The sequence below is a fragment of the Dryas octopetala genome, chromosome 7, assembly GCF_963921425.1.
Source record: "Dryas octopetala chromosome 7, drDryOcto1.1, whole genome shotgun sequence".
NCBI classification, from domain to species: Eukaryota; Viridiplantae; Streptophyta; class Magnoliopsida; order Rosales; family Rosaceae; genus Dryas; species Dryas octopetala.
The window spans coordinates 20,149,322-20,219,725 of NC_141372.1; the positions used below are offsets into that span (position 1 = coordinate 20,149,322).

At 37.4% G+C, this 70,404-nt stretch overlaps 7 protein-coding genes and 2 pseudogenes across 14 annotated transcripts in view; 5 read left to right on the plus strand and 4 right to left on the minus strand.

Moving 5' to 3' along the window:
- Nucleotides 1-2,934: 2,934 nt before the first annotated feature.
- On the plus strand, nt 2,935-5,509 carry LOC147280390 (sucrose-phosphatase-like protein). Of its 2 annotated transcripts, none has more exons than XM_086252273.1 (6): nt 2,935-3,010; nt 3,109-3,145; nt 3,528-3,747; nt 3,924-4,002; nt 4,406-4,661; nt 5,061-5,509. In XM_086252273.1, the coding sequence occupies exons 1-6, from the start codon at nt 2,971-2,973 to the stop codon at nt 5,320-5,322; spliced, it is 894 nt and encodes a 297-aa protein (XP_086108399.1). In that variant the 5' UTR covers nt 2,935-2,970; the 3' UTR covers nt 5,323-5,509. The 2 variants fall into 2 exon arrangements, with proteins under 2 accessions (XP_086108399.1, XP_086108400.1); XM_086252274.1 differs by having other exon boundaries at nt 3,528-3,699.
- Nucleotides 5,510-5,942: 433 nt separating this feature from the next.
- LOC147280391 (pollen-specific LRR extensin-like protein) lies at nt 5,943-8,859 on the minus strand. 2 transcript variants are annotated; one of them, XM_086251476.1, is made up of 3 exons: nt 8,565-8,859; nt 8,099-8,196; nt 5,943-6,930 (listed from the first exon to the last, which is right to left on the minus strand). In XM_086251476.1, exons 1-3 carry the CDS (start codon nt 8,721-8,723, stop codon nt 6,366-6,368), a joined length of 822 nt encoding a protein of 273 aa, XP_086107602.1. In that variant the 5' UTR covers nt 8,724-8,859; the 3' UTR covers nt 5,943-6,365. The 2 variants fall into 2 exon arrangements, with proteins under 2 accessions (XP_086107602.1, XP_086107603.1); XM_086251477.1 differs by lacking the exon at nt 8,565-8,859 and adding an exon at nt 8,510-8,541.
- An 8,332-nt stretch (nt 8,860-17,191) lies between these two features.
- On the plus strand, nt 17,192-23,530 carry LOC147280392 (uncharacterized). Of its 3 annotated transcripts, XM_086249885.1 has the most exons (24): nt 17,201-17,389; nt 17,469-17,691; nt 17,802-17,881; nt 18,003-18,089; nt 18,192-18,242; nt 18,336-18,453; nt 18,548-18,604; nt 18,797-18,861; nt 19,023-19,106; nt 19,328-19,378; nt 19,485-19,547; nt 19,654-19,700; nt 20,030-20,099; nt 20,195-20,257; nt 20,625-20,714; nt 20,805-20,843; nt 21,090-21,239; nt 21,321-21,398; nt 21,495-21,580; nt 21,673-21,721; nt 21,818-21,898; nt 22,133-22,226; nt 22,514-22,622; nt 23,138-23,530. In XM_086249885.1, exons 2-23 carry the CDS (start codon nt 17,574-17,576, stop codon nt 22,576-22,578), a joined length of 1,686 nt encoding a protein of 561 aa, XP_086106011.1. In that variant the 5' UTR covers nt 17,201-17,389; nt 17,469-17,573; the 3' UTR covers nt 22,579-22,622; nt 23,138-23,530. The 3 variants fall into 3 exon arrangements, 2 of the variants coding, with proteins under 2 accessions (XP_086106011.1, XP_086106010.1); XM_086249884.1 differs by having other exon boundaries at nt 17,201-17,691; XR_015123255.1 differs by lacking the exons at nt 21,673-21,721; nt 22,514-22,622; nt 23,138-23,530 and having other exon boundaries at nt 17,192-17,691; nt 22,133-22,189.
- A 351-nt stretch (nt 23,531-23,881) lies between these two features.
- Nucleotides 23,882-24,604, minus strand: LOC147280393 (cotton fiber protein). The gene has a single exon (XM_086249886.1). It carries the CDS (start codon nt 24,540-24,542, stop codon nt 23,979-23,981), a length of 564 nt encoding a protein of 187 aa, XP_086106012.1. The 5' UTR covers nt 24,543-24,604; the 3' UTR covers nt 23,882-23,978.
- A 7,443-nt stretch (nt 24,605-32,047) lies between these two features.
- Nucleotides 32,048-32,608, plus strand: LOC147280394 (uncharacterized). Its single transcript, XM_086252199.1, has one exon. The coding sequence runs from the start codon at nt 32,048-32,050 to the stop codon at nt 32,606-32,608; it is 561 nt and encodes a 186-aa protein (XP_086108325.1).
- A 2,902-nt stretch (nt 32,609-35,510) lies between these two features.
- Nucleotides 35,511-40,321, minus strand: LOC147280395 (uncharacterized). 3 transcript variants are annotated; one of them, XM_086250110.1, is made up of 13 exons: nt 40,034-40,321; nt 39,636-39,773; nt 39,303-39,384; nt 38,964-39,040; nt 38,699-38,805; nt 38,383-38,503; nt 38,010-38,126; nt 37,802-37,893; nt 37,562-37,628; nt 37,346-37,412; nt 37,160-37,251; nt 36,043-36,186; nt 35,511-35,855 (listed from the first exon to the last, which is right to left on the minus strand). In XM_086250110.1, exons 1-13 carry the CDS (start codon nt 40,214-40,216, stop codon nt 35,715-35,717), a joined length of 1,428 nt encoding a protein of 475 aa, XP_086106236.1. In that variant the 5' UTR covers nt 40,217-40,321; the 3' UTR covers nt 35,511-35,714. The 3 variants fall into 3 exon arrangements, with proteins under 3 accessions (XP_086106236.1, XP_086106235.1, XP_086106237.1); XM_086250109.1 differs by having other exon boundaries at nt 37,346-37,424; XM_086250111.1 differs by having other exon boundaries at nt 37,346-37,424; nt 40,030-40,168.
- A 2,970-nt stretch (nt 40,322-43,291) lies between these two features.
- Nucleotides 43,292-44,184, plus strand: LOC147280396 (uncharacterized). The gene is made up of 2 exons (XM_086252201.1): nt 43,292-43,442; nt 43,775-44,184. The coding sequence occupies exons 1-2, from the start codon at nt 43,292-43,294 to the stop codon at nt 44,182-44,184; spliced, it is 561 nt and encodes a 186-aa protein (XP_086108327.1).
- A 10,176-nt stretch (nt 44,185-54,360) lies between these two features.
- Nucleotides 54,361-70,404, plus strand: part of LOC147280397 (mitochondrial import inner membrane translocase subunit TIM44-2-like) — a 45,221-nt pseudogene continuing 29,177 nt past the window's right edge. The window contains exons 1-2 of the transcript XR_015123249.1: nt 54,361-54,438; nt 54,551-54,653. The product of XR_015123249.1 is annotated as a mitochondrial import inner membrane translocase subunit TIM44-2-like (transcript). The remainder of the gene's footprint in view (nt 54,439-54,550; nt 54,654-70,404) is intronic.
- On the minus strand, nt 59,424-62,691 carry LOC147280398 (uncharacterized; annotated as a pseudogene).

Here is a 70,404-nt window from a genome sequence, read left to right on the forward strand (position 1 = left end):
CTATATGTGAGAATTTTCCTTTGGTTTATATGATTGTTATGCTTGATATTCTAAGTAGTATGAGGCCCGTCTGCTCTATATATATTATGTAACAATGCAGTCTCAGGTGGAACAAAAATAAAGCATGCATGTGCATGCGTAGGTGTGTAAACATAAATCAGAAGAATCCAAATTAATGCACTCGCAATTGGAATAAATTATAATTTGTCTTAGATTTCTTAATCTAACCTGCTAACTTTTGTATACTTGCGTAGAAATTTGAAAATTATGTTATTATTATGTATCCCAATAGAAGAAAGAATATGGTCATCCCCTTGATGAGATGAAATTTTTTTAATATACTCATGGACGCCGACACGAAGATGGTCGCCCGTATATTGATATTGTCTCTGAGCAATTGCATGTAAGTTTGACTAATATTTAATAAGTTTTAAACCATTTGTAACAGTTTATGATTAATGACCATTATATTAATAAACTTAAATTTCTATTTTTATAGGAGAAGATGAACCAATAATTGAAACAATTGGCCGGTGATGAAGAGCCGACACTAGAGTTGTGGCAAAGGGCCTATGCTAAGGTAAGGGGTCTTGAGCAGCGAGATAGTGTTCGTGGTTATTCCCTTAGGGTGACTCCTAATATGGTGTCGTGGGTAGAAACTCGGGAGGCATCATCATCTCAACGACCAAGAAAAAGAGATCGTGAGTATTATGAGATGAAGTCACAATGTGATGAGGTAAATGCAAATTATGAAGAGATGAAGGAAAAATATGAAGACTTGAATAAGAAATTCGAACAATCAGCAAGAGAGATGGCTCAGATGAGGGAGTTACTACATGAATCATTGGCCCATTTGTATGGGACTTCACAGGAGTCGCAATAGCTGAGTTCTCAGCAGCAACCGCCCCATTATTACTTTGGGCCACCACCAACCTACCACCATTCACAATCTTATGTGCAGCTATCTTTTATGCATGCGAGTTCTCAGTAGCAACCACCCTAGTTTTACTATGGGTCACCCAACCAACATGAATCATACTCACCGCGAGGTTTTACTGGAATGCTTAGTGATAGTGCATCAGCTGGCTCGGCATCGCGTGACTTTACTCGAATGAATTGTGAGATTTCAGCTGGCTTGCAACATGTGGGTTTCTTGGGATTCTTGGTGAGGCTACATCTACCTCTACACCACAAGGCTTTAGGGGGATGCTTGGTGAGACTCCGAATGGACCAACAGATTTAGTAGATCAATTTCTATAGGCTGATCGGGTTGAGAGAACTAGACAATAGACATATGTGAGTGTTTTCATTTTTTGTTATTTGATTTTGTAGTAGTGGCGGAATTATGTGTGACGCTACTACTTTTTTATGTTCTTTATAATTTTTTCATGGCATTCTATATTGATAGCGATGAAGTTGTATGTGACGCTCAGATTTCTTAACAATTAGGCTTAGGTCCTTTAGAAAAATAGTTTTTAGATGGAGATCAGGGATGTTTTAAAATTTATAAAAAAATCATTTTAATTCATAATAAAGTCGTTTAATTTATAAGAATTTTTTTTTAATTCATAATAAAGTCCTTTTAATTTATAAAAAAATCATTTTAATTCATAATAAAGTCATCTCTCGATTTGAAGGATATTTCCCCTCTTAAGGTGTAGAGTGGGCTTTGTGTCCAAAATTCCGGAGTTAAAACCTAACATAAAGTCGTCAAAGAAGAAAAATAAAAGGACTTGATTAAAAACCCTAAATCACTACCGGTCTTAGTCTAAGAAAGACTCATAAAATGGATTGGACTCTAAGTTTCCATTTTGGGATTGATTTATTAATAATATTTTATATTTTTAATTTAATATTAATATCAAATTAATATCATATGCAACAAAACAAAACAAAACAAAAAAGCAGGTTATGTAGGTGTGGATTTTTCAATAGTATACAAAAATATATATAATTTTCAGATTAATTTTAATTTAATTTATAATAATAATAGAGACAAATGTTAAGTGCCTCTAAAATAATCCAAACTTAATCACAAAATTAATATGAGGCGGATACTAAAGTGGCCCTAATAATTTTCGGATTATTTAAATTTAATTTATAATAATAATATAGACGAATCCTAAGTGCCTCTAAAATAATCCAAACTTAATCAAGGAATTACTATGAGGCGGATATTAAAGTGCCCCTATAATTTTTTGAATTAATTTGGGGTGGTTGTTATCCGCCCCTAATTAATTTTCAAATAAAGTAGGGACAGTTATTATTCGGCCCCGAGTATTAAATTAATCCGGTTATAATTAAAGGTAATGTCGTATAAATATATGCTCCTATTACTCATTGGGGTGGATAGATAGTGACATCTGCCCCTAATATTAATTAGCGACAGTTACAATAGAGTCGTTTATTATTTCTGTCTCTCTCACTGCCCCTATACCATTTAGGGGCGCCCCTACTATTTTTTGTAAAGACGAATCTTTTCTGCCCTGCAACCCATTTTTCTTGTTGTGTATATTGCATTGGATTTTATCGGACCTTCCCATGAAAATTTGTCACCTGTCATCCAATCCAATCATGTTAGTTTTTCAATTTTCAAATCCAATAAAATCCGTCAGTCATCTAACCAATTAAATTACATTGAATTAGATTGAATCCATCTATTTGAGTGGATTGGATTGAATTTTGAACACCCCTAAAAAAGAACAATATTGTGTGGCCTTTTTGGCAGGCATGGGGCTTCTACTGACCTGGGCATCAAATGACTTAGCCCATTATCAACAGGAAAGTTGGGCCCCTTGTATAACAAGTCTGTAATATTTCTTCTTTTCATTCTGGTGAGGTGGAAGCCGAAGCCCAAATAACCCAAAAAAACCACCTTGGCTTAAAAACGTCGTCGTACTGGCAGTGTAACCTCTTAAGTCGCTCGCTGATTAGCGCGGGCTCGGGTTTCCACTGTGCTGGTGATGCTCAATGTTGAACCCTAATAGGGTCCGAGCCACAGCCTTGATTGGTGAGTGAGAACCTTCTCTCTACCCATTTACCCTTTTTTCCGTTGTTTGGCTTCAAAACTCAAAACATTCTGAGCATTACTCTTTTCATTCCTTCCAGGTGAGCATGGCTTCATTTCGTTTGCAGCAAAGCTCAGGTATGTAGAACCACTTTGTGGGATTGAGATAAAAGAGAAAACAGACAACCGACTTTGTATGCATTATTGATGTATAGTGGATATGGTTTCCAATTTCTTATTAGGCTGTTTTTTTCATCTTTGTTTGAATTGTCCAATGCAAAGGGACTTGGGTTTGTGGCTTTGTGCCAAAGTCTTCACTTTAGTTGAATTCCCCAGTTTAGTTATTTACAAACATTTGAATAAATTACTTCTCAAGATTCTTTCAAGTTTCTGCAGTCTCTGTCAACAATGAAGCTAGTGTTGACATTTGCTGAATTCAAATTCGTAATCTTTTTGTACTTACCATGGCAATTTCTGTTTGGAGCTTTAGAAGAATATCAACTTACTATTTTGGTGGCAGATGCAATGCCAGGATAGATAATTCTATCAACCTAATATGTGCGAGAGCTTTGTCTTGCGTAAGACTTTTGCCCATTTCCCAATCAGAAGAAATCAAGACCCTACCCCGGTCCTTTCATTCATCTTCTGAAGATGATGACTACTCAGAATTGGGCTCCCCAGTGCCTAAAGCTGTAAGTAATCCTCCAAAATTGATGACAGAGAAGCCTGAGCCTTATAGGGTATGCTGACAATGTCCTGACTGGATGTTGAGTGTGTGTGTGTGTGTGTCTTTTAGTTCTTTTAATTTATACTTGTACAATGTAATGTAGTTACTCCCTTTGCTTGAATTTTCATTATTATTACTGAATTGAAAATCTCATGTGTTCTTACAAATCTCAATTTCAATTTCAAGCAGAAAACTAATCGTACTGGAAAATCATCTGGAATGCCTTCAAAAAGCAGCACCAGCTTGAAATGTGATTCCTCAAAACCAGGTAACTCTTCTCCAACTATTCATTCTAAGCTTGAGAACTGAAACAAACAATGCTTATAGATCTATTGTTAACCATAATGATGCTTCCGACTTTTCAAAGTCCAGCTCAATTACTATTGAGAACATACCTTCTGTGGTCAATGTTCCCCTCCCTTTCAGCGTTAATGAACATTTCACATGCTTCAATGAGGGTGTGTTTCATGTAATGTTGATACTTAAGTAGAGTTTGAGGGTGTGTTTCATGTAATGTTGATACTTCAGCGTTAATGAACATTTCACATGCTTCAATGAGGGTGTGTTTCATGTAATGTTGATACTTCAGTATACTCTTCAATCCCACTCCTCAAATCCTCCTTTCCATGGCTGTCTAATAAGTATTTAATGCGCATGTTTTGAGAGTGCAGAATCAAGCAGGAGAGCGAATTTGGCTGGTGAGGTTGTTGTTGGAAAGATCTTTGATCTTCCAGTTCTTCCACTGGATAAACAAGAGGCAGTTACCATTAGAATTACCAGCATTAACTCAGAGACCACTGATTCTGAAATACACACAATGTGCACGTGCTTTGGTAATTTAGAGGGGCTTGTGAGGACTAAAGAAGATGCAGTGGATGCCTTGTTTAGAGTTAAAGACAACTCAGAAGCACAAAGCATAATTAGAAAGTAAGAAGATACTTATATTTCTTTATTCTTGGTTGCATTTGCATTGTTATATTCCACTTCTTTCTCCCTGATTTTCTAAATATATATTTAGATAAAGTGCATTACAGCATTTGTTTAAGTACTACTTTTGGCTGACATGCTGGACTGGATATCATTTGTTTTTAAGTTCTGCCTTGAGAAGTATGACCTTTACCTTATAAATTGTTTTAGATAATCTTTGATCAAACACCGAATCAGGTCTTAGTAAAGTAAAGAAAAATGTAGTTGCTTCAAGATGGTGGTGGATTTGGTGTCAATCATATGCCCCTAGTTTATATTCTTTTTTGTTTTATATGATATATGTGAATGAATAATTTTACATGGTTTGTTCTCATTTCTTTATATGTGTATGGTTGTCAGATTGAATAATACAATCTTGAAGGATCACACGTGGTCAGCTAATTTACATCCGAAAGATTCTGCGCATGCAGTGATGAGCGAGCAAACTGATGCTGACCGTGAATTGGGACCGTATTTAAGCCGTCGTTTGGCTGACGTTAGAAAGCAAATCATTGTGAAGGCACTGTGTGCAGAAGACTTAGAGCATCTGCATAATGCCTTGTTCCACCTTGTGGCTCATCCTGACACCAGCAGTAGTATTTCCAAAGTCAACGATGACTGAGCTGGGGAAACTTTGCCATTGCTAATGCATTACATAGTGATTAGTGGATATTAGGAGAATTTTGAATAGTTGAATGCTGATTTTGGATGTCATTCTTTGGTTTCTGATTTTGATTATCGGAAAGAAATGCTTATGGCACTTCTCGATTATTATTTTATAGAGACAGACTTAAAAGGTTGATGCCTAATTGAGTTTATTATTAGAAAATTTTCTTTATTCTTTTAAAACCAACCTGAGACAGAAAGTTGACCGATAGACAATTGTTTTTTCTTTTTTGCTGGGAACGATAGACAAATTTGATAGCAACAACAGTGACTGGTTTTGGATACCATTAAAATATTAAAAAGTTGTTTAATCTTTATAGGTAACAAAGAAAAAAAATACATCAACAATTTTTGTAGCATTGAAAGTGGTAGATATTTTTGTGCACTAAAGATTATTTTTTCGATTTAAGTCAAAGCTAGAAAATTACTTCACAGCATTGATGCAAAATTTTTGCAGCCGCCTCAAGGAACAAAATCTTGCAGTTTTAGAATACCTGGTTTATTATCTTGACGAATTATGTTAATGAACAAATATCAATCAGGAACACAATCGCCAATTAATCAATCATTGCCCACTTCTGTTTTGCTAAGAAAATGGAAGGAAAGAGGGACACCCGTCTCCAGCTCCACGCGTAATTAGGAGTTCAGATCATTCAAATATTAAGTTATTAACAGAGTCCCGAGTGGGCATGAAATCATTTCTTTGGAAATGGAAGCTCTCTGCTCACAAATGTCAGAATGATTTTACATGACAAATTTCCAATAATCTCATAATAGCGTTAGATAAGCTGTCCCTACTCCCTAGCGTAAAGGAGACGATGCACCTCCTCCCAAATTAACGGTAGAAAAAAGTACCTTCCAGTTTCCACCCCCCAACAGTTAGCAGCAAGAACTGTGATTCATAGCCTTCTTTTCATATGCAAAAAAGAGAGAACCCAAAAGCTCATTTTGCACTCCAGTTCCGCAAATAATCATGCAAAATACATCTCGCTGAAGCATTTAATCTGCAGAATGATTCCCTTTCACATCCATATTCAACATCCTGCATGATTTTTCTTGTTTAAAATCAGGCTCTGAGATGACCATAGAACACTCTGCAATCGGATATTCCCTTTCATCAACTAAAGACTTCATATAGGAGCATGACCCCTCTTCAGCTTCAATATTTGATACAGGCTCTTGTCCTGAACCAAATGGTAGCTCATAAGATGGTGGGCCAACAGGCTGTGTTCTCATCTGCACAGACCGCAAGAGTGCAGCCCTCCTCAAGTCAGCAGAGTGGCAAATGTCACTAGGTGATGACGGGAATCGCCCCTCCGAATCAGAGCCTCGTTGACGAGGCTGCGAGCAATTGAAATTAGTGACAGTGCATCCATGTGAAGGATGTGAACTAGTCGAACCATTGGAAGGAAACCCTGTAAGTGGCCTTTGGTACCTATATGGAGAGACTGGACTAGAGGGGACGCTGTCAGGTTGAGAGGAGCAACTGTTTACAGGGTTCTCACAAAATCGTGAGTCATCTGAGTCCTCTGACATTGGTGAATATTGCAAGGACATCTCATCCCTGTAAACATAAAGTTTGAAAATATAAACAATTGAGCATAATAAAGGAAATACAGTTTTTTCCCTTTACTAGGATGGATCAAAATGGAGAATGCAATGCTATTATTATTAAGAGATAACTCATATTTAAGGTGGAAAACAAGGACTTAAGGGAAATTAAATAAGATTCGGTGAAGAGATGCTGAGGATAATTGATGCTAATGTCTTATATCTGGCTATCATTCAAGCTGCCTACTTCCATAAAATTAAAAATAGAAAATCCCTACTATGCAAATCTGCATTTAGACTTTCTGAAGCAATCTGCACCTGTTTCTCGTAAAAAGAACAAGAGCCAAACTAAACCAAAAATGGGTGATCCTTTTTTGTCATTGTGCATTCAAGGATTTGGACGTATATCCATATATTATTGCCAAAACACCACCATATTTCCTGGAAAAAGGTGGTGATATACTGAATTGCATGTCAAACAGTGCTTCAATTTCTATAATTGTCAGTTCATTGTGATTTAATGCCATGTATATGAACCTTAAGGCTACCCTGAAGACAATGCTTCCAGTCCGAAACATGGAAGCTCCAAAAGTATGTAAGAACATATGACCCCATATTGCTTGGGGCATGCAACTATAAGATGTCGAGCAAATCTCATACTGTGAACTAATACACAGGAACCTTTAATCTGGCACAAGATTGAAATCTGGGCCCATTATGTAGCTCCAGTGAGTGTCACAACAAAGAAACCATGATCTGTAATCCTATGAAACACTCACTAAGAGACCATGACCTGTAATCCTAAGAAATTTATTAATAGTGCTGTGCCATATGACTTATGAGGTATAATGTTGGCTTGAAAATTTTGGCACAAGCCCCGTACATGAAAAAACACAGAGTAAAAGCCCTCAGTAGTGCTAGGACTGCTTCATAGAGAACTTGTATTAAATAAATGTAATAACACCTAGAATTTCAATTTTAAGGCATGTGAAATTATTAAAACAAAGTCTACAATATGAAGCAGAAAGTTATCATAAAAGTTGCACAGTTAATTAACCAAGATAGACATAGTTATGTGAGGAGGAAAAGCCGAACAGTTGAGAAAGTTTTCATTTCAAAACCAAATAATAATTTAAGTAATTTATAAGTAAGCTTGACTTAAGAGTGATATAAGAATTTACCTTGGAGAAAACATGGTTTCGGACCTTGCTGGAGATTCCATGAGATTCTCAGGGAGTGGGTCTCCAACTGTGAGTCCATTCAAACTAGATGCCATTATCTGCAAAAGAAACAAGTTGTGAGGGAATGAAGGACTTAGAAGGTGTATTGATTGAACTCTCTGCTACATTACATAGAGCTAAATGTTCTTCAATGGGATAAGCCATATGGCCCATATTATTAAAAAAATAAATAAAGAAATTCTAGAGAAAAATCATTGAAAACCCAATAACCACAAGTGAACAAAGAGGCAGCAAATTTCATTCTTGAAAGGGGTTCAAACGAAAACAGAAAATTTTCAAGCATGATTCCATCAACCAAACAAAAACAAAATAAAAAAGATGACGTAGAGAGAGAGAGAGAGTAAAGTATACATTTTTAGAAGAAAACAATAAAATTGAAAAAATGATATGCATAAGAAAAAGAAACCTCGCTGAGATAACGCTTGTGAGAGTGGAAATTGTCGAGGTAAACCTCATCTTCAGGATCTCTGTTTCGCTTTCCACATGGAGACGATGTTGATGTTGACGTTGGCGATGGTGATGAAGAAGATTCTGCTGCTCCAGCAGAGTTCGACTCTGGACGCATTGCTAATATTACTTATTTATTTCATCCTCATTTTACGAATATGAATTTCCTTGGGAAGCGACAGTCACAGTTTGAGTATTGTCTCTTTATGTAATAACTGGTTATAGAAGAAAATGAAGATCATGCTTCATGAGCATGACCTCTCTCTATTACACAAATGATCAGAAAGGTGGGCACGCACGAAACGACGCCACTTCCACTCCTCCACAAAACCACAATTATAAATAAAGGGTTAATTACACTTTGCACCCCTCAAGTATGGGTAATTTTTCACTTTGATACTCAATGTTCAAAATATTATAATATGGAACCTAAATTTTTATAAAAATTGCAATGTACTCATTCTGCTAACTTTTCTGTTCGTTTTGACTATGTGGCACATGTGGAACTCATTTATCCTAACATGCACCATAAAATATAGAACAAACAAAATAAAATAAAAAAGAAATTAAAAAAAGACAGCTAAACTATTATATGTTAAAAATAAAATAAAAGATAACATTAAAACTAAATATAAAATATTATCTCACTCATCCTTATCTCTCCCTCCTCCCTTATCTCTTCTGTTCCAGTTCCTTCATCTTTTCCCATGGTAGATTTGTTCAGTTCTCATTCCTCTCTCGTCACCCAACTCACTTTTCTCCCTCATCTCCTCCGACATCTGATTTCTAATTTCTAACATTGTAACCTTGTAATTTCTAACATGCTAATCATCATTATTAGGCTTTAAGTTGAGATTCATTCTTGCATTATTATGGTGAATTCTAGAAATGAAGAATGATTGTCGCCATACAGCTGTGTTTACTGTTGTGGTGGAAATTTTTTCAATTGTGCTAGTTGTCTCCTTGCTCAAAGAAGATACAAAGATTGTCTCTAACGCATTTGGGATTGGTTCTTGGTAAGTTGGGTTTGGGGTTCGGATCGAGTAGTAGACAAATTTGCCTGAGGGGTTGAGGAAAATGATGAGAGAGAAAGGGAGGAAGGAGGGAGGTAGGAGAGGTAGGGACAATGAAGAGTTTTTTGTTTTCCAATTTTTTAATTGATTTTTATTTTCTTGACATACAAATTTAGCTGGTTTGTTTAATTTGTTTTTTCCAACAGGGCATAAATTTCATGTCCACATCAACGTAAGTGAATCTCACACATGCTATTATTACTATATGTAGTCAAAATTAGTAACAAAGCTAACAGAAGGGGCACATTGCATTTTTCATAAATTTTAGGTTTTACATTAACACATTTTGAATATCGGGTACCAAAGTAAAAAATGATCTATACTTGAGAGATGTAAAGTGTAATTGACCCATAAATAAATTAGGGAGACTTAGACTTTAGTTTATTTTATGAGTCTTTCTTAGACTAAGACCAGTAATGATTTAGGGTTTTTAATTAAGTCCTTTAATTTTTATTCTTTTACGGTTTTATGTTAGGTTTTAACTCCAAGATTTTGGGCTTCGCCCAAAATTTCGGAGTTAAAACCTAACATGCAGCCTCTACAAAGCCCACTCTACACCCTAAGAGGGGAAATACCCTTCAAATAGAGGAAAATATCCTTCAAATTGGGGAAGGACTTTATTATGGATTAAAATGATTTTCTTATAAATTAAAAGGAGTTTATTATGAATTAAAAGAATTTTCTTATAAATGATTATGAATTAAAAGAATTTTCTTATAAATTTTAAAACACCCCCGGTCTCCATCTAAAAACTATTTTTCTAAATGACCTAAGTCTAATTATCTCAATAAATTATAATGATTCTTGTTACTAGTTGTCAGGTTCCTAGCGGGATACATAATAAGACCTAATTGAAAATGAACTAGTGATCCACTAGGCTACATAACAAGACCCAATTAGATCAAGTGGGCTATGTTACCAAAACAAAACATTGGGGTATGTTGAGGAGGAGCAAAGCTTTCATGTAAGTTTGTGTGTCTATCTTTAACATAGAATGAGAAAATAAATACAAAGGTGTATACACCATTTACATAAAAATTTTTGCTCAAAATAAGATTTTGTGTGTGTTAATGCTTAAATGTCATTTTACGGTCTAAAACATTATTTTTGGTGCTCATTTTGTGTTTACATCATCTAAACACGTTGAGTTGTGATTTGAAAACATCATGACCAAACAGATCCTAAGACCCCCTATTTTAAGTACATGACTGAAATTTCCAAATTAAATGAACAAGACCAAAGTGGAAATTTCATGAAAGTACAAACACCAAAAGTGTCATTTGACCTTCTAATTTCTAACCGTGTAACCATGTAATTTCTAACATGCTAATCATCACTATTAGGCTGTAAGTTGAGATTCATTCTTGCATTCTTATGGTGGATTATGGAAAGGAAGAACGATTGTCGTTGTACAGCTATGTTTGCCGTTGTTGGGGAAATTTTTGCCACTGTGCTAGTTGTCCCCTTGCTCAAAGATGATGCAAAGATTGTCTCCGACGTATTTGAGATTGGTTCTTGGTAAGCTAGGTTTGGAGTCGGGATCAAGTGGTAGGCAAATCTTCCTAGGGGGATGAGGAAAGGGATGAGAGAGAAAGGGAGGAATGAGGGAGGTGGGAGAGGTAGGGACAATGAAGAGTTTTTTTGTTTTTTTTAATTTTTTAATTGTTTTTATTGTTTTTATTTTTTTAACATATACTAATTTAGTTGGCTTTTTTAATTTTTTTTTTTCACATGGCATAAATTTCCTGTCCACAACAATGTAAGAGCAACTCCAATAAGCTTACCTATATTCTAGCTAAATTTGTGCAAAAAGACTTAAAAACCTATTTTAGCTAACTAATTTTAAAATCTTACTCCAACAATGTTCTTTATTTTAGCTAACATTAAATGTTTGACTATTTCTTTAAATGTGAAAATGTGACAATAATTTGCTTCAATAGCAAACCAGATTGATTTTATCGTTGTTCACATTAATGTTTGACTATTTTTCGAACGCCATATCCTCACTTCCCCGGCCAACAGTAAACCAGATTTCTCTCTCTCTCTCTCTCTCTCTCTCTCTTTCTCATATTTCAACTTCCTTTCTTTGCAAACTCTTTTTTTTTAGTACCATCTATGGCACATCGTTCATCTGCAAGTCATTATTTATGTGATATGTATATGAACAACGATAATGAAGATGCTGATGATGAATATGAAGAATCTTTGCTTATGTGTATAGAAGAAGAGAGAGGAAAATCACGATGTCGTGGTTCTATTAAAGGCCATGTGTATAAGTCTACTTTTCCAAAATTATACAATATGTCAACAAAATGAATCAAGATATTCCATAAAAAATAACAGTCTTGTTTTTAAAAAAACACTCCTTCCTCCTGCAGCGATATGACTCCCTAGCTTGATCCTTGTGTCATGTCAGCATCTTTGTGTCCACCATTGTTTGCTTGGCTCACCTGCATGGTTGATAACAGTGAATCAGTTCCAGTGCATCGTGTCATAAAAAGAGTTCATGTATGCTACTTAAGTGTTATCTGTAACAATAAACACTCCATGTGGTTTAATTACACAATTGAGAAAAAAAAAATTATTTCTGTTAGCATATTTAGCTTATTCAAGCAAATTGATCGTCATAAAATGTCCAAGAGATAACCTTGCAAACACTTATATAGCAAAAAGAAAATATGAGTGTATTTGTAACTCTTACTTTGGTTTTCCTTTTCCCCATATCTTTTGTCCTTAACTTTGCAAGTACAGTGAAGGCCTGGGTTGCGTGTATGACAACACACTATCAGTAATATATTGTATATTATTCACACTAAGTAGTCCAAATTCATTTCACTATGATATGCAAACCTGTGTGTTTCCTTGTGATATACCAGGTGCTTGGGATGGTTGTGGTGTTGATCCACTTGCTTCTTCTTCCTCATGGCCTTGCTGAGCTTCTGGTGCCTTTCTTTTTGGCCTACCCATTCTGCCAGGTAGCTTTGGTGGGAGATACCTATGGCAAGTCCTAGTATTATGACCTTCTGTATTACATTGTCCACATCTCATCACCACACCTTTTTTCCCAAGTCTTGTCTTGCTTTGTGTCTCATTGGGATCCTTCTTCCTCACCTTCCTTGGTCTTCCAGGCTGCCTTGTATACGATGGTGGCATCAAAGGTGTGTGTTCAGTTCTCAACCACATTGATTGCCCATTCATGGGCAGTATCAAATTGTCATATGACTTCATATAAGTATCTTTCAAACAACATTTATCCACATATTCCTCCACTGGCTTTCCTCCTTTATAGAAAATAGCAGCAATGACATGTTTGCATGGGAACCCAGACAACTGCCACTTTCTACATTCACATATGTGCAAGTCCAAATCCACTACAACCTGCTCTCCTGCCCCACCATTGATTTGAAACTTAGGGCCACCAGACCACATGGTTGTATAGGTGGCAGCTTATACTTTTCTATCTTGCAGCTTGTTCCAAATCTTAGGGCATACTTTATGAGGCCATTTCTTCATCTTCTCTCTCCTCATTTGGATCCTCCTCATTAGCAAACATCTTATCATTTCTAGCATTGTGATAATAGGCTTGTCTCTGGCTTGTAGTATGTTTTGGTTGAAGGCCTTCACACATATTATTCATAATCATGTCACACTTCACAAATGTACTGAAGTGGGACTTTGACCATGGGCTTGGTGGTTTGGCAACAAGCCATCTCCATGCCCCATCATCCAACAACCTTAATTCCTCTATTGCTTTCCCAAAATGTTGAACACAAGTGGCCTTGGCAGCCTTCCACAATGCATCAGAAAGTACTTTACCTTTGTGTGCTTTCCTAAAATTGGTAAACAAATGTCTAGCACAAAACCTGTGCTCAATTGGGGACCACATCATTAAAAGCTCCTGGCAACCCTTTTTGCTTGTCAGAAATAAATGTCCAGCCATGTTGGTTTTCCATTTCTACATCATTCACCAACAGACCCAAAAACCATGTCCAAGAGTGTCTATTTTCCATTTGCACCACAGTGTATGCAATAACCCATGTCTCATTATTTGCATCTATTTCCACTGCACTGAGCAACTGACCTCTATACACCCCCTTTAGATGACACCCATCCAGACCAATTATTGGTCTAAAACCATCATTGAACCCCTTCTTGCAAGCTCCCATACACATATACAGTCTTTGAAACCTAGATCCATCACACTTAATCTTGCAAGTTGTGCCTGGATTGGTCATTCTGAGTTCATCACAGTAGTCCTACAGCAGACTATATTGTTGTCTCTAGGTACCTTGAATCAGTTCTAGTGCCTTCTTCTTCGCTCTGTAAGCTTTCATCATTGAACACACCAACTTTATATTCAGATGCTGCAGCATTTACCAGAGACTTTACTGGAATATTGGGGTCAGATTGAATCCTATCAATAAAAATCTTTACCATTCAGTTTACTGTAGCATTCTTGTTCTTGTGAATTCTTGTGCACATGTGTTCTTGTATAAACACCTTGATCTGCAAAGTGCTAGTATTGACATTCATCCTTGATACATACATCTCTCATGGACACAAACCTTGGCTTGCTTCATCCCCATTACATACGCACCCCAACCTATACTTCTCATTCTTCCAAAAGGTGATGTTCTTTCCATTAATTATTGCATATTGTTTGACTGCATCCCTTAGCACCTTACAATCACTAAACAACATACCCAATTTGAACTATGGATCCTTGTCAGTGGCAGGATTAAACTCTGGATAGTGGACTTGTTGCCCATCATCTTCCTCATCAGAATCTTGCACACTAAGCAGTTCCCCATCAGAACACATGTCAGGTTCATCATCTTCAAATTCAATTACTGGTATTTCTTCCATCACATTATTCTCACTCTCTCCATTCCTAGACTGTGAAAATGATCCAACCCACTCCTATGCAAGGTCTACATTAGCCATAAAGTCATCATCATCCTCATCCATGCTGTAGTCACTATCTACAAACTCATAGTTAGGGTTAAGCTCACTATCACTTGAGTCATCATACTCTGATTGCTCTTCATCATTGCCTCTGGATACACATGCTGCTTGTTTGGATATTCTTTTAGATCTTTTAGTAGCATACCTTATAGTGACTCTGGGTACATCTTTTGCTCCTTGGTTTTGTTGGTCTCCAATCAACAACGTGTTCTTGGTCTCTTCCAAATTGATCAATAATGACTGGTGCCTTCCTTAAGCGTTTTGTCCTTCTACCACCATATTTTCTCACCCTTGACGGCCCGGCTATATTAGCACATTTTGCTACATTAGCACCTTTCTCAACACGTAAAGCTTCTGACAAGTTAGTTCCCTCCTCAATTAGAAAATCCCTTGCAGCATGAATTCCATCCTCAAACAATGGAGGTACATCTCCTGTAGCATTTAATCCATCAATGTTTGGGTCACATTCATCTGCCACATCTTCAGCCTCTTCCATGATTTCATCCTCAAATCCCTGGTCTTCAGGGTTATCATTTTCTAGTTCTTCAATGTGTGCACTAACTTTCTTGTTTTCTACCACAACATCAAGATTATGCTCTAAGTATATCTCTATCTCCCTCACATTCTCATCAACAAGAGCACACATATCAAGAACATCCCTATTTGTCTTAAGCAGAGTTAATGCACCATCTAGACCCTACCTGGCAACTTATAATGATAATTAATTATTTGGTTTTCATACCCTAAGTGAGCTACCATACTATGAAGCTTTGTTAGGGACATTTTGTCATTTTCACAAAAGTCAAAGTAGTCCACCACTCCATCTGGATCCACTGAAAATGAACAAAAAAATATGAGTAAACCCAAGATTTGGGACCCTTTAAGTTTGGGACCACTATTACTAAATGTCTACAACCAAAGAGACATAAATAGACAACACACTGTTTTCAACCAAACTTTTTACACAAAGAATAGTATTAAACTGAAGTAGTGTGCATTATTTAATATGAAGGCACCAACAACTGCATTCTCTTTCCCACCAAACAAATAAAACATATTTACTTTAGTCCAAACCCACTATCGTACAAACATAGACCCAAACAAGACAACTTTTTTAAAGTCTGGATTCGAAACTTACCGTACACAGGCATTCTACCCGAACGACCGCGAAGAATCCACGCTATGTGGTCAGAAATCGAATATATTCCCTAAAAAGGAATTGATTTTCGCAAATTTTAGATTTCCTTAGATTAGATGGGGAAGATGGAAGTGAAACGTCTAGCCTTTTGCCCCAACTGCAGCTTTTGATATTTTTAAAGTTTCAAAATTGTTTTAGGGATAAGAAATCGTGGTATGAGTTTTTCAGGTGTGTAGGGTTCCATGTGTCAAGTTTTGGGCGGGAAAAATCTGCCACATCATCTAAAAAACACATCATCTTGTCCACGTTGGCACTTAACAGCACGCATAACAGAACCCTTAACAGAATACATTTTTTCATGATTTTTGTTAATTGGTGGACGCGTTTGAAATATTTTGTTGTTTGTGGACCCGTTTAAAATAAATCCCATAGTTCGTGGTAGTTTTTTGTAATTAAGCCAATATAGGCTCAATTACAAAAAACTAACACGAATTATGGGAGGGAGAGATAGCTAACATGTTGGAGTTGCTCTAAGTGAATCCCACACAGGTTATATAACCTATACTTGAGGGATTATAATGACCCATAAATAAATGGGTGCTTTAATTAGAAATTTAAAATGAGAAAGAAATTTAACTCAAACCCTAGTAGGCCAAAAAATTAAGTTGCAGCCTAAGCTATCCACTGAGTACTTAGTAGTGTATTTTTCTAGCCTCCGTGCGCGTACGTGTACAAATTGGGCTGAAACTTAATTTTTTATTTGGTTGAATTTTCAGTTAAAAATATTTTAAAACTTGAATTTATAAGTAATTTATTATAAATAATATTTCAAAAATTGAGTTTATGAGTAATTTATTATAAATAAATTACAATGATTCTTGTTACTTGTTGTCAGGTGCCTAGCAGGCTACATAATAAGACCTAATTGAAAATGGACTAGTGATCCACTAGGCTACATAACAAAACCCAATTGGATCAAGTGGGCTAAACATTGGGGTATCACTGTATCAGGGTATGTCGAGGAGAAGCAAAACTTTCATATAAACATATAATGAGAACATAAATACAATGATGTATACACTCTTTATATAAAAAGTTTTGCTCGAAATAAGATTTTTTTGTGTTAATTTTTTGTTTATATCTTAATTTCATTTTATGGTCTAAAACATTATTTTTGGTGCTCATTTTGTGTTTACATCATCTTTATGATTTGAAAACATCATGATCAAACAGATCCTAAGACCCCCCTATCCTTGATTTCTAGAGATTTTCTAATGCGTGATATTATGTTTATAAAATAAATAGAAAGACTATAAAAGGCATATACCTTTTTTCTCCCAAACCTGTGGAAATTGGAAAGGAAGATCCTAGCAAGAAAAAGAAATGCCCTTACAGTCTTTAAATGGGATTAGCTTTATTATTTTCAGATTCGTCATACATTTGGGTGCTGGAAATTGGGATTATTCCTCAGTCACCAGCATTACAATAAGCTTTAAAACATCAAGAAACTTGAGGTTAATAGGCAAAGGGAATCAATCAACAGGCAATAGCACTCTAAAATATCTATTAATAATATTATTAATTAGTAGAAGCCTATAATCTTTATTGGTAATTTCATTTCATCCAATCTGTTAAATTTAAGCTTACTAATTGTGGTTGGACTTTGATAATGTGAGTCCCGTTCTAGGTCTTCTTCAACGTTTCCCGCTCAGACATAAACACAAACACTTCACCTACAGAAAGGTTACTCAAATACAAATACAGAGTGCGAGCGGAAGGAGAGTAATATAGAATGAAGTATGTGTTGGTAACAGGTGGTGTGGTGAGTGGGTTGGGCAAAGGCGTCACAGCCAGCAGTATAGGCGTCGTCCTCAAAGCGTGTGGCCTTCGTGTCACCTCCATCAAAATTGGTGTTCTTCTTTTTCTTACTATCTCTAATATAAATGTCTGTTTTCCCATTCGTTTCTTTAATTACCCAGGCTTTCAGTTTATTACTTATTTATTTGGCAACAATTTGCAGATCCATACTTGAACACAGATGCTGGTACCATGTCTCCATTTGAACATGGGGAGGTTTTTGTTCTTGATGATGGTGGCGAGGTATTGCTCTTTACTCTTTTCCTAATACACCTTATTTGTTCAGACGGTACTAATTGGCCTTGATTCTGAGATACGTATCAATGTGGGTACTAATGCTGAGTTTAAACTTCAATCGTAACAGGTTGATTTAGACTTGGGTAACTATGAACGATTCCTAGATGTGACTCTTACTAGGGACAACAACATTACGACTGGGAAGATATATCAGGTGCTTATATTTATAAAGAAGATGGGTTTCTATCCACTTTATAGGCATTATTAAATTTCTTTAAGAAGTAAGATTTGATCTTTTCATTTTTTTTTTTATCAGTCTGTCCTTGAGAAGGAACGGAGAGGTGATTATCTTGGAAAGACTGTTCAGGTGATGATACAAATGCAATAGAATCGCACTTTTATTTTTTGACTTGCATGGAGTACTGATGACTGCCTTCTTGTCATGTTTGAGTCAATTTAGGTGGTTCCACACATCACCGATGCAATTAAGAATTGGATTGAATCAGTTTCTGTTATCCCTGTGGATGGAAAAGAGGGCCCTGCAGATGTTTGTGTAATAGAGTTAGGAGGGACTGTGGGTAAGCAATAGTTTAATTATAGATGCATCTGATGGTTCATTGTTCTCTTTCTGTGTTTATCTGCAAGAGATAAAGTCTTTTTCTTTCTTCTTAGGTGACATTGAATCAATGCCATTCATTGAGGCTCTGCGCCAATTGTCTTTTTCAGTTGGTAAGGTTGTCGTATATGCTGTTCTTTTACATTTTCTGCGGTGCTTTTTCTGGTCTATGGATGTAATGGAATGATAGATAACCAGGATTAAAAGGAACTAAATTTTTCATATGGAGTTGATATGAACTTGGATTTTTAACTTTGATTGTGTTAAATGATAAATTTCTTATGTTGATTTAATCCTTTTCCAAGGGCAAGAAAACTTCTGTCTTATTCATGTGAGCCTGATACCGGTACTGGGTGTTGTTGGAGAGCAAGTAAGATTTCATCACTTAATTATTGAATTTTATGCTTCTTCATTGGTTCCCCATACTAGTTTATAAGGTTCGAGATCAAAGCTGACATTTATTTTAGAATAATTTGCTTCAACTTGTTTCAGGGTGAATAGGACTCTTACTATGTATGTGTGTTTGTGCAGAAAACAAAGCCTACCCAACATAGTGTGCGGGAACTAAGAGCATTAGGCTTGACTGCTCATCTATTAGCATGTCGCTCCGCGCAGGTACCCCTTTTCACCTTTCTTGTTCCTACATTCACACAAGTGAAATGAGCAGACCAATTTAGCCTTAGAAGCTTTTTGTTTAGTCCCATATAAGGGTTTCTAGGACAACTTATGGTGGTGCAGTATCATCACTTGACTCCCTTTTGTATTTTATTCTACCATTATTTCTTCACCATTAAATTTTTTGGAGATAAATCTTTTTTTTGGTGACTGTATTACAGCCTTTATTGGAGAACACTAAGCAGAAACTTTCACAATTTTGTCATGTTGCAGTAAGTTGTTGCTGAAGTTATTTTATTTGTGATTTTTATTTTAATTTTTTAAACTGAACTTTTTTCTTGCTTACAGATTTTATGTTTTCCTTTTGATCTCTTACAGGCTGGTAATATTCTTAATATCCATGATGTTCCAAACATCTGGCACGTTCCTCTCTTACTTAGGGTGGGTTCAATAACAATTATTTGTCTCCTTGTAGGCTTAAATACTTATTTTATATTTTTTATCTAAAATTATTGTTCTAAATATTCTTTAACAAAATGCTGTTCAGAACCAAAATGCTCATCATTCGATTCTTCAACAATTAAATTTACTAAGGTAAATTTTCATTAATGACTTCATTCACATTTAAGTCTTATTTTGATGCTGGAGGGCTAATCAGCATCAGTCTGTTGAGAATTCTTTTAGTGTAATGAGACCAAGGAAGTCTGTATATAGAATTCTGCCTCACTTGGATTCTTTTGGTTGATATATGCCCTCTCTCTCTCTCTCTCTCTCTCTCTCTCTCTCTCAAGATTTCTATTGCATTATGATGCATAGATTACATTTGTAATTAATTATGATGTTGGGAATGCTACCTTCATAGTAAGACAGACCATGGGAGGGTTGATTACGTTAACTTACTGGTGTTTAATGTTCTGTTTCAGTATTGCTACTTCTCCCGATTTAAGAGATTGGACCAAGATGGCAGAGACTTATGATAATCTCACCAATTCTGTTAGTATTATTAGATTTGTGCAGTGCTCGATGTTGGAACACTGTATCTCTTTTATATTTTCATTCATGAGATGAGAATCTTCTGATGTTTGCAGGTTAGGATCGCCATGGTGGGGAAGTATGTTGGCCTTACCGATTCATATCTATCCGTAGTGAAGGTGTGATGCTAGCTTCTATTCTTTGTTTAGGTTGGGTGGGAGGATGGTGTACCATCTGTAGTTTAAAACCTGGAATTTAATAATGATTATTTTATATTTGTTGTTTGAATTAGTGCTATTATGACTCCCTCTTGTGCTGTTCTATACATGCTTGTTAGATTATATTGTTGTTAATGAATCATCATCTGCACATCAGTTGCATTATGATGGCTAACCGATTCAGTGATTAGATGTAATTTTCTAAATGAATTGTAGCTGCCTGTCCATTTCAGAGTTTATTTAAAAAAATTGCTTGCTAATTTGAAATCATTAAGAATGTGACAGCCTGGTTCTTAAGATACAATTACTATGCTAAATTTTGTCACAGGCCCTTCTGCATGCTTGTGTTGCATGTTCGTTAAAACCATCAATTGATTGGATTGCGGCTTCTGACCTTGAAGATGATAGTGCCAAAGTGGTACGATCCCCAGCACTCAGCATTTATGCAGAATTTGGTTTAATCTTGTTGAACATTTGTCTTTTCTTAAGATTTGTCTTTCTCATACAGACACCAGAAGCACATGCTGCTGCATGGGAGACTCTAAGGGTATGCTTTAAGCTAAATTATCATCCCCTAGCTTGTGTAGTTGAGGGTATGGGTTATTATGTTTTGAAAGATAAGGTTGACCATTAAAGTAGCCTTACAGTTGATGATATTTCTCCCTTTCTCCTGCTTAGATGTACATGCACTTGTTACTGATGCTGGGCTGGGAGACTGCTAATTTTCTGTTTGGTGTTGGTTTAGCATTGAAATCTATGGTCAGAAGTGCTTTTTATAATTTTTCATTTGCAGAATGCAGCATGTGTCTTGGTTCCTGGTGGATTTGGAGATCGTGGTGTGCGAGGTATGATACTGGCTGCAAAGTATGCCAGAGAGAACAGTGTTCCTTATCTTGGGATTTGTTTGGGCATGCAGATTTCTGTGATTGAGTTCGCTAGATCCGTAAGCAACATTTCTTTAACTAACATGTTCTCTTATAATTTTTAGATTATTTATCAGCCCTACTTTAATTACTTGTTTTAGGTTTTGGGTTTAGAAAGGGCAGACAGCACAGAGTTTGATGCACAGACACCCAATCCTATTGTAATTTTCATGCCTGAGGTACAAATTTATGGTGATGTTTTTCTGTTCAGTTATGAAATACATATGGATGCTACATTCAATCCATGATGGTTATTCTTTTATATATGCTTGCAGGGTTCAAGAACACATATGGGAAGCACAATGAGACTAGGATCGAGAAGAACACTTTTCCAGACTCCTGATTGCATTACTTCAAAGCTGTAATGTGCATTATCTATCACTCTTCAACTTTGAAATACATAAAGTAACCAGCCTGTCTCTGCAAATTCAAATTATTGCCATCAATTGCTAGGTACCATAACTCAGAGTATGTGGATGAACGGCATCGGCATAGATACGAAGTTAGTTGTAAATTTAGTTCAAGCAGAAACTAGATGCTTTTTAAGCATATTTTTATGTAGTGTACTTGGTCTTGATGTTTTAGCCATCGTATGCAGGTAAACCCAGATGTTATTGGAGTTCTTGAAGAAGCTGGCCTAAAATTTGTAGGGAAGGATGACAGTGGAAGACGAATGGAGGTAGGTTTTCTAGTGGTCTGATGCTTGCCCGGGCTGCTCACTTGAACTTGAGCATTTGTCAGATTTGACTTGGTTATAGACTTAAAATTGCACGAAATTCTTTCTTATCATTTACTGAAACAGATTGATTTTGAAGATTTTCTTTTTACATGGTTCGGTGTTTGTACACTGGTAAGTTTAATGCTTTCAAATAGTTTTTGAATATTGAAGTTCTTTTATTTTTTTCTTGTGCAGATTTTAGAGCTTCCAAGTCACCCATTCTATGTAGGAGTGCAATTTCATCCAGAATTTAAATCACGGCCTGGGAGGCCCTCAGCTCTATTTTTAGGTACTTGTACAAACAAGTGAACCTTAGATGTCATACACTCACAATCTTTCAATGACCATTAGTATTGAGAAACATGTATATGCTGTGACATGCATCTTGGAATTACTGTACCTCAGCTGTATCCTTAGTGTTCAACTTATAATCAAATTGCAGAGAATTTGGGCCGTGTTTGTTGGAAAATGCATGAAGGCTTATATCTCTTTGCAATTCCATGTAAATTTACCGAATTTCTGTCACGTCATTAGATCTCTGCACCTCAGTTGACATCTATGATATTGCAATTGTAGGTCTTATCTTGGCAGCTACAGGGCAGTTGGAAACATATCTTAACAGGGATCAAAATAGAAGTTGATAGATTGACTCACTGCCTGAATATTCCCAGATCATTCTTTGAAGGTATGGCTCTGAGAAGCCCCATAGAAGATGAATATGCAATTGGCCTTCCGATTTAGCTGTTTCTGCATTGTGCCCGACACCTCTTTTTGAATAGGTTGGGAGTTGGGGTGGGGATTGGTTAGATCATCTCCCTGACTCATGTTATCTGAACTATTGACATACACATAATTTGCATAATTGTGCGCCTTAAAAGTTAACTGATTGTTCTGAATGGTCTGTCCCATGGGATAGGGGTGGAATATATTATCACCAAGGAGGGATGGTTTTCTATTGCATATTTTTACAGATGTTTCTCTTGATCACTCCAAAAGGGTACATAGTAATTTTCTTAGCTTGGGTTTGAGGATTATGTCAGGCTTCGGGTTTGAGGCTTTCGTGTCCCCTCAGTGGCTATGAGATTGGGTGTGGATGTGGTGGCACTGCCTTTTGAGGGTGCCTACAGTAGTAAACCAGTACATTGTCCATTTTTGTTACCTTAATTCCTGAACTTACACACTACTCTCGAACTTGAACAGGGTACATTTGCACAATGGCAGATAAATTAAAGAAGTCTATGAAAGTGGATTGTGGAGTTAGTATCTTATCTTGCAGCAACTGGACAACTTATCGTGTTCCTCAGTTCAAAGCTGATTCAAATTCTATTTTTCTAGAGGATTTGATTGTGCTTATTAGATTGTCCATGGTCCCAACTTTTGTTTTTTTGTTTTTTTTTAAACAGTCTCATGGTCCCAACTTATGGGAATATAAACCATATCCAGATTTGGTTTGAGAAGCTTCTTGTCGTACTTTGGCAATGTTAGTGACTCGACGTTTGTGAGTAGTGCCATTTCCTGAGTACTTAATCTGTAGCTTTTAGAATCTTCTTTTATCATTTATTTGCACTTAAAATATGCGGGTATTTGTTTAAAATTGTAAGTACATCTCATATGTTCATCACAGTTGATTCATGATTCAGGTAGTATTTGAGTAAAAAAGTCTTATTTAAATATGAGACCAAATGATTTGACAGTGCAGTTAATGCTTTCACACTAAGGCCCTTTTTTGTGATACCGACCGAATTGATTGGATATTCTTGCAGCACACTGATTTTGACAACTTAGAATGTATTCGTATTAAGCATTATTAACAATTACGAGCTGTCAAATATTGAGGCTGCTTTCTCTTTCTTTTATTTCCTTTTTTTTTTTTTTTTTTTTTTCTTGTGAAATCTGGAGTCCTTTAATTAATTTCTTTCATCTGGGATCTTACTCAACCGATCATTGCTCAACAAATTAAGAAAAAAGGAGAAGAAACTACGTACAACTACTTCATGAACAAAATACAATCAAAGTAAATGGAGCATGCAAAAGTCGTAGCTTAGCTTGTGCCTCTATTTAACATGTCGTGGTACTGTAAATATGAAATTTGTCTTTGGAGCTTGATTTGCTCATAGAACTTGGCTATGAACTCATCTGCCTTTATATCAACAGCTTCGTCCCCATAAGGAGAAAGAGGAGGACTACTAACCACGTCCTTTAAATCTTCATGGCAGTCATATTCTTGAGCTGATATTATTCCCTCATCATCATCATCATCACTGAGAAAGCTCTGATTACTAAGATTGTCATGATAATAGTTTTCATGGAAATCCATGGAGACTGGAGGTGGGTTTAGGCAAGGGATGTTGAAGCACATGGACGATGGACGGCGCATTTTGACATTGAAAATTGGTGTCTTGTCGAAGGAGAGTTGGCGCTCAAAGTAATGAATATGGTGGCCATTGTTGGAGGAGGTAGTAGCAGAAGCAGCAAGACTCTTTAGGAACTTTGGGACGACCCGCAGTTTGAAGACACCTCCTTTTCTTGCCCATAGCAATGCCATACGCAGCAGATTCCACGCTTTGTGACCAACATTGTCACAATTCTTCTTCTTCATCATCATCGATTCGATTGATCGATCGGTATATTAATTTCTTCTTCTTTTTTCAGGTGGTTGATGGTCGATGGTCGATGCTCGTTGTGTTTGTGTTTTTTTTATGCATAAAGATTATGTATTTATATGATGTGCGTGGAGACCTTGAACGCGGTGTTGGTTTAAATTTTAATCAATTAATTAAGACTTAAGAAATGTACAATTTTATATGTAATGTTATGACGTTATGTTATTGTAATTGTTTGGTGGGTTATGTGATTGATGGTGTGGATGGAGTTAGAGTAATGTGAACGGTGGGAATTGAAGTTACTCACTCCATCAGATCACTCACTCGTTCGAGACACGACACGTACGGCCGTAGTACGCGTCAGGAATCAAGCTGGACATTCCATGGAACTTGAGTACGTTGTTTCCAAATTTCAATTTCCAAATATACCCCTTCTTCCCTTTGCCCTTGTTTAATTTAATTTGTTTCTTACTTGTTTTCTTTGACTTCCAATCATTCATTCATAATTATATATATTATTAAGTAATTGTAAGGGTAATTAAGTACCAATTATATAGCTAGCTGATTATAGTTAGCTTGCAGCCTTGCACAAATTAAGGGAAACTTCTAACAAAGTAAGCACCACCTTCAATTAATTTAACTTAATTCTTGTTATTATACATATCTCCTTATATCAAAGGTAAAAGAGAGAATTTTCTATAAAGCATGTTTTATAGAGCATTCTTTTACAATAAAATATAACACATCATATATGTTGTTCAGCTCATTATAAGAGAATGCTTTATAGGACATACTCAATTAAAGACCAAATCAATGTAAAATTACAAGTCAACAAAATTAATTTATTATTTAATAAGGACATACCAATATGGACTATGGAGAAGCAAAGAACACAGTTGTCGTTGAGATATCAAAATCTGTAGGCAGCTGGGTTGAGCTAGCTAGCTAGCTAGCTACAAGCCCACCATTAACGTAATATTTAAGTTTGATATATAATTATAATTAAGTAAGTTATATATAAAAACTAATATATTAGAATATATTTTAATTTGAATATATTTGATGAAATATAAAGTGATTAATGATGAAAAATAAAAAAGGGAAAAATGAACGGCCTTGCTACATGATACATCGACAGGGCTAGCGGTTTGAAAATCTCAATGTCACCACCACCTGTTACACCAACATATATAAAATAGAATATTATTAAAATAAAAATACCAAGGGTGCACTTTTAGTAGTTTAGTTCGAATCAATTAAAGTAGGGAAGGTTCCTGAATCTGAGCGCCGTTTCCTTTTTTGTTTGATGCGTATATATACACACAAAATTAAATCCCAATTAATTGTTTCCTGGAAAAGCCTCAAGACTTTAAGACCACTTTGCACATGTAGTAAAGTAAAGCCCTCTACTTTCTGTTTATATATATATATATAATTTTTTGTTTTTTTTTTGGGCAAGTCATTTTATTCTATATTATATATATATATATACTGTTTCTCAATTTTTAGTTGTAGAAAATCAATTAATTATTTTTATTATATAAAAACAAACACATAAGACCAGTTACGAACATAACTAATAAGTAATTAAGGCCAGTGGTGCATTGACCAATGGCTTGGCATATATGCATCAATGCATGGAAACCACTCATAATTAATTAGGCATTCATAGATATACTATTTATTTAGCAGATTGAGCTATACCTAGCGAGCATTGGTTGGTCACTTGCCCGGCATATATATCATGCATATTGCGTTGATTGAGATAATTAAATTTGGGATCATATGATTGGAATTTACTCATCAGTCATCACCATCCATATATAAAAGCCAGCAAATATTAAAATTTATTACATTACATATCTGGTGGCTGTGTGCGCACTATTATAAAATTTTAATCTGGTCCATAAAATGAAGTCTTCCTAGGCAAACAACATAAGTCTTTTAGGTTTTAGACTCAAATGTATGTATAAATTATATATTGATGAAGGCCACTGCAAGTGACTGAAATTTACCCGGAAAATACTGCTACAATTAAATTAGTAATATTAAATTAATATGTAGACTTGACATCCACAGTGGTGAGAGTGAGAGTGAGAGTAAAACATGGCCTGAAAAGTGATTTTTTTGTCCTGAGAGTGAGAGTGATATATGCTGAAGCTGCAGTGGTGCTGAGAGTGAGAGCTGAGAGTAATGCAGTTGTACCTAATTAAATTAAGCCTAAATTAGATTAAGTTATAGTTAAGTTATAATTTATAACTTAAATATTTATAAAAATTATACTATTGATTTTCTTTTGAAGAGATCTTTAATATAAGGTCAATATTGACTATATTTGGATTTATAATTTTATTACCTAAATTAAATATTTTTAAATTTACAATTGGTTTTTGTGAATTTTTAAATATGTTTTCTAAATTTTTATGTATTTTTTAATATATTTATAGCGGTCAATTAATAACATATATATGAAACGGAAAGCCCAGATGCAGCCACGTGTCACTGCCCGAAAATATATATATAAATTTGTAACGGTCAATTAATATTGACCGTTAAGATGAAAGCTAAAAACAATCCTGGACGTCTGTGACTCACAAGCGCGAGTGAAGGTGAGTAGCCGACAAGCCTGGCGTGCAACAGTGGCTGGTCTGCCACTTTTCCTCTCACACGGATTTGTACAATTATGCCCTCATCTTTTCTCACAATTCCTCCATGCCAGCACGTGAATTCAGTTTTGAATAAAGGACTGCTGTGTCTTTTCTAAGCTTCATGTTTTTGGTTTCTGATTTCCTCCCACGTGGTAGGGCCCACGCAATTGAAGCTCTCAGCAATTGAAGCTCTCAACTTTTCTTCATCTCACCCTCAACTCTAACTCTCACTCACTCTCAATCTCATCCCTCCGGCCCACTGTAGATCATTTTAGAGCTTCCCTTAACTCTCATACACTCTCACTCTCAAACTCACCCTCACTGCTGTGGAAGGCCTGAGGACAGCTTGAGGAAACTTATATTTTCTTTGTTTATTCCATATATATTATGTAACGACCCGACTCCAAGTCTTTTTTTTTTTTAATAAAAATTTAATTTTATTGGGCGGACTTTATTAAAATTTTGGAAGGGAATTCTAGTGCTTAGAGGGGCATTTTAAAAATTCAAATTGGTAGCCTTTAAGCTCGATACGGCTAATTAGAACTCGAGTTTCCAAACGTGTAGGCGAAAACGGTATTCTAATTGAAAATTCTGGTTGGAAGAATGGAGAGTTTTCTAGAAAGGGCAATTGGATAATTTCAAGACCCAAACACCACAATTAAATCAGCCCTCTCTCTCTCTCTCTCTCTCTCTCTCTCTCTCCCTCTCTCCCCGCACTCCCTTTCTTTCTGTGTCTTCTCTCCCCCGCAACCCACACCTGCACACCTGGCCAGCACCACCCAGCTCGCCGTCAACCACCACTCGCTGACCCGGCCTCACCGACGTGACCCCCACATGCCGACCACCACTCCCCGCCACTCACTTCATCAGCCAACACTCACTCGAATAGGGAACAAGCTAGAAAACCCTCAGTCACCGCCCCTCTCTTCGCCCAGTCATTTCCAGCCACCTGAGATCATCGGCGTGCCTCTTCGACGCCGGCCAGCTCGTCGGCTCTTCCTCCAGCCAACCAGCCCCCCTATACGCCAGTTCTGTTCAGAAAAGCCACACAGACCCGCCGGCCTTCCTCTCCATTTTTTACTCGGATTTTCACCTCAATCTTCAAGATTTTAGGTGGGTTTCCTTCCTCTTCTTTTAGGCTTTCATTTCCTTTAGTTTTATAGCTTAAAAATCATGATTTTTGAAACTTAAAATTTTGGGTTTTAGGCCATTTTCGGGTTCACTATGAAACTCTGAGTTTGAGACTTGTTGATGCTAAAAAATGGTAGAGCAGTCAACGTCGAGTCAAACCACGTGGACCCGTTGACCTCCCACTGAGAGGATGCCACGTTGAAGTGAAATAGGAACGGGTAGCTGGGTCCGACTAATGAATAGTGATGAAAACGTAATATCCGAAGCACCCTGTGCAAACACACAAAAGTTAGCGGGAAGGGCACCGGTGTGGTACCGGCCGAACCTCCTCTGACGCTCAAGTTAGTGTCAAGAGAATCTTTTAGCAGAGTGAGTGAATAGTATAATATTGATTGAATCTCCTAAAAAATTCTCTTGACACTAACTTGAGCGTCAGAGGAGGTTCGGCCGGTACCACACCGGTGCCATTCCCACTCACTTTTGTGTGTTTGCGCAGGATGCTTCGTATATTACGTTTTCACTACTATTCATTAGTCAGACCCAGCTACCTGTTCCTATTCCACTTCGACGTGGCATCCTCTCAATGGGAAGTCAACGGGTCCACGTGACATCCTTTAAAATTCGAAATTACTCCAAATATCCAAACATAAGCAATTAGGTCCAAATGTTGTGCACAAATGGTCATGTTCTTAGCAAGTGACATTATTTAACATGAGTGCACAATTTTTAAAGCATTTAAATAAATATAAATCCATAAACTTGTCTATGTGGAATTAATCCACATTTATGTTCAAAAGAAGTAACAATTATTTATAACTAATTTCAATTAGCCTAATAACACCCTTAACTCAAAATCAATAAAATTTGGGGTGTTACATTAGACTTGCTAAGTAACAAGATTAAAAGAGTTTAATTAACAAGAGAATAATCTAACAAAATTTCAACAGAACTTCAACAGGGATCAAAAAATTATCTATGAAGATTGAAAATGACTTTCTTAAAATTTCACCGAAACCTAACCTTCAAACTACTAGAATCGAAGAGCTTGTCGGCACGAGTGCGTAGGCAAAAACAGATCGTCCATTGAAACTCTAGAACTCAAGATAAATTGAAAACAAGATTTGAAGAAAAGAGAGAAATGAGGAGAGAGAAAGAAAAACGAAGAGAGAGGAGAAATAAGCTCTCTCTTGATTTCCGTGCACTAAAATGGTGTGAAGAACTAGCAAGGGACCGGTGGGTATTTATAGGGGAGAGGGAGTGGATTGACTCAGGTTGACTCAAGTCAACCTTCGCAAGGTGTCACGCAAGGGTGCGGCCACGTGTCATGGGCCATGCAATCTGGTTGCACATGCAGCCATCAGATCAATCTAGCCATGCAGCCTTCAATGGCACAAATCGTGCCACGTGGCGAGATCTGGTGTATTCCCCATTTAATTTTATAACTTCCTATTTTTTCCAACTTAAAAAATTAATTAAAAATATCTTGGGACTCGGAAAAATACCTCAAAAAATACTACGGACTCGTATTGACTAGTACTATTTAAATATGGGATCAAATTACCAATTTTCTATTGGAAAAATTCCAAAAAATTAAAACTCCATAAAATAACTTAAGGTAAAAAGGAAACTTGAGAAATTCATAAAATAATTTCTTAGACTCGGAATAATACGAGACTTGCATCATTGGGTTCGTGGGTAAAAGTACTATATTTCCAAGGTCTAACTTGGGTCAAAACTCTAGTCAAAGTTAGTACACAAATTAAAATTCATGGTGGAAAACTACGATTTTCTGCCAGATAATTTAGAAAAATCCCAAAATAAATTTGAAAAATTTTCGGGTCTCACAAGGGGGTTCTCGACCGGTGGTTGAAACGGGGAGGGAAGTCAGTGGAGGGTGTTGGGATATTTTTTTTCTTCTCTTGTTTTAATTAATTATATTTTTTATATTTTATATAATTTTTTAAATGTTTTATTAGTTTTTTAATATGAAATAACCAAATTATCCCTCGTTTGGACCGAAAATATAACGGAGTTGACGGATTGTTCCACAATAACACAAATCCTAAATATGTGTCTTACATTAACACAAACCCAAACGCATGTCTTAAACTAAGATTGACCCCCAAGTTTGTGACGTCATTTCTGAAAATTTTTCCCTTTTTATATTAGGGGGATATAGACATTTTAACTCAATAGGGATGGAAAAGTAAAGATTTTACAATTAGGGTTAAACAAGTATGAGCCACATCAAAAGGGGTTATTTAGTGTAATTTTTCTTTGGGAAAATATTGGTTGGAAATAGAGGTGTACAATTGGCTGGGCCGGGCCGAATCTAGCACGGGCACGACTCATTTAAAGTCGGCCCGGCCCGACCTGTTTAAAGTTAGCCCGTCCCGACCTTTTTAAAGTCAGCTCGGCCCGACTCGTTATTAACTGGGCCATGCTAAGCTTGATTCATACTTATGAGTCGGGCTGGGCCAAGGTTTTCTATCCCGTTGGGCCGGCCCGTTTACATTAAATTTTTGCAATTTTTTTCAAATTTTAAAAATTAAAATTTGTCACCATAAATAAAAGGGCTTAATACCATTTTGCTCCCCAGACTATTACACTTGTATCAGTTTGCTCCCTAGACTTCTAATTTGAAAAATTAAGGACTCTGACTTTTTCAATTTTGCCAATTGAGGTTCTTCTGTCAATTTACATATTTTTTATCCAAATCTTTGAGGGCAAAATGGTCCTTTCCATTTAGATCTTATCATTTTTTCCTCATGCATCCTTTTTCCTCTTTTATTTCTCGCTAAATTCTGGTTGATTATCTCGATATTTTAGATGAAAAATGTATAAATTGATAGAATAACCTTAATTGGCAAAATTGAAAAAGTCAGGGTCCTTAATTTTCCAAATTAGAAGTCTGGAAAGCAAACTGATACATGTGTAATAGTCTGGGGAGCAAAATGACATTAATTGCTTATTTACATTATTCATTGTTCCAAATCCACAAACTGACATAGCAAATTAATAGTTAAGAAAACTCTACTGTACTGACGCGTAAATTAATTAATTGGCATTGTATATATAGCTAATTAGGGTATACGGTATATATACCATATATACCAATTAATAGTCCAAAGAAAAGTTCCATCCAATATATAGGACCATATATATTTATGCAGTTGCAGCACCATTAGATCAATTAGAAATATATTCAATTAAATCTCTATCATGATCGAATAATTGATAATTGATGAATGACAATATATACTAAATGTGAATTAGGGCAGCAGTGTGCTTTTTATGGTCAATTGGGCAGGAGTGTGAACTCGATCGATCATAAGTACGTAAATGCAAGTAAATTCGATCGTTATTTTGGCAAACTGTAATGTATGCATAATTAGTAATAATTACAACCAATTCATTAACATACGCGCGTCCATGAAATCAGTTAATGAGTGACATTAATTCCATTGATTATTAATTGTATGGAAGCAGAGAGGCCAGATAAGCGCGGAGGATGATACAAGAGATTAATGGGGTCGATCTATATATATAAGAATTGTTGGAAACAAGGGAGGCCACCCATAATCATCTCTTAAATCTGTATATATATAGTGGTTGCCTCCAGCTTCTCTGGACCTAAGTCTTCTCCCTCGATCATCTCACCCTGCACACCGCAGGGAGAGAGGGGATCACCGCAGGGAGAAGATTAAATTAATTAATCGAATTAATTAATGGAACACCGCGGGCGCAGGTCACAGAGCTGCACCAACGTGTTGATCGACGTGGAAGAAGCAGGCACTGATCTTCATAATGCAGCAGCAGGCAGAAAGAAGCGTGGTGGAGGTATGCAATTCTTCCAGCTGGCCAGGTTCATGCTCCGACGTCGTTCCGGGAAATCCAAATCCACCGTCGAAGCAGTCACCGACTCCAAGGGCACGTGGAAGCGGCTGGTTGGGTCCATGCGACCTTTGCACCTGCAGAGCAGCAACCACTCATCTCCGCGGCCCAGCATTGAGGGTTCACCCTTGAAAGAACGATTCGAGGACGTGCTCCCCCCGCCCATGTCTCCCGCGCCCTCCTCCTCCTCCTCCTCCGAAGGTGGCATGAGCCGATACGCTTCCGCCGTCAACCTCCAGGAGCTGGACAGGACCAACGATGACAATGACAACCACAACGACAACAACAATGGCGACAACCAGATTGACGCAAAGGCTGAGGAGTTTATAGCTCAATTCTATCAACAAATGAAGCTTCAGCGCATGGATTCCATGATTCGCAGGTCAATTGGTTAGGTTCAACGTACCAGCTATATGTACCAATGTCACCACCCATAATTAATTAATTAGTTAATTAATGTTTCTAATTAGGTCATGGCCTGCTCTCATCCTCATCGGCTCATCATGGCTGTTACAACATGCATGCATGCATGCACCTAGCTACCTACCTTCATTTCCAATTTAATTTCATGCCTGCATGTATGTACGTTGGGTGGTTCAATTCATCATAATATACAAATTTATGTGGAGAGTTGGGTTAAATGTTTCAACCATCAATCTATCTATATATCTATTTATCTATTATTTTAAGAAATCTTTTCAACTTACTTATAGGCACAGCGTTAATTCTTCATTGAAATAGAATCAATGAGTCGATGAATTAATGCTTACCGTTCTTCTCTTTTTTTTATTCATTCCCGGGTTAACAGGGTTAGTATTTGTTTTCATGTCCTTTGTGTAGGGAATCTTTCAATTATTTATATTCTTATATACTGAATTGTTGTATTTTTTGCTTATCTTGTTTTTGCTTGCTTGTTTTAATCATACTTTATGTACCTACGTACAAGTGTTACCTTTCCCCACATATTGCGTGTCGAAAGTTCTACAATTAAACTAATTTGAAATCCAAGTCCCAAAAGTGTCGATGGCCCAGGGGATCCATCCCATAAATATATAAGATATAAGCTAATGAATATTTAATCAGTCTTTCTATTATGGGAGGAAAATTTTGAATTCAAATTAATCTTCATTGAAAACTGTCCAAATGGATCCTTTTTGTTTTTTTTTTTTTTTTATTTCCTTATTATTAAGGAAAAAGAGTTTTCATTACTACACCAATAACTAATTAGTGCATTTTGTCTCTCTTAACCAAAACCATTTTTGAACTGTCCAAATGATATTAATAGTATGCATCTGATATGAGGTCATTCCGTTATTTGGGTACGAAAAAGGAAAAAGGAATTAACAAAAATAGGGCTCAAGACCGAGAGATTTATAAATAATAATAATAATAATAATAGATGGAAGAGGAGAAAATGAAATAAAATTGGTCTATTCCTTATTTGTTGTAACAACTAAAAAATGAAGAATTTCCATTTCGCTTGTTAGCTAGGTCTGCATTAGTTTTCTGACTCTTGCTAGAAACAGCAAGTGAAGACGTACCGATCGAAACGTGAGGGGTGAGATTAGCATCCACGGACGATCTGGGAGCACTTGTTCTTGATCCAACGGAGGCCCTTCCTCACAGAGGTCTTAACTTTACCTTCAACACTATACACCTTGTATTTGGCGATCCTCTTCTTCCTCTTCGCTTCGGGGTCATTGAAGCTCCATGGTTTTGACGACTGGCTATGACTCGCCCTCGACACGTGTGCTGGATTCATTGGAGGCGGATTGGGCGACTCAAGCCGAGGCGCGAACTTGCCACTCACAATCTCCACCCTCCGGTCTCCCCCTCCGTACAGATGACCCGACCCCGACCCGGACCCGGACCCCTCCATTCGAATTTCGAAGGAGAGAAATGGTGGAAGAAATTGCACTTTTCACTTTTCAGTAGTGAAACTGAAGGGTAATATTGGCATGTGTCATGTGTGAACTGATGGGTTTGTGGTGCATGGGGTAGTGTGGTTGTGGACATATGGTCTGGTCTTGTGCAGTTGCGAACAACCTTGGTTTTGGCGATCCTTGTTGGACTCAACTTTCTGTCTCCCTCTGTTCATCGGGGTTGATTCTTTGATTCAAATTAGCAGGGCAGGGCAGGCAGATGCATATTATTATTATTTTTGAGCATACTCACGTGGTCTCACCACTAATTACATCAATATATATAGCTCCATTAATTACATCATAAATAATATTACTAATGTGAAATCCCACCTGATAATTCATTAATTAATTCCTAATATTAATTAACAATTAGTCGTGGTTTCTAGCGAAGGAAACCTTACTTAGCCTACTGGGTAGTAGTGTAGTACTTGTGACATCATTGGTTGTGTTGCGGCGGAGGCTGCTGCTGCGGCTGCTTGAACAATAAATAGCTCTGAATGCAAGTGCTTTCGCGAAGCTCAAGGCATTTGCTGAACAATCTTGCTTCCTGTTGGATGCATACAAGGACTTTTCATCATCTCTCATCGTTTGTGACTGTGCCTCATCTGAAACCTCACCACTTGCCTTCAATATTTCACCACCAGCCATGCATATATATATATATATATATATCTTCCGAGTCCGGCCAGGAGATATATACATATATATAAATATATATATTAATTGGGTCATTGATTATTAACCTTTTCTGAGTTTAGCTTACCTCAAGAAATAGAATAGATGGAATCTAGATTTGGGACAAGAAAATTAAAGAGAAGATTGATTTGAGGTAAAGTTGTACCATATAGATTATCCATTCCTGTTATAAACTCTCTCACCAACTAGAAGTTACACATATCTTTGACTAGAAGAAACCAATTATGCCAAAGCAAAGCAGCAACACTCCTTTATTAATGTAGGTGCCTACGCTTTTGCCAAGACACAGATAATGTACCCCTTTCATTTTATATTTCTTTACAAATAGGACTAAATGTGATACCTTTATATGGGCACTGGGTCACGGGTATCAAGGACAGTGAAGCTATTCATATCACTTTAATTTCCACCACCCATCTGCTTTCTCTTTATCAGATACTGTCTGGCATGTAGCTACGTCTAATATTTGTGGAGATTAAACTGTTGAGTCAAAAGGAAGCCGTATATATCCTTTTTCTGCAGTTTTTTCTTTTTCTTATCTTGTCGAAAGGGAATGTTGTAACAACGATTAGTCTTGCTTATCAGACACAAAATCAATTGTCGGATGGGAAGGCTTAATCTACAAACAATACTGTTAAATAGGGGATATTCAATTTAGAATTTGAGAGAGTTCAGCTAGACTTCTAAATTAAGGTGTATTCAACATATATATAGAGGTTTTAAAGAGTTTATAATACAACAATTACACGCCCTAGCCCCTAGCGAAATTGGGTATATATACAAGGGCACACAAACACAAGTCCTAGTCATATAAAAGCTGCTCATACAGTACTTGGAAATTTACAAGGATGCACTACAGGGACATGGTTTTAGTATCTCCTTATAGTCTTATATACACGCCTTTCATGTGAAGAAACCCAGAAACAAGACCCCAAAATAAAATTTCAACTATTACAAACGCTAGGGTACCCAAATTCTTTGAGTGGAGCATGGTATGAAATAATGCTTCTGCGCCATCAACCTGCATGTCAAGTTTCAGTCCAAAGTATTTAGATGCAATTAGCCATTGTGACAAATCATCCAACAAATCTATATGTGTAGAACTCCATAAATCTAGTATGCAAAATATTAAAAGATTACACAAAAGGAAAACTTTGAGGTTTCTATCTCTTCTTCTTTTTTCCAGCAGAGAAGAAAGATTAAATTACCAAGTTGTTTTCAGGTGACCGCCAATAGAAACCTTGCAAACCTGCTGAGAAAAGGTCACAAGCAGCCAAAGCATATATAAGGACTGCATTCATCCCCATCCATTGTAGCAATACTGTGGGCTTTCTGAAATGCTTGACATCAACCTGCATTTAGATAAGGTTTAATAAAGCATATGAATCTTATGCATAGCTTTGTCTCTTCTTCCTCCAAAAGCAGCCATCATTATGCATAGCTTTGTATCCTAAGAGTATTTATGCAAAAGCAGTCATCATTATTTTAGAGTAGTGTTATTCCCACCTCCCTTTCCTATTTCCCCACCCACCAATTAATAAAATTTTAAATAATAAATTTATTCTTTGTAAAATTACCTAAAAGGACAATGATTTGCAGGAAAAAAAATAAAAATTGCCTTGATGCGGTTCCAACCATGGTGGGTGCCATGGCAATCTTCAAGCATGGTGATTATCATTTTCCATGGCAACTGCCATGGTATTTGCCTTTGATAAAAAAATTAAAAATGAAAAGAAAGAAAGACACAATACCCACATGTAATCAACATAATTCGATGGTATAATTAATCTGTGAGTGAAGGTTGTGGACTGTGGTATTCTTTGGTCGTACAAGATGTTTTGTTGTTGAAGAGACATGAAGATGGTGATGGTTCATTGAATGTTTAGGATGACAAATAGCAACCTAGGGGTTGTAGAGATATGCAACTACCGAAATGGTGGTTGTAGTTCAAACAAAAATATCATGGACTTTAGGGATTAAGGGTTATTAGGTACATTGAGTTTATGAGATGGGTGGGAAGAGTAGAAGTGATATTTCTTTAAGATTTAGCGGGGGTGAAAAAATAAGGTGGGTGGGAAAATAAAGATGAGGGGTGGGAATAGTAGTACTCTTATTTTATTATTGTATCTTTTCCATATCTGTATCCATGCAACATTGAAAGAAAGGCATGGAATAAATCAAGCCCATCTGAAAGGAATGCCTCCTACCAAACAGATGAACTTACTACGGAAGATTTGATGGGAATGCCTCTTATCCTGTTAAATCAATTTGACAGCGGAGATATTGAAAATTATTCAGGAGTTGTACATAGAAATACAAACTTACTATGTAGAAGATAATGCTCAAGGTCAAGCCGGAAGCTCCTGCCGTAATGCATGTATAGCTCATTGTGTACAGAGGTTTACAGAAAGGAATACCTGATACACCTTGCCATTACTCAGAGGAAACAAAATGAAATTCCTTAGGGAAAAAACAAAAGAATGACAAAGATGATTATAATAGAGAATATACCAAGCATCTCTAAAACATATCCAAAGATTAGAAGAGCAAATGAAGACATGGACCATAACAGTACCCTCTGTTTTTGGTCCTACAGCAAAAGAAAGGATACATGTCACGGAAATAATCCATCAAAAGGCCATATCAAGACAGCTAAGTACATAATTTCACAACTTGAGGCAATTAGATTGCAAACGCTTAGTGTTATACAGAAACAAGAACCATCACCCTAAATTGCAATAGTATGTGCCCAAAATGCAATCCCACAAAACACGTAACAGCAGCCATCAGCGAACTGGAAATTCAAAAAAAGAAAAAAAAAAGAAAAGGAAAATCAAAGACCAATTGTAATAATCAATCAATAAGAATGAAATACAATGACCCTTTAACATCTATAGAGTGAGAGAGAGATGGGCAGTGAAGAACAGCAGAAAAAGCCAAGATATAGAAAGTGCTGCAGAAATTAACCTTAAGATTCCCTCTGGGTCAAATGGTGCAAGGCACCACCCAGGAGAATTAGGTGGCAGAGGTCCATAGTCCGGAGAATTAACACTGCATTCCTGAGACACACAGGGTTAACATCTTTCAATTATCAAAGATAAAGTGCACTAAAACAGGGCTCAAGCCCTGATTCATTCAAGGAATGCAGTTACCAGACAAGGCCCAGGAGAATGACCTTTGTTCTCCTGTAAACAGGATGTTGATAAAGATGATGTTCACCCAGAATAACTCGATCAATAAAACCAACAGCATTGCAAGGAGGCTCAAGACTGCCCCTCACTTCACAACGAACCTAGTAAGTAAATATGGTGTTTCAATTTAGTTCCAGACAACTAAATAGGGAAATACTCGTAGAGAAGTGTGTAGATAATCTGAAAAAATGTACACATAAAACAATATACTGATAAGTAATCAACATCATATTTGTGGCAAAGTATTGAAATCTTATAAAGACCACCCAAATTTAGTAGTGCACCAAAATCTAATAACCTCAGCACTGTCCATCAGCAACTAGGAATGCAAAAATTTAGATAAATAATCTAACTCACAATTTGAGTACCAGAAGCAAAACCAGATAATTTCAAGCTCGGAGCTTCATATTCCCAACTTGGAACTAAAAGGCCATAGAGCAAGCACATGTAAAGTGAGCACAATCCAATAGCAAACAACCTGCATTACACACCAAAGTTACAACTGGAGAATATAGAAAAACAGAAAGAGAAACGTATGTATGGTCCATTTAAAACTTATTATCAAAACCTCGTGATGCTTTTGGTCTCACATAGGCAGATTAAATTGCATAAAGTCCTATAGGCTGATTACATTGCAAATATGATTATTAATAAAACATCTACCAGAACTAACCACTGAGTGTAGTATTTCCTAGCAAAATCCACCGGTGATTCAACCATGATGTTGTTAACAAGCCAGATCTCCGACATTGAAGCTAACAAATATCCAATCGATATCCTCTGAAATTACATGTTCACATTTTCAACATGCATGGCGACAGTAGGGCATGTCATTTTAAATATCATAATCACTCATGATTAAAACCAGAGAGGAAATGATACAAACTTTTAGATTTATCAACCATAACAGAACAAAATTGGCAACTAAATGATGCTACCTGAAGTACACCTAGCCAGCGTATCTTGCCCACATCAACTCCATATGTTAAATGGCCGCGCCCGTGGAAATACCCACCTAAGAATACATTCCAAAAGAGAAATAGACAACCAACCTTCATTGACCACAGCATGTATAAATGAAAGTAATTATGTCAAGTACCTCGGAACTAGTGCATGAATATTAAACAACATAAGCATGAAATATAAAACAAATAATTTAATATCCAATTCAAAGAACTTACAACTGTTCTACTGAGATAGCTAAAAGAAAATCAAGGAATCTTGAGTGCAAAAGAAGTTTAAGCTTCTTATAAGGTACTGGAAAAATGGAAGAATACCTTGCAGTAACAACCCCAAGAGGAAGAGATTTATTGCTCTAAGCACAACTTTCTTTGTGGCAATTGTCTTGTTAGTTATTTTCTGCATGGTAACAGAAAGCACAAGGGCATGCAGATAATATGAGTGTATTATTTCTTGATTACATTCTATAAGTATGCACATAGGAATCCATTATAACAAAGTGCTTTATTATTAAAAGATAAGCTTCCCTCTGTACAAAATTACAAATCATTTATGCAGATATAACACTGCCACACAGAGGGAATTTAGAGAAGGGTTGGATGAAAAATACAAGGGCAATTTTGCATATAGAGAAAGAAAGATATTCATACCTTGAATGCTAGACTAACAGAGACACCAACAAGAAAAAGAAAAAATGGCATTACAAAATCTGCAAGTGTAACACCGAACCAAGGAGAGTGATTTATGGATGGGAAAGCTCCTCCAGCATCATCAACCAAAATCATCAACTGTTAATTGTTGAAGAATCATCATGGTAATGTAATAGTCCAGATATTCAATGAATTAAATTGACTTGAATTGGGGAATCGAATTGAATCACAGGACAGCATCATCATATCCTTATTTCAATCACTACAAGTAGTAAACCACAACACAAAGGCCTCACAGGCACAAAAATGAAATGAAGGCAAATTGGGTAGTTTGAGAATTTCAATCAGAATGAGAACAAAGTGCCTGCATACGAGTTTGTCTAACTTGGCGTACCTACCGCGACGGTGAGGCCACGAAAGACGTCGAGAGAGGCGAGGCGTTGATTAGGTGTCGGCGCATGTGGACCGTTGGATGGTGAGGAGGGCACAATAGCTTGGACCTCATTCTCATTGGATGAATCTCTGTCTCTTTCTCTGTAGGGATGGAGAAGAGGAGCAGCGTCGATCACCACCGTAGACATTTTTCTTTTCTTTTCTCTATCTCAGTCTCATTCATTCACTCACTCCTTCATTTCTCTGCCTCGGTCAGCTCATTGCTCACTTGTGTATATGCAGGAAAACTGGTAAAAGACTGTAGTCTGTGTTATATGTTAGTTGAGCATGTATGGCACTGCCATTGGTCCGATTTAGGAGAAATTATTTTATATATATTTGATATACTGTCACGTAGTGTGTAACTAATCTAATGTGTTATAATATGGATAGATGTTATTAATATTATACCTTATTAATATAAATATATCGTCCAATAATACCCTTACACATTAGATTAGTTACACCTCATAGCGGTGTATCAGATACTCAATAATTTTTCCCGATTTAGGGCCGCACTTTGGTTTGGTTTGGTTTTATCGAACCAATAGACTATCGAAATTTTTTGGTGTCATAAATCCATTTTCACAATACCGATCAGAACCGACCGAAGGGCAGCCCTACTGTTATCTCTTCCTCCTCCGAGCTCGGGCCTCATACACATTATTGTAATGAACTTATGTTAGTAGAAAAATTTGGGCTATATAGAACATTTGTTCTAAGATGTGGCCTTTGCTCAACATGAGGCTCAAGGCTTGTGCCTTGTTCGTTTGGGCTTAGGCCGACCCTGTATAGCAATGTGTCGAGAACTTTGATTGTCATATATATATTTTGGGATAACTACTCCAGATTTATTGCTTCATTCATATGCTAAAGGCTTTATTTGAATGCTTACATGCAATATTGTTGCCTGAAGAGATAACTCGAGTGAAATATGAACTGTAGATTTAGAGTCAGGCTTTTGTCCCTTGTTTTCTAATTGAGGAATCCACTCTTTACAAATTGAGAGGATCCTTTTTCATTTCCGAATTGGTGCCTTAATTTCTTTTATAATATTTATTTTACGTAAGCGTCTAGTAAGATGCCAGATTTACAAAATATTGCACTTGATGGGCCATATTTCATTTAATCATATAATGAGTTATTTAAGAGCCCAGATAATTATCCATGAAGCCCAAAGAGCTTGTGATACGAAGGCCCAGAACCCAATTGACATCCAGGATAAGCCATAAAATGGCTCGCAAATTCAAATTTAAAAATAAATTGCCTCGGCAGGTGGAAGCTAGCCTTGGTAGTTAAACCGAGAGAAGTTATTCCCAATTTTTCAGGGATAAACCACTCCAAGTTCATGGGATAAAGCTCAGCAGAAGTTAGGACACGAGGGTAAAGATAAAAAACCAGAGTAATAGTCTACTTTCATTAAAAATGAAATCTAACTTAAGCATCAGAGTCCCTATGAGAAACAACCTCACAGGGAATGCTTAGAACTCAATTATTCATGGTTGTAGGAAGACCAAGGAACCAAGGAGCGGTTAACACTCAAATCACCAACGTGTCAGCCTAGTGCAAATTCGAGCCTCATCAGTTGGCGCCGTTTGTGGGAAGCAAAAGAAATTTACTGATGGTGAACACTCGTAGTTCGAACATAGAAGATGCGCGACGTTCTAACCAGGAGGTACCTCCAATAAACCAACAATTTGAAGTAATGCAGGAAACACTTCGAACTTTGACTATTGGTTTGAAAATGTGGTTCAAAGACTAGATCAAATGAACCAGGAGAGAGAAGAGCCTTACCAGAACCAACATCACGAAGAAGTTGAGGTAGACTCGACTGGAGTTATACCTCCTCTTCGACAGCCTGTGGATCTGAGAAGTCCCATGACGGAAGAAATTCAAGCATATCTGATGCCTCCGAGATTGAAATTCCTGTCAACTAAACTATACGATGGGCATTCAGACCCAAAAGACCACTTGGAGACCTTTCGCTCACAAATGAGGCTTTATTTGGTACCAGACGCCATAGTATGTCGAGCATTCGTGACAACCTTGAAAGGCGGTGCAAGGGTCTGGTTCAGTAAGCTTCCTTCTGAGAGTGTGCCGAGTTTTGATTAACTCGCCGAAGCTTTCAAGGCACACTTCATTGGAAGTAAAAAGACTAAGTGTGGTACGAGCCACTTTATTTCTATTCAGCAAGGTGAAAATGAATCTCTTCGTAAATACCTCTAGAGATTCAATGTTGAAGCGCTCGAGGTTAAGAGGGTTCATGAAGAATCCATAATCCAGCCTTTGATGAATGGACTACAACCAACGCAATTTACCTATTCGTTGGGAAAAAATGAACCCTCGACCATAAAAGAACTCTTGGAGCGAGCGGAAAAGCATATGAATGCGGATGACCTCTTGAAGGTTCAGAAAGCAAATGCAAAAGTTTTAGGCTTGGGAGACAAAGCTCCAGCCTTGAACGAACAAGAGAAAAGGAAAAAGAGAGATAAGGAAGTCTGAAAAAGTGAAAAGAAAGGACCTTCAACTGTCGGAGGAAATTGTCTTAAAGGTTTGGTTAGTCGTTACGATTCCTACACCCCACTTCGCATACCTCGGGAGCAGATCTTGATGGAGATATATGATAGCAGGTTACTCCAGAAACTAAGAAAGATGTCCACTGATCCGACCAAAAGGCCTCAAGACAAATATTGCAGATATCATAGGGATCACAGGCATAACACAGAGGATTGTTTCAAACTAAAGGAACAAATTGAGAGCCCTATCGGAAGGGGGCACATAAGAAATTATGTAGCAAATCAACCTTGAGGACCTCGAGAAAACAGGCAAATGACTTTGCCACCACCCCAGCAGAGGGCCAAGGGGAAGATAATACAATTCATTCATGGAGCAATCCATAATGGTGGAGAATCTGGCAATGAGAGAAAGAATTACATGAAGTAGGCCCGAATTGAGCCTCATGAATAAGAGGTATTATCAGTTCGGCATCAGAGGCTTGAGCTTGTAAGCTTTCGAGAGCAGGACATGAGGGGGTTAGACCGTACTACCCTCACAATGACGCGTTAGTAATCCCAGCGATGATCGCTAATAAAATTGTGAAAAGATTTTTCATAGATCCGAGGAGTTCGGCGGATGTAATCTATTGGGAAACTCTAGAAAAAATGAAAATCCCAATTGAAAGGATGAGACCTTCGGCAACAACTTTGAAAGGCTTCGCTGGAGATATGGCTGAATGCCTGGGGTCCATAACATTGCCTATAACTGTAGGAGAAGAGCCTCAAACTAGCACGGTAGTGGCAGATTTCATTGCAGAATTCACAATGGCTACTTTCTCAGAAGATATGAAGGATGAACCTTGGATCCTGAACGTGGATGGTTCATAAACCACAAGGGACATGGAGCAGGTTTGCTTCTAACTTTGCCAGAAGAAGTAAAACAGCCATTCGCGTTGAAATTCAATTTCAATGCAACTAACAATAGTTCAGAGTATGAAGCGTTGATTGCAGGGTTGCGAATGGCAAAAGAAATGGGGGTTCGAAATATCAAAGTCTTTAGCGATTCACAACTGATTGTGAACCAGGTAAACTTAGAATATGAGGCCAAAGAGCCAAATATGATTGAGTATCTAGATAAAGTCAAGAAATTACAAAGGAAGTTTGACAGAATTCAGATTTAACAAGTTTCGCGAACCCACAATGCTTTGGCAGATGCATTAGCGAGGCTCGCCTCTTCATTAGAGGCAACCCTTCCCATAAGCATATTGGTCGAAGAATTAGACAGACCAAGCATTGAATCAGGAGAAGCTGCAATAATGCAGGTGGACCAAAAAGTCAGAGAGGACGATTGGACAATGGTGATGGTAGATTTCATTTTAAATGAAAAACTACCTTTAGATCCAAAAGAGGCGCACAGTATAAGGAGAAGATCAGCTCGATATGTTGGTATAGGTCGGGACCTGTACAAAAGGAGTTACTCTAGTCCACTGTTAAAGTGTTTGGGCCCTTATGAGGTTGACTATGTGCTTCGTGAGGTTCACGAAGGAGTTTGTGAAGCTCATTTTGGTGGGAAAACTTTGGCATTTAAATTACTCAGCAAGAGTTTTATTCGCCAAAGATGAGACAAGAAGCAGAGGAATTGGTTCGAAGGTATGAGAAATGTCAAACGTTTGCTAGTTTGAAGCATCAGCCTGCTAAGCCTTAGGTAGCTCTTACTAGCCTATGGCCATTTGCTCAGTGGGGAATAAATCTTCTAGGACCCTTTCCACAGGCATCTGGGCAAAGAAAAATGTTAATTGAGGTCATTGATTACTTCACCAAATAGGTAGAGAAAGAGGCAGTGACCAACACAATAGAAGAATACATTGAAAGCTTCGTTCTCCAATTTATTCTGTGAATGTTTGGAATCCCAAATGTTATAATTTCGGATAATGGAACCCAGTTCGATAGCCATAAATTCAGAGAATTCTATTCGAAGTATGGGATCAAGAACCACTACTCCTCTCCAACACATCCTCATGCAAATGGACATGTAGAGGTGGCTAACCAAAGCATTTTGAGAGGAATCAAAAGAAGGCTCGGCTCAGCAAAAGGAAATTGGGCAAATGAACTACATCATAGAGAAAATCCTAACAGAGGAGTCCTCATTCACATTGGCCTATGGGACTGAAGCTGTAATCCTAGTTGAAATAGGTTCGCAGAGCTTCAGAGTTCAACAGGTCAATCTACAAAGAAATGATGAAGCTCTAAGGATGAACTTAGATTTGCTTGAAGAAAAAAAGGAGACTTCACAGCTTTGTCAGGCATACTTCAAATAGAAGATGTGGAATATCATTCCAAAAGAGTCAAGCCTAGACATTTCAAAGTTGGTGACTTGGTCCTCCTAGAAGTAATGCCTAACAAAAAGATTCTGGAAGAAGGAAAGCTAGGGGAAACTTGGGAAGGTCCATATAAAGTCATCGACATGAGAAGGACAGGTACATATTGGCTACAGGATTTGAATGAAACGAATATGCCAAGGCCATGAAATATAATGCACTTAAGAAGTTCTATTAGTAGGAAGAGCATTCAATGTATCAATCCTATTGTATGAATTCAAAAAACTTTAAATTCTAAGTGCTAATTTCATTTCATAATTTTAAGAGCTGAAGCTCATTACAATTATCCTAAAAAAAAAAAAAAAGCAAATAACGATAAAATATAATAAAATACTAAACCAGGGAGGCACTTTCCCTGGGGTCTTACAAAGATTCACTCAATGCTGGGGAGTTAACCAATCTCCTCGACATTGTTCCTTGATGCAGTAAAGGGAGGGTGAGGCTCAGATGCCTCCCAGGAGTTAATGTCATCCTAGGAGTCTGCGAACTATGACACCACAACCTTGGTATAACGTCCGAAGCGGTCAAAACCCTCCTTGAAGCATCGCTCCTTCTCCTCCATGGTAGCATGACGCTGATGAAGGATGGTAGTGTCAAGATCATCCTTCATTAGGTCAAAACGGGCACGCAGGACCCTAAATTTTCTCTTCCAATACAGGCAGCATCCTCGCAAATGAGCAGTGGTGGTACGAGACTCGTACAGTTGCCTCTGTACCTCCAGAAGCTCAGTCTGGAGCTTATTGACCATGTCACTCCAGTTCCTTGAAACTCCAAGGAAGGAGTTAAGCATGTCGGCATTCTCAATTACTAGCCCATGGATCCAATCTTCATCATCCTCAGAATCAAACATTTGCTCTAGGTAAGATCGGTCATGTTGAGAACCCACTAGAGGGGGTGGGGTGCGTTGGTTGAAGGAGGGACTTCACCAGATGTTTCCTTATTTGAAAGATTGGAGGTTGGGTTGGGAATTTCGTTTGCAGCAGTTGCAAGCATGTTATTGGAAGAACTAGCCATGAAATTTTTTTTTTTCTCTTTGATTTCTTTTTCACGTAATCAGAAAATAAAGGATTTGGATGGATGAAAGAGATAATGGGAGGTGGTATTTATAGATGCCAATACACGATTTTTCATTGAAAACCGAAGAGGCACAACCCCATAAGATCATGCCCTTCTTTCTCGCCAGACGTGCAATCAGGCGTCACAGGTTTCAAGGAAAGCCATTTGGGTGTCACGACGGTTTGTTTAATGATTAAACCTATGCCTCGAGCCATAAGATCAAGAGATGCTCTGTGCTTTGTAATAAATTGCAAGGCTAATATGGGTTTATTTTCTTTTGAATAAGAAAATAATTCCCACCCAAAAGAAAATGGGCTTTGAATAAAGCTCGGATACTTAGGCCTAATCTGGGTTAAAACTCAGATTTTTCTTAGAGAAAGAGCCTGAGAGTCATCCCACTCAGATAGGGCCCGTAGAGGCAAAATATGATTTATTGAAAATCATATGAATAATAAAGGATCCTAGTTAATGGTTTTGTGCACAAAATCAAAATTTGATTGATGGAATTAAATTTTCATTAATCCTGAGATGTTAAGTTCAAATAAAAAAGCTTAGTATCTAATTGCCAATCGAATTAAGTTTCGATGACATCAAAATACATAATTCTACCTGATAGAATTTTTACAAAATAAGGGGGGAAATCTTAAGGATGAAAATCATTGGGGATCATTATCCCCTTGCTCAGGAACCACATTGTCCAAATTCCCTAGATTTGGGAATTCTTTTTTGGCATAAATTCAATTTAGACACATAACTATATAAGCTATTTCAACGGGGTCCATGAACTTTAAAATATTTCAAATATACACCCGATCTATTATCTAAATTGAAAAATAAACTTTTGTCCATTGATTCGTTGAGAGATCAGTTAAATGACAGTTTGGCTTTTGCTGACCGGGATTACTTGGCGATGTGGCGCTATCTCAGCAAACATTTCTCGCCAAATGAGCGACACATGCCCACAATTTAATAATAATAGAGAGAGAGAGAGTTTGTGGGCCCGTGTCAGAGGTTAGGTGAACCCGTGTCGCTCATTTCCCGCCAAATGAGTGACACGGGTCCACCTAACCCCTGGCACGGATCCACAAACTCATCATCTCTTTCTTGCTCGTTGAACACAAGTGAGGGATTTATATTCGAATTTGGAGGAAAACGTGATGTTTTTGGGAGACTAAATGGTCAGAAAAGCGTTCGACGAGCGGGAAAGAGGTGATAGGTGTGTGGGCTCGTGTCAAGTGGACATGTGTTGCTTATTTGGCTGGAAATGTATGCTAAGTTGGTGCCATGTCGCCAATTAATCCCCGTTAGCAAAAGCCAAGCTGACATTTAACTGATCTCTCAATAAATTGATGGACGAAATTTCATTTTTCAATTTACATAATAAATCAGGTGTATATTTGAAATATTTAAAAGTTCGTAGACCCTATTGAAATAGCATATATAGTTATGTGTCTAAATTGAATTTATGTCTTCTTTTTTTATTCTCTCCTTACAACTTCCAAAACCTTCGAGGAAGCAGACATTGATCAACTCGACATATTTTGGAGAGTCTTCAGCAAGAGAAGTTGCAAGCTTCTCCTTTAGATCTTGATTTTCTTTTTGGAGAGCTTAATGAACAGCTTCTTTTTCAGTAAGGCTGGACTTAAGAATTGTAAGGGAGACCACATTCCCAGCGTTCTCCAGCTCCAAGTTTGAAACCTCTAAGGTGCTTGCCTCAATCTGATCTCATCTCCTTTAGGGACAACTCTTTCCTTTCTAGAAGAACTTTTGAATCTCTCAGCTCAATATTACTTCTGATTCAAGAGGTGTTAATAGCAGAGAGATCTTTCTTCAAACTGTTAATAGAGGCTTTGAGTTGGGCAATTTCAGTGGAAGAAGCTTCGCGAGTTTGATGAAGTTCTTCATGGATATATAGTTCTGACCTCGTCTTCAAGATCCCCTCTTAGCCTCATCATGTCAGCATCCAAGCTCGCCCTGCCCAGTAAAGACTGAGAAGGGGAAAAAGGTGTCACATGTGCATGCATTGAAAGTATATAGAAAATAGGCTTAAATATAAGTACCTTTACTTGAGCCACAGCACCCAAAATACAAGCCTTTTCAGTGGATAAATTCCCTGCTGGTTTGTCAAGTGGTGGCATTGGTAGGTTCGAGTCACTGAAAAGCCTCGACATTGCAGATTTGAAATCTTTTGGCAATTCAGTTTTATGATTGGCCTGATCTGGGGTAACCTCGATTGAAGAATGAATAGGAGAAAGCTCCCCCGACCCACCAAGATCATGATGTACATCCATTTTTGGGCTATTTTCCTCAAGAGAAAGTTTATGAGCTGCGATCTTCTTCAGGGGGAGATTTTTAAACCTTTCTAAGGGCATTAGAAGGCTAGGATCTTCTTGAAGTTCCTTTTTCCTTTTTGATACTTGACACAATGGGACCATGTGTCTCTTGGTGGTGAATAGAAGGGGAATAGAAACCTCGATTTCTTTGGGAGAACCAACAGTCTTTGAGCTCATGGCTTCGGTTGTTTCAGCAATGTCCTTAAAACAAGGACCGGTTTGAGCAACAACAACCTCAACACTGCTCCCCAAAGGTGGAATGTCCTTGAGGCTCATAATTTTTTGAATCCTCTTTTCTTGATCCTTGTTGATGATAGGGCAAGCTCTTCTATTTTCAGGAATCCCCACGAAATTCCATTTTTGAGGGACCGGAAAGTCCTTGGGATCATCATCCCTAAATTCCTAATCACCACCCACATGAACAAAATATCCTTTCCAGTCGTGATTTAAAGATGAGTTATCTGTAATAAGCGACCGACCTTTTCTAGGAATTAGATACCAAAAGCATCTAGCTACTTTCTCCGTTAGTCTAAGATTATAAAAATACATGATCTCCCTAACAGTAAGATATGTTTTTTTTTTCCTATTTTCCATGTATGTACCTAAATAGGTTCCATTGCGTTAAAATGTGAAGGAGAGTTATCCAACTGTTGGGAACAAGTTGGGCTGGAGGGAGGTCGAAGTACCACAAGAATTCTCTAATAGTGTGATGAAGGGAAAGGTGGAGTCCGAAATCAAAAGGTTGTTTAAAAAAGCATATGACATTTTCATAAAAGTAAAGGCGCATGCCTTTTTGGACCGGGGGTCGAAAAAGTGATCTTGTGAGGGCGGTGAAGATGTTTAAGGTTTTTGCAGTCCTTTTCTGTCACATGGCACGACACTCCATTAATTCCCAGAAGCGGATACTTTTGAGGTCGAATTGCATCTTCCACAACTAGAATTTCAATGTCGTATTGACTAGGGAGAATGATTGGGATGGTAGAGGGAATAACGGATGAATCCATAATTAGGGTTTTTAAAAGAGAAGGAAGACTGAAGTTTGGTATTTTATCTTCAAAGAGTTTAAGGTTGCAATGGTTGGAACTCCTCGATCCCTTAAAGCTTCGAGCATTAAGGAAGAAGGGGTAACTGATGGGCCATATTTCATTTTATCATATAATGAGTTATTTAGGAGCCTAGATAATTATCCATGAAGCCCAAAGAGCTTGTGATATGAAGGCTCATAGCCCAATTAATTGACATTCAGGATAAGCCATAAAGTGGCTCGCAAATTCAAATTTAAAAATAAACTGTCTCGGCAGTTCTAAGCTAGCCTCGACAGTTAAACTGAGAGAAGTTATTCCCAATTTTTCAAGGATAAACCACTCCAAGTTCATGGTATAAAGCTCGGCAGAAGTTAGAACACGAGGGTAAGGATACAAAACCTGAGTAATAGTCTACTTTCATTAAAAATGAAATCTAACTTAAGCATCGGAGTCCCTATGAGGAACAACCTCACATGGAATACTTAGAACTCACTTGTTCATGGTTGCAGGAAGTCCAAGGAAGCAAGGAGCGGTTAACACTCAAATCACCAATATGTCAGCCAAGTGCGAATTCGAGTCTCATTAGCACTAATATCACAAGTTTAAATGTTTAACGAGACTTAGGAAATTTAGGGGGTGTCCTCAACTTAGATTTTAATAGATTTTAAAAGTCCAACAAAATCTAGGTGTTCTCAATTAGGATTTTAATGGATTCCATAGAAATGTAGGTGTCCCTAACTCAAATTTTAATGGATTCCAACGAAATTTAGGTATCCTAAAAAACTCATGGATTTCATTAAGTGATGAATTTCAATGGATTTGAATGGATTTTTTACACAACAAATTTTATGAGAATTCAGCCAATATCCCTAAAATTTTGATAGATTCTATGAATTTTAAAATCCATTAAAATCTGAGTTGGGAACACTCCTTAATTTCTAGGACTTTAGGTAGTATGCAAGTAAAATTCACATGTGAAAATTAGGGAAATGTTATTTCTCCCCGAATAAAAAAAGGACACCGTAGTTCTTGAGGAAGGAATAATTTTGTGTCCAAAAAAATGTTTGTATTCAAATTGCAATGAAAAAAGAAGGGGAAGTTAGTAAAAACCACTTGTATTGAGAAATGGACCAGTTACATCAAAAAATATGGGACTGAACAAAATAAAACAAAACAAATCCTAGTTCAGTAACTGGAGAAATTTTTCAGTATTTCAGTAACACCACATGTCAATGCTGAGTGATGTTACTTGACTAATAGAATTTTAACACGTGGCAGCTAAAGACACATCACCCAAACACTGTGATTAACACTATAACTTCTTATTGACCTAAAACCCTATAACTTTCTTTTCCTAAGCTAATTTCTGATGTCAGCAATAGATGCGGTGCTCGTTGGTGATGGCAAAGCAAAAGATGAAGTCGACAAACACGGTGGCCTTCGGTGGGATGAGTCGATGGGGAAGCAAAACAAGAGAGGCTTCATCCAAGAGTGATATGAATTTTGTAAAAAATGATTGCAGATCTGCAAGTATAATGGGAGTGCATTGATCGCAATGGTTGAGATTTAAATTCTTGATGCTTTCCTTGTTGAATATTTGTTAGTTGCAAAGCAATTGCTTCTGCAAAGAATCTATATATATATATATATTCTCTATGGCCTCTGCCCTCTGGTTCTTTCTGTGCAAGTGAACAACACTTCAATGCGCCGATCACAATAGTAGAATTAAGTGTTAATTACAATTATATACCTCAACTATACATCACTTTTCAACTTGGTACCTCTTGTTCAAAAACTTTCATTTAGGTACCTCAACTTTAATATTTCGTCAACTTAGTACCTCCATTAGTTTGACTGTTAGGATGACCGTTAATTAATGGCATGGCATACGCAAACCCCACAATTTGACTTTTAAAATATATATATAATATTTAAAAATACTATAAAATAATGTAAAATACAACAAAAAAAAATTGAATTAAAAAAAAAAATCCACGTGCAAACCCCCTTTTCTTCTCATTTCTCCAATCTTCTTTCTTCTGCAACTCCACCCTTTGCAGCACCAACACCCCACCCATTTCTTTTCTTCTTCTTCTTAACCTTTTCTTTTTTTTCTTCTTCTTTTACAACTCCCCATCATCTTCATTGTTTACTCATTCAAATCTACAAATATAAAATTAAAATTACAAAAACAAATAACAAATAAAATAACCCAAACCAAAATTTAAAAAAAAATCAGCTCCAAGCTTCCAAATTGGCAGTACACCCAAAACAATTGGTTGATTCTGGAATCTTGAAGGGACAATGGATGAAGTTGATTCGTTGTTTATGTTCTTTGTTATGCTCGAACAGTCGCTGGGCCTCTGGGTCAGGTTTGAAGCCGGTGTCGCGCTCCGGGTCGAGTTTGCGGCGAAGGAGGGAGAGAGGGAGACAACTGAGAGGGCTTTGTAATTGTACACCTTGTCAAATTTGGTGAAGCTGTAGGCACCCGTTAGATCCGGCGGTGTCGCGCTTGTAGAGAGAAAAAAAGAGTGACAAATAGAGAGAGAGAGAGAGAGAGAGAGAGAGAGAGAGAGAGAGAGAGAGAGAGAGAGAGAAAGAAAGAAAGAGAAAGAAAGAAAGAAAGAAAGAAAGAAAGATACATCTGGGAGGTGGGATGCTGATGTGGGGGAAGGGGTTTTCGGCCGATGGCCGAAAAGGGGGAAGGAGGTGGGTGGAGGGTGATTGAGTTTAGGGTTGCTGGGATCGTATTTGGGTTGGGTTGCCTAAGTTGGATTGCTTTGGAGTCAGCTGGAGTGAGAGGGAAAGAGAGTGACAGAGAGATAGGAAAAAAGAGTGAGCGAGAAAGGGAGAGAGTGAGAGATAGAGAGATGCGGCTGAGAGAAAGGTTGCCGATGAATGGGAATGGGTTGGGTCGTCGATGCGACGGAGAGGGAGGGAGGTGGGTTTCTGCGCGCGCTTCTTTCTTTGTTTGCCTTTTTTTTTTTCAAAATTCTAATTTTTTTTTCTATTTTATATCATTTTTAGAGTTATTAGTTTTTGTCCACGTGGATATTTTTAGTGGTAGGATCCGTGTATGCCACATTAATACCGCGTAGGCAGTTAACGGTCATCTGAATGGTCAAACTAACGAAGGTACTAAGGCTCCGTTTGGGATTGCGGTGGAAGACCCAAAAGCTGTTATGGATGACAATTCTCAATCATCTACAGCAGTTTTGATGTTTGGTAAAAAAATTAAAAATTGCTTTTCTTCACAATTCTCAACTTCCCACAACAAAAACAGAAAGCAGATTTCTAGGTGCTTTTGAAAGTTGTAGTGAATCACAGCAACAATGAATATTTTATTTTACCCATAATACCCTCATTGATTTATATAATTTTTATTTATTTATTTTGAATTAAAAAAATGTCGATTGTTAGTTATATTTCATATTGTAATAATTAATTATGATATTTTATTTGTACGATTAAAATTATAATATACTTAAAAAAATAATAGGCATACTTATTTAATAATGTTGTTCTTAAAAAAATTAATGCTAATAAAAATTTGAAGCCACAAATTTAAAAAACAAGTAAAAAAACATTTTATTTTTACCAAACAAATAAGTGAAAGACACTTTCAGCATCATGTCTATTTTAGTAATTATACACAGTCACAACACTTTTACATTAACATTTACCAAACACTTTGATACTGTTTTTTGCATTAACAACACTTTTGAAAACATAGTTTACCAAACAGTCAATTGTTTTACTTTACAGCTGATTTTACTTCACAGCTGTTTTTCCTCACAGCAATACCAACTGGCCCTAAGTTGACGAAATATTGAAGTTGAGGTACCCGAATGAAAGTTTTTGAACCAGAGGTATCAAGTTGAAAAGTGATGTATAGTTGAGGTATATAATTATAATTAACCTTAGAATTAACGGTGTTAAGGTATTTGGGTGATGTGTCTTTAGTTGCCACGTGTTAAAATTCTATTAGTCAAGTAACACCACTCAACATTGACAGGTGGTGTTACTGGAACACTAACAAATTTCTCGAATAACTGAGCCAACAATAAGAAAATTGGGAGGACGGCTTCTCAACTGAGTCTCGTTCTTGTTTGCTCTGTATCCACAACAACTAAAACCCAGAGACTAGGGTTTCTCTTCACAAGAACCATAGGAAAATGCACTCCACAGTTTGATTTTTTTTTTTCTCTCTCTCTCTCTCTCTCACTCATTTTTTCTTTGTTGGGTTAGGTTATGATTGGGTGGTGGTGTATGAGAAGGCCGCAACACTTGAAGCCCAACGCTTCTCTGTTGCCAATGAGGCTTGTCATTAGCAACCATGTGATGTAATTGTGTTTTTTTGCTTTTGCATTTTATTTATTTCACTATGGACCTAAATACTAATAGAATACTTGGTTCTAGGCTTCTAGGTTTCTAGCTTAATGGTGGGTTGGGTTAAACTCTCTATTTAGGTTCAATTTTGGTGATATTGTGATGAGATTAATCTTGATCAAGTGCAAATTGTTCCATGCCAATTGCAAAACAATCCAATTGGTCATTTTACTCTGCTTGTACAATGATGACCCGTGGGATGAAAGAGATAAACGTTATGAAATAGTGTATACGTACTCTTGTTGCAGAAGCTTTTTTTCATTCCCTCAAGAATTCAATTGAACGTCTATTGTTTGGTAACTTAGGTCATGAACTTTTGAGAATCATTAGGAGGTATTAATTCAATGAAGTAGCATTTCACCATCAAACTTTTATCAAATTGTTATGACTTATGAGAACTAAGCTAGAGAACATCAACCTACAATTGATGGGGTATAAATTGAGGGTGTATTAAAAGCAAAATTCCTTATGAAGCAAATGAATAACTTTACAAAATTTATGTAAACTGGATACTAATACAGACATCAAAGCTTCCAACTTTTCCAAGAAAGATAAACAAAAAACACAATTTTCTTTTCTTCTCTGTTTTTGAGAAAATTTTAACTTTCCCCAATTTGATGGCTGGTAGAAAGCTAGTTCGCGATTTGTACCTTCACAAGCAACCCCTCTTACTTCAGCTGACGTCTTAACAACATGTTCGTTCATTTGAACAAGTTAGTAATCAAAGATTGAAACTTTCCTACATTTATTTGGTTAATTTTATATTTTTGCTTGTTTTATTTGTGGACTGGGAATTTGCTGAAATAGGTTTCCAGCACGAGAATTTGATTGCTTTCAGCAAATGGGTATTCGAGGAATCTTCGATTCAGTGTCTTCAATGAGTTTTCGAAGCAAACTAGTGAAAGGCGAAGTTAACAAGTGTCTCTTACTCTATTCTACGTGTGTAATATGTAAATGTATGCATGTGCATATGTACATAAGTTAATTCTTATAATTAATTGTATGTGATGGCAATAATATTGGGCAGCCAAAAGCTTAGGAATATATATATATTGTCAATTTAATTTCTGTTATTTTAATTGGTTTTCATCGTTTAACATTGGTGCATGTTGGCCTCAAATTAGTTTTACTTGGAACAAATTTTATTTGTATAGTGTGTTTATTGAACTGAAAAGGCAATTATAATTAGTCATTTGAGAGTGGAGGGAAACACAATCTTTTGGTTTGGTTGACTTATGTTGGGTCATACCTCTGAAGCACCGATATGCCAATTTAGTGGCGTATCCCGTATCGGATACACCAACAAATACTATACACTCGGATACTCGTTGGATACATATCTGGGTCAACAGATACGTGGTTGATAGTTGGATACGTGTATCCAAAAAATCGGATACGTTTATGGAGAATTAAGTGGGAAAGTAATTGAAAAGTGGAGAACACAAAGAGTTTCCATGCCAGACTTGCCTCTACTCATGTGCGTATCCAGTCATGTACTTCATCTCCTTATGTTTCTTCTTCATTTCTTCATTGTTGTGGAGAGAGAGACCTGCGACACTGACAAAGAGAAAGACATGCGTCGTCACGTCGCCGAGAAACTGCGACGGCGACAACGCCGAAACCTATTCTTCTGGACCTCTGGTGTTTCTTCTTTCAGCCAGGGATATGTTTCTAATTCTATACTTCTGTTCTGTTCCTCTCTGACAGGACCGCCCCCGAATTCCACCCTGAAAACCCAGAGAGGTCCTGCGGGAATCCAAAATCAAGGGAAATCCTACCGAAAATTCGGCAGAACCTCCCCTGAAAATGGACTAACCCAGAAATTTCAAAGCCTGTTAAAAAGCACTTCTATTCCTTTCAGCCACCTCTACCACAAAACAAATGAGGGTCTCTGACCCGTCCAAAAATAAAGTGACATAACGTACAACAAATTCTTTTAGGTTATCAGAGCCATTCTAGATTTTTTTATAAGTACAAATGTAAGGGATTCTAGCCTACGGGGTCCTCAACGTTTTCAAGATGCCTCGACGTTCCTCTTGGCTCGACCGCTCCTACCTGGGGAAAAATTTAAAACAAAAATATGAGAAAAACGTGAAATAATCTCAGTGAGTGGACAATTTATAAGTACGGAAAGTAATGGTCATTTATCTTTTACAAATCCTGAAAAGTCAATTTAAACTCTAAGACCTCACGTCGCTCTTTGAAATCCCACAGTTTCAAAACCCTGTTGGAACTCCCTTCCAAACAAAAACAACGATTATCCACATAAACCTTTTCATCATTTAAGTAACCATAATTGATTCGATAAGGACTACCATAAAATATGCAAGGTAAATTATTAAGCATGTTATCACGCCACAATAGACAATAATGTAATTTACTAAAATCCTTCATTTGTCAATCATGCAAGCTATCCATCTCTAGGCCATGAACTGAAACATCACATTATATAAGTATTCGGAAAGCTGCTAGTCATATTCTTGGATAATTAAGCTCGCCACATCCCGTGCAGAGCGAATCGATACACGGGCAGGCAGATAAGTATACTCGCCACTTCCCGTGCAGAGCGAATCGATGCAGGGGCAGGCCGGGATGCTCGCCACTTCTCATGCAGAGCGAGTCGATGCACGAGCAGGCAGGAATACTCGCCACTTCTCGTGCAGAGCGAATCTATACACGAGCAGGCAGGAATACTCGCCACTTCTCGTGCAGAGCGAATCTATACACGAGCAGGCAGGAATCTAGGCTCGCCACTTCTCGTGCAGAGCGAATCTATACACGAGCAGGCAGGAATCTAGGCTCGCCACTTCCCGTACAGAGCGAATCGATGTACGGGCAGGCAGGTATCCTCACATAATCTCAAATCACAACATTATCCAAACTAATTTATCTGTATACATGCCTCTTAAATTTCAAATTTCATCTCTCTTAAGCAAAAATCATTAGAACATGTTTGTGAGAAATTTATAATTAATTCGTCACCCCAAAACCCAAATCAAAGTTTCCAAAGCGCATATATAAATAAACATCCAATTTATACCACCCTCCACCAAAGAAAATTTCCTCAACTAGATAAACACATCGAAACTCAAATAAGTCTAAAGATACGAATATGGATTTAAATTATAGAATTTATTAAATTTCCTTCGAAAACCAAGTTCAACCCACCATGCAACACTCTAAATAAACTCAGGATAACAATTAGAATAATAATCATGAAATTCATAAATCATTTATAAAAACAAGAGGTCCACTCACAGTGCAAAATTTAGCTTCGATTCTCTACTGGATCGTCTTGAGTCTCGATCGTGTCACCTCAAATCGAGTCTAATCAATGCCGGAGGTGGCAGAAATTGCACGGAGGAGGAGGCGGGTTCGCGAGTTTCCTCGCGTCGATCCGCCGTCTTTGGTGACTGGCCGGTGAAGGGAGGCTCAAGGGAGGACGTCTGCCATAAGGGCTACACGCCGGTGGTCTTGTGCTGCCAGGAAGGTGTCCGGAGAGCCAAGCTCTGGCCGGGCTGTCGCATGCGCAGGGAAGGTCGCGAGAGAGAGAGAGAGAGAGAGAGAGAGAGAGAAACAGAGGACGGGGAAGAGAGAGAGAAGGGGGGCTGAGGCAGTGCCGTCGCCGCCTCCTAGCTGGGCAGCGAGGGAGGGAGGCCGGAGAGAAGGAGAGAGTCACCGGGGGGTGTCGGGGAGAGAAAACAGGGAGAGAGAGAGAGAGAGAGAGAGAGAGAGAGAGAGAGAGAGAGAGAGAGAAAGAGAGAAACAGAGGACGGGGAAGAGAGAGAGAAGGGGGGCTGAGGCAGTGCCGTCGCCGCCTCCTAGCTCGGCAGCGAGGGAGGGAGGCCGGAGAGAAGGAGAGAGTCACCGGGGGGTGTCGGGGAGAGAAAACAGGGAGAGAGAGAGAGTGAGTCGTGAGAGGGGAGAGAAATCCAGAATTTTCTGGACCCTTTTTGGGCTTTTAAAACCCATTCATGATATTTACAAAATTGCCCCTCACTTTGAACGTCCGTAAAATCCAAACCGTAACTCCGATTTGCACGTGCTTCGTGTCTACGAATTCGTACACTCGAGACTTACCCAACGGGCCTAAAGTCAAAATCAAAAGTCTACTAACAAGAAAAGTCAACTTTGGGGTCAAACCCAATTTAAAACGAAAATTAAAAATTAACCCAAAACCCCTTTTTATTTCTTAAATAAATTCCCAAAATAATCGACATAAAATCTCAAAACATTTAGAATGAATCCTTAAAAAAATACTGGGTCTCTCAATTTCATTTCCCACTATACCTCTACATGGCCATCAGAATAAAATTAAATATTTTTTTTTTTTTTTTTTTTTTTTTTTTGTGAAATTTGGGTCGGGTCGTTACACTCTCGATCTGAATCTCTAGTCAGCTCTAATTCTATACTTTTGTTCTGTTCTTCTCGATATGTTTATAATTTCTAATTTTGTACTTTTATTTAAAAATATTAAAATAATAATAATTAATATTTTTTATAAAATAATAATAATATATTAATATTGAATAAGAAAGATGTATGAGAATATTTCGGTTATAGACTTACAGTATATGGGACAATGAATATTGGATGCGTTTCTACTACTTTCCAGTTTCCACTTTTCTGATTATAATATTAGACTATTAGTATATCACTTTTGTGTGATGCTTTGAAGTTTGAACTGGGTCGTTGTTAACTTGTTATTTTGATATTTTGAAATATGTATCTATTTTTGTTGCTTATACTGTATAAATAATTATGTTCAGGAAAATGAGTCATCTAGATAATAATGCAAATGTTAATGTTAATCCTATTGAGAATACTGAAACTGAGGTAGATGATTATGCTCCATTGTGGAAGTATGTTAAGAAGCTCGAAAAAAATAGGAAAGAGAGGAGGAAATACACAGTTTGAATGTAATTTTTGTCATAAAACTTACGTAGGATCCTACTTTAGAGTCAAGTTTCACTTAATGAAAATGTCGGGAAATGGGATTGCATGTTGCAGCAAGGTTACTGATGAAGTTTATGCAGAAATGAAAAAACTTGTCAGAGAATGTGAGTACAGGTTGAAAAGTGTAGCTCCAAGACAAGTTTATTTGCCCACAACTGGTTCTTTGGGTTATTTTGTGATTGTGCATGTTTAGCAAAAGAAGAGACAAGCAATAAATGGGCCCCTTAAAAAAGCTTTTCAGAAGGAGGCTAGAGAAGAATGTGATGCAGAAATTGCAAGGATGTTTTATACAGGCGGGTTGTCCTTTCACCTTGCACGGAATCCACACTATCGAAAGTCCTATCTTCATGCTTCTACGCTTCCAGGATATGTTCCACCAGGTTATAATCAAGGAATAAAATTTCGAGTTTCGAGGAAATTTCGACGGAAATTTCGAAGATTTTTAAATTTCGACAAAAATTTGACGGAAACGACGGAAATTATTATCAAAATACGGAAATTTTGTATGAAACTTTACCATATGTTTATTTAACATATTATCTACTACATTGATAAAAAACATTGAAAAAACCAAATTATATAGTAAGTTTCATGTGATATGTGATGAATATAATGCGCGCTGGAGGCAAATACTGTTAAAATAATGCTTCACTAATTAATAATTACTTCAATAACACCTCAATTTATTTTTACTATAATATTGCCACATGAATTACAAAAGTAATCAATACCACATAGAGTTTCTAGGAGGTTCAAAATTTCCATTGTCTTCAGTATCATCATGTCCAGAGTAGGTGTAATGTGAAGAATAATCATCCCAAGATACTTCTCCAGCATAATTTTGCATGTAATTGCCAACATGCCAACCATATGGATCAGGAACCTGTTGTGGTTGAATTTGCCCATAAGCTTACTCATTTGAAGAGTTTGTCTCTTGTTGTGCCAATGAGTTACTATCAGACTCAACCAAGTAAGGCAGATGTGGTGGGTAGAATATTGGAGGGTTTTGCCCATAATTGTAATTGTCACTTCCTACCCCCATAGAGCCGAAAGTGGTGGATAATGAATCATCTTCTTCTTGTGCCAAACTCTCATGACCTCTTTGTCTGCGACTATAGTCTTTTCCTATGGCACCAATTCCTGGTCCAGCACGCCTACTCCCATGATCCTCATATTGTGTTGCATGTGTGTATTTTGCTTCGACAGAAAATGGGCTCATATACTCTTGAGAATGTCCAGTGACATCTTCATTTCCACCACCACCACCACTACCTCTACCTCCACTATTGGTAGGAGTGCTCGATCTTGTGCTAGAGTTGCCTGATCGAGAAGGATTAGTGGGAACTGGCTCAGTACGATGAGTCGACCTTGGTTGCATAAGTTCATTCAAACTTGTAGTAGGGCTCACCTCCTCATTTAGAACTCTGTCCACATTGATACCTTCCTGACGTGCTTGAGCTGCAATATCAGGGTCTGGATTGCCTGCATCATCATCTAAATGGAGGGGCCTAATCCACTGATAAAGCTGGTTTTCCTCCACATCATCATCCCTTATAGCAGCATCATATATATCCAGCGGATCATATTCATCAACGCGATCCTCCTCTGCTTTCTTGTCTCGAAGTGCAAGCCTCATGTTATAGTAGCAATACACCATCTTTTCTAACCTACTATATGAGAGCCTGTTTCGTTGTTTGGTGTGTATGAGTGCGAAAGTGCTCCAGTTTCTTTCACAAGCTGATGATGACGCCGTTTGTGATAAAACTTTGATGGCTAACTTCTTCACAGTAGGCGCATCACTCCCATACATGATCCACCATTCACTTGAAATGAAAAATTTGTTTGTGTAAGTGTAACTATAAAAATAAATAATTAAGTTAATCTAACTAATACAAGTACGATGTATACTCACTAGGAGACATTCGTGATCTAGCGGCCTTTGCAGCTCGCTCTCCGAACATTTTCCGAGCATCTTTAAAATATGTTAACTATATACAAATACAATACAAATTATACAATATCAATCAAATATATAATTTAAGACAATCAAATTCTATAAAGTATTAATATTTTTCGTAAAGATTCTTATGGGCCTTATGGCAAATTATTTTTACCTCATTTCTAAATTGGCCAACTTTTGGTGAATAGGGATCCAATTTGGAGAATACGTTGTGCACAGCCCGAACAAGTTCACCATCATCTCCAACGCTAGGTCTATATTGATAGCGATGATTCAAATAATAGGCTGCAATCATGCATCAAGTAAATATAGAAATACATAATTAGTAATTTAGTTCATTAATTGAAAGCTAAATCAATTAAAAAAATGCGGAACCAAAATAACAAATAAATTATTGGGTTACCTGCTGCGTGCAAATCGTGTTGTAACGTTTTAAACCATCGATCGTTGATGATTTTTATTACCCACCGTGCACCTTGTTTTTTTTCTAGCTCTTCCTTCACGACACGCATCAACTCATAAATTGATCCCATTGTAGGATACACTTCTGTGTCGACAATACGTAAAACTACGTAGAGAGGTTCAAACAGACCGCACACCTTATGCACCTGTTGCCAAAAAGAGTGATCAAGAACTATATTTTCAACCGTGATGCCTGCATCTGAACGCCGGAAATTGCTACGACCCCAATCATCACTGGTGAACAATTGCTTCAGCCCCATCATCTTACCATACAAACTATCCAATGCAATATAGTTTGTAGCAAATCGGGTGGCACCAGGACGAACAATATCTCCCTTCGTGATCTCTCGCATCTTTGCCAACAACCAGTTATGGTTGTAAATATAATTCGTGATCATTCTGACTTTTTTAATCACATTAGCAACCTGCTCTTTCTTCCCCATCTCTTCAAACATTAGATCAATGCAATGTTCTGCACACGACGTCCAGTACACATTGTATTTGTTCATTAACTTCTTACCTGCTTTGACAAATGCGGAACCATTGTCGGTCACAACTTGAACAACATTCTCCTCTCCAACCTCCGTGATTACATCCTTCAGTAGCCCATAAATATATTTATGATCCTTTATGCAATCTGAAGAATCAACGGACTTAAGGAATACCGACTTCCCTCTTGAGTAGGCCATGAAGTTTATGATAGACAGTTTGGTTGGACCTGTCCAACCATCGCACATGATTGTGCAACCATAAGTTGCCCAATCGGCCTTCAATTTGTTTACATGCTCTTGCATTTCTTGAAACTCCTGATCCAAAAATCCGGTGCGTATCTGATAGGGTGTTGGAGGTTCCACTCCTACTCCTGCCTGTTGACATCCTATCACCAAATTTTTGAAATGATGATATGCTGCTTTTGAAGGAGGAACATTTTCATATATGAAGAACTTGCTGATTAAGCGTTGCATCCCATCTTTGATTGACCCTCTGGAAAAGAGATTTTTAACACTCTTTTGACGTGCTTGAGCTGCCTTGTACATGCTTGGTGCTACTGGAGGTGTTGGTCGTGATTCCCTCATGCTTGATCCTCTTCGCATCTGTGCACCATTACTAGACCCAGAACCTTGTCCCCTGTTTGGGACTTTATGTAAGTGTTCCCTCTCCTATTCTGCTGCTTTAGAGGCTCGAAGTGCAGCTCGAAATTCTCTTCGCTCTTGAGGCCCCATATCATCATTATGATCCTCATCATCATCATCCTCATCATCATCACTCAGCTCAATCTGACCTTGTCCTCGAAGCTCTTCTCTGAGCTCTTCCATCCTTTGTATTTTTTTGCTTTTTTGGTGTTGTTTGTGTTGCATCCCTGCAATGATGAATTGTTTCACTTCTGGTGGGACACTATTGCATCGCTGCACATTGTGTCCAGGATCCATATAAGGTGGTATTTCAAGCGTGTCACTCCAGCACCCTTCATTACAAGGCCACAATATTTACATATTGAACCTTGTCTGCCACCCGGTAGTGGATCGGCATGATCCCAAGCTGGATCACGTGATCTCCCTCCACTGGCCATTGAATTCTAAATTCCTAATAACAAAAAGACATACACAGTAACACAAGAACAATAACAATTAACAAGAGAGTTAAATTCTATATTAATATCATATCAGTATATCACCAAGAAATTAATATCATATTAGTTATTAACTTATTACTAATTAGTAATTTCATATCATATAGATATTACCAATTGGCAATTCCATATTACTAATTTGTAATTTCATATCATATCACCAATTTCATTTCCATATTACTAATTTCATATTAATTATTAATTTATTACCAACTCCATATTAATTTCACTAATTCTAAATTACCAATTCGGCAATTCCATACATGATACATATTAGATTCATACTATTAACAAATCATACAAATTCCATATTAATTATTAACAAATCATACCAATTCCAATTTCATATCATATCACCACTTTCAACTTCCATAGTTCCATATCAATATTTATATATCATACAAATTACACAAATCATACAAATCAAAATCAACCTAAAATTATACAATCAATTCCAAAATTATACGATTAAAGATTCAAAATTAACCCAAAATCATACAAATTATACAAAACAAAATCAACCCAAAATCATACAATTAATTCTAAATCTATATAAATCAACCCAATATCAATATAATTTATCTTATATAAATCAACCCAAAATCATACAATTAATTTTGATCCTTAAATATTAATAGGTAATGATAAATTGACAATATATTGTAAATTTGTAACTTTGTAAGTTTGTAAATTGTAAATTTGTAAGTGACTAATTGACTAATCAACCCAAAACTTAAGTAACTTTGTAACTTAAATATTACTTACAGTAACAAATCAACCCAAATACCAAAACTCCAAACTAATTTCGGGGTTCAGACTTAAGAGAGAGAGAGAGAGGTCGAACTCGGCGTGGCTTCGAGGGTGGCCAGGCCGAAGGTGGCCGGAGACAGAGCAGTCCAAGAACACAAACAGAGAAGATAGAGAGAAAAAGAGAGAGATCGATGACTTCGTTCAGCCTTCAGTTCAATCCGAGAAGACGGAGGAGAGAGGCGAGCCGGCGGCGCTGCAGATCGAGAAGGGTGTGCGACTGGCCGACTGTGTAGGTGAGAATATGAGGGTTGGGTTACGGGTTAGCTGGGTTAGCTAGGAAATTTCCACGAAATTTCTCTCAAATTCAGAAAATTTTGCTTTTAAGGGTATTCGAAATTTCGAATATTTCGCCAAAATATTCCGAAATTTTGTCAAATACGTGTTAAAATTTTGGAACTCCTTAAAATCGAAATTTAAACCCTTGGTTATAATGCACTAAGAACTACTCTTTTGCAACAAGAGAAGATCCACATTGAGCGGTGCTTTCAACAAATCAAAAGTGCATGGAGCACTAAAGGTGTAAGTGTGTGTAGTGATGGGTGGATAGATTCGCAAAGAAGACCACTTATCAATGTTATGGCAACTTGTGAAAGCGGGCCTATGTTCTTGAAGGCAATTAATTGTGAAGGAGAGTACAAGGACAAACATTGTATATACACTACCAAAAAAAAAACATTTAGGCGACAAAATTAATTCGTCGCCCAAAACAAGATTTTGTCACCCAAGAGTTTAGGCGACGAATTTTTGTCGCCCAAATATTGCCGGCCAAAGTTTGTCGCTCAAGGATTTAGGCGAGACGAAACGTGGTTTGGGGCGACGAATAGTGGTTTTAGGCAATGAAGGTATGATTTCGTCGCCTAACACCACTCTAAGTGACGAACCATCTTCGTCGCCTAAAACCACTTTAGGCGACAAATAGTTTTCGTCGCCTAATTTTTTTTTTAATTTTACCGTTTACTTTACCTTTTATTTTACATTTTTATCCGAAAACAATATAATATAACCTAAAATTGGATTTTAACAAATTTATATTAACACAAATTAGCAAAAAATTCATAATTATATTCAAATTATATCTGTACAAACGATATATAACTGTTATATGACCCTAGTGGTCAATCTAAGTCGTCAACATCAACGGAATCCCTTCTTGGCGGCGGAGGCGGCGTAGACGTGATAAAGCCAGGTAAGTACTGGGTGAACATCGCCTGCATCTGTGCCTGCACCTGTGCCTCATGAATCTCTCTCTCGGAATTTAGCTGATGCTGCATCTGCTCCAATCGAGCGGTCAGATCGGCGACGTGCCCATCATTCTGTAACATGGAAGTATATAATGAGATAAATTTATTTAATCAAGCTAAACTTAAAGAATATTAATAAAAGGGTTTAGGAACTGTTACCTTTTTATTGGGTACATCCACCGATAATTGACCGGACCTGCAAGAGTTGCTTTAGACGAAAAATGTATCAGCAAGTGAATCATTATATCAAAAAAAGCAATGGAAAAATTTGCTCGAACTTGCACAGGATGTACACAATCTCATCCTTCAACATCTCCACATCCAACACACACAACGACTTGGCGCATATTTTTTGAAAAAAATTGGACAAAGCAATAATTGGTTCAACAACCTTTTCGGGCAAAAGCCTCCGAATACCTACCGAAATAAGTCGTTGTAATAACACATGACAATTGTAACTCTTCAGTCTCGATATTTTGCCCGGGTCGATTTTCACATTTCGTGAGATATTAGCCGCATATCCATTTGGAAATTTGACAGATGCAAGAAACTTTAAGAATTCTTTCTTAGCCCCGGGCTTCATTGTAAAGAATGGATGCTTTTTTCGAATTTTGTCACCCTTCTTATCTAACCACAAATGTCTTCGTATGCCAATTTCTTTCAAACCTTGTCAGGCCTTTATGGTGTCTTTTGATTTTCCCTCGATTCCCAAAATTGTCCCTACCATACTTTCACACACATTCTTCTCAACATGTATTATATCGAGATTATGCTTAATTTTTAACTTTGACTAGTACTCCACTCGAAGAATATTGAATTGTTCGTCCAATTGAGATATTCAGATGGTCTCGGCATATTTCTTTACTTGTTATCGGGATATTTGCCAATCCGACCAAATTCTATGTTGTTTAATTGACTCAAGATTTCATCACTTGTAAGTTCTTTAGGTCTTCCTCGCATCTCTGTTTTGCCATCAAAGGACTCTGTTTCTATACGCCAATCATGACCATCCGACGTCAACCATCGTCAATGGCCCATATAACATATTTTTCCACCGTGCCAAGCAGATGTCGTATCCTGCATACAAACCGGGCATGCCTTGTAACCTTTTGTGCTCCAGCCTAACAAATTCTCATAAGCTGAGAAATTATTAATTGTCCACATGACTGCTGCACGCAAGGTAAACATTTTGTCAGTCAACTTATTATATGTCAACACACTGTTTTGCCACAAGTCTTTCAACTTATCAATCAAAGGCCGCAAATACACATGGATCTTTTTGCTAGGGGATTGCGGCTCCGGAATTAATAGCGACATCATTGTAAATTATTTTTTCATGCACCTCCAAGGAGGCAAATTATAAGGAACCATAACGACTGGCCAAGTGCTGTGGGATGTGCTCATATTCCCATATGGATTAAATCCATCTGACACGAGTCCCAATATGACATTTCGAGGTTCTGCTGCAAAATCAGGATAGATTTTATCAAATTATTTCCATGCGCTTCCATCTGCAGGATGCCTCATCACATCGACATCAACCCACTTATCCTTGTGCCATCTCATGTCACTAGCAGTATGTGTCGACATATACAATCGTTGCAGTCTTGGCTTAAGGGGAAAATAACGCAATGCCTTTCTTGGAATCTTTTTCTTTCCATGTCTAGACTTCTTCTGATATCTCGGCTCATTGCACACAGGGCATTCATCCCTCCCTTTCTTTTCTTTGTAAAACAATGCACAATCATTCTTGCAGGTAGGGGTGGGCATTAAGACCGAAAATACCGAAATCATACCGTTTCGTGTCATTCCGTATCGTTTGGTCCCGTTCTGTTTTCAAAACCCATACCGATCTCATACCGTACCAATCCCAAACGGGATAGGATCAAAACTGAATGTTCAATACCGGGATAGTCCCATCCCGTACCAATTAATTAAAAATTTAATTATTTCATTTTAATAGGCCCAAATAAGTGAATAACACAAAGCCCAATTCATTTTTTGAAAAGTTTTCACCCAAAAACCCAACCCACACCCAGAGGACCCAAAGGTTCTGCTTTCCCAATTTCTGAATTTTCGAAAGGACCCAGAGGCTAGAAGTCCCATACTGGCAGACTCCCAAAGGCCAAAGTCACCATTCACATTCACCAAAGTGTTGCAAACCTTAACCCAACCCTTTCCCAGCACTCTCCCTGAGTCTCAACTTCGCATTGTACTCGCAGAGTCGCAGTCGCAGACGAGGACCCCAGCAGCTGTCGCCGTAGCCGTCGCACCACCCTCTTTCGCCGTCGCATCGCATATTCGCACCAGCCTCTCTCTCTCTCTCTCTCCCTCACATAGCACTACTGCACCAGCACATTCACACAAGTCCCTCCCCCTCGCATCGCACCATTGCACCAGCCTCTCTCGCCGTCGCATCGCACCTCTCTCGACAGGTTATGGTAAGTCATAAGTGTTTATACTTTGTGAGTTTGTGATTGAGAATTTGGTTTGTACTTTGTGAGTTTGTGATTGAGCATTCTGGGTTAGATTTGTTATTTGGTTTCTAAATTTTTTGATTTGTTCATTGAGCATTCTTTTCTGGGTTAGATTTTTTATTTAGTTTTTGCCTTTCTGGATTTTTTGATTTGTTAATTGAGCATTCTGGGTTAGATACTTAGATTTGTTATAACTTATTTATTCTGTTAGCCGAAATGGGTTATGGGTTGGGTTTTGTTTATGTCAATTAATATGTTATATGTTATTGGTTAATGGTTATTCAGTTATTGGGTTAGATTTGTTATAACTTATTGGTTCTTATATTATGCAATGTTGATGTTGATTGAGATTTGAGAAGGCTGATTGAGTATCCTGATTGCCTGAGTGCATTCAGCTGTGCAAATCTAATTAAATTAATAAATTTACAATTGTTCCTATTAGTTTACAATTGTTTATATTAATTTACAATTTATATGGTATGGTTTATGTAGTCTAATCCCCCCCAGCAGCAGAGTGGCCCGAGTGGGGTTGGTTGTTCTTCAACATGAACCTCACCATCACCAATGGGACCGCCATGCCCAGAGTCCAACTCCATGCAAACTGAACATGCAGCAGAAGAGAGCCAGAGCCAATGGGGAGGAAAGAACATGCAATCCCAAGAAAATGTACCTGTAAGTGAGCTCAATACAGAGAGTAAAGGTAGATTTGCAAACAAGCGTAGTTGGGTTTGGGATCACTTTAAAGAGTATGAGGAAAAGAAAAGATAATGAAATAGGGAAGATGATTGAAGTAGAAGTTGTTCATAAGAGAGCTAAATGCATATAGTGTCTTAAAGGTTCTTTAGGAGATTATGTTGTTGATAGTGGAAAAAATGGGACATCAGGAATGCTTAAACACATTAGAAAATATTACAGATACAACCCACCCAATCAAGATAAAAACGAAAAGATCCATATTGGTGATAAGATGGTTTCTAGGGGGTTTGTGCAGAGTAATGTTATGGAAACTTGTGTTGAGATGATTATGATTGATGAGCTTTCATTTAGTTTTGTAAAGAAGATGAGTTTTTGGAGGCTTTGTAGTGTTGCTTGCCCATTGTTTGATGTCCTTTGCAGGAGAACTATAGTTAAACATTTTCTCAACATGTTTGATGTTCATAAGGCCAGCTTGAAGAAGGAGTTAAGTGGCTATAGGATCAACCTCACTACTGACACTTGGATAAGTTTCCAAAACTTTAATTATATGGTGCTCATTGCTCATTTCATTGATAGTGATTGGAAGTTGCACAAAAGAGTTTTAAACTTTTGTGTGATTCCTAATCACCAAGGGTCCACCATAGGGAAGCTTATTGAGGCTTGTTTGTTGGAGTGGGGGATAGAGAAGGTCATGGCCATAATTGTTGACAATGCTTCTGCAGATAAAGTAGCCATAGATCAGGTGAGGTCTAAGATGAATAGGTGGGAGAATTCACGAGTTGTTTTGGGTGGGAAGTATTTGCATGTGAGATGTGTTGCTCACATAACCAATCTAATAGTGGGGAGTGGGTTGAAGAAGCTGAATATGTATGTGTTAGCCATTAGGAATGCTATGAAGTTTGTGAGGTCCACTCCACAAAGATTGAAGTATTTTAAATCCTCAGTGGAAAAGGAAAAATTGTCCACCAAAAGTCTTGTATGCATAGATGTCCCCACAAGGTGGAATTCAACATTTATAATGTTGGAGGCAGCCTTGAAATTTAAAAAGGCTTATGCAAGAATGGGGGAGGATGAGGACAGCCCTTTTTTGACTTACTTTAAGGAACCAGATGAAGAATATGATGAGGATGACAATGTGATTAAGAGCAGCGGTAAGCGGTCTAGGGTTAGACCACCTAATGAGGATGATTGGGAAAAAGCAAGGGTGTTTGTGCAGTTTTTTAGGGTGTTTTATGATGTGACTTTAAGGGTTAGTGCATCTTTGCACCCCACTATCTACACAACTTTTCATGATCTTTTGGCTATTAACCGTGAGATTAACAGGTTATTTGTGACACCTGAGATGACCACTGGTTCAGAGACTGAGAAAGTGTGTGTGACTTGGTAGCCAATATATTTGTGACACTTTCTGTTCTTCTCGATATGTTTCTAATTTCTAATTTTGTACTTTTATTTAAAAATATTAAAATAATAATCATTAATATTTTTGATAAAATAATAATAATAATATATTAATATTGAATACGAAAGATGTATGAGAATATTTCGGTTACAGACTTACAGTATATTGGATTAGTTTACAGTATATGGGATAATGAATATTGGAAGCGTTTCTACTACTTTCCAGTTTCCACTTTTCTGATTATAATAATATTGGACTATTAGTATATCACTTTTGTGTGATGCTCTGAAGTTTGAATTGGGTCGTTGTTAACTTGTTATTTTGATATTTCAGCTTGATATTTTGAAATATGTTTCTAATTCTGTTGCTTATACTGTATAAATTATTATGTTCAGAAAAATGAGTCATTTGGATAATAATGCAAATGTTAATGTTAATCCTATTAAGAATACTGAAACTGAGGTAGATGATCATGCTCCACAGTAGAAGTATGTTAAGAAGCTCGAAAAAATAGGAAAGGGAGGAGGAAATACACAGTTTGAATGTAATTTTTGTCATAAAACTTACAGAGGATCCTACTCCAGAGTCAAGTTTCCTTTTTTGAACATTTCGGGAAATGGGATTGCATGTTGAAGCAAGGTTACTGATGAAGTTTATGCAGAAATGAAAAAACTTGTAAGAGAATGTAAGTAAAGGTTGAAAAGTGCAGCTCCAAGACAAGTTTCTTTGCCCACAACTGGTTCTTTGTGTTATTCTGTGCCTGTGCATATTCAGCAAAAGAAAAGACAAGCAATGAATGGGCCCCTTGAAAAAGCTTGTCAGAAGAAGGCTAGAGAAGAATGTGATGCATAAGTTGCAAGGATGTTTTATATAGGTGGATTGTCCTTTCACCTTGCACGGAATCCACACTATTTAAACTCCTATCTTTGTGCTTCTACGCTTCCAGGATATGTTCCACCGGGTTACAATGCACTAAGAATTACTCATTTGCAACAAGAGAAGAGCCACATTGAGCGGTGCTTACAAC

Bases quoted from the DNA above. Each gene is read 5' to 3' on its own strand.
- LOC147280390 (XM_086252273.1), top strand. From the start codon at position 2,971: ATGTTGAACCCTAATAGGGTCCGAGCCACAGCCTTGATTG. The intron at 3,748-3,923 runs GTATGCTGACAA...AATTTCAAGCAG, and splicing joins AGAAGCCTGAGCCTTATAGG to AAAACTAATCGTACTGGAAA. The intron at 4,003-4,405 runs GTAACTCTTCTC...TTGAGAGTGCAG, and splicing joins ATGTGATTCCTCAAAACCAG to AATCAAGCAGGAGAGCGAAT.
- LOC147280391 (XM_086251476.1), bottom strand. From the start codon at position 8,723: ATGCGTCCAGAGTCGAACTCTGCTGGAGCAGCAGAATCTTCTTCATCA. The intron at 8,197-8,564 runs GTTTCTTTTTCT...TTTCTTTTGCAG, and splicing joins ACAAGCGTTATCTCAGCGAG to ATAATGGCATCTAGTTTGAA. The intron at 6,931-8,098 runs GTAAATTCTTAT...TTATGTTTACAG, and splicing joins GAAACCATGTTTTCTCCAAG to GGATGAGATGTCCTTGCAAT.
- LOC147280392 (XM_086249884.1), top strand. From the start codon at position 17,574: ATGAAGTATGTGTTGGTAACAGGTGGTGTGGTGAGTGGGTTGGGCAAA. The intron at 19,701-20,029 runs GTAAATTTTCAT...GTTCTGTTTCAG, and splicing joins CAACAATTAAATTTACTAAG to TATTGCTACTTCTCCCGATT. The intron at 20,844-21,089 runs GTATGCTTTAAG...TTTCATTTGCAG, and splicing joins CTGCATGGGAGACTCTAAGG to AATGCAGCATGTGTCTTGGT.
- LOC147280393 (XM_086249886.1), bottom strand. From the start codon at position 24,542: ATGATGATGAAGAAGAAGAATTGTGACAATGTTGGTCACAAAGCGTGG.
- LOC147280394 (XM_086252199.1), top strand. From the start codon at position 32,048: ATGGAACACCGCGGGCGCAGGTCACAGAGCTGCACCAACGTGTTGATC.
- LOC147280395 (XM_086250109.1), bottom strand. From the start codon at position 40,216: ATGTCTACGGTGGTGATCGACGCTGCTCCTCTTCTCCATCCCTACAGA. The intron at 39,041-39,302 runs GTATTCTTCCAT...ATGTATTCTTAG, and splicing joins CTTGGGGTTGTTACTGCAAG to GTGGGTATTTCCACGGGCGC. The intron at 37,629-37,801 runs GTTAATTTCTGC...TTGAATTTCCAG, and splicing joins GACCCAGAGGGAATCTTAAG to TTCGCTGATGGCTGCTGTTA.
- LOC147280396 (XM_086252201.1), top strand. From the start codon at position 43,292: ATGGCTGAATGCCTGGGGTCCATAACATTGCCTATAACTGTAGGAGAA. The intron at 43,443-43,774 runs GTTCATAAACCA...ATGCTTTGGCAG, and splicing joins TTGGATCCTGAACGTGGATG to ATGCATTAGCGAGGCTCGCC.